Source organism: Eufriesea mexicana, unplaced genomic scaffold, assembly GCF_001483705.2.
Source record: "Eufriesea mexicana isolate 0111107269 unplaced genomic scaffold, ASM148370v2 scaffold34, whole genome shotgun sequence".
NCBI classification, from domain to species: domain Eukaryota; kingdom Metazoa; phylum Arthropoda; class Insecta; order Hymenoptera; family Apidae; genus Eufriesea; species Eufriesea mexicana.
In genome coordinates this window covers 432,061-504,149 of record NW_016908217.1, presented here as the reverse complement: position 1 = coordinate 504,149, position 72,089 = coordinate 432,061, and positions in this window count along the sequence as shown.

Genomic DNA, 72,089 nt, shown 5'->3' with positions numbered 1-72,089 from the left:
GAGAAATCCGCTCGCGGCCGACTTGAATAGTTTACCAGCGTTAGAACATTGGCCGGATTAACCGGCACGAGGGTCTCGTTTTTATCCCTGTCGTTCTTTAAACTTTGACGTGGATGCTTCTGAAAAGGGGACACGAGTGATGGAGGATGCGGTCTGGGGGAAACGATGATTGATCCACCTTTGATCGATTCTGGCCTGTTCTTGGGAGGAGATGCGATTGTGCAGATATTGGGAGTTTCGGTGCATGTTGGGTTCATTGTATGGAGAAAGATGGTTGTACGAACGTGGATTGCATCTGATATTGCTTTCGAGTTTATTAATCCCTTACACTAGATTAACAAGTCGAACTTTCGACAGACTTTTTTCATACTAAACCTGATAAAAATGAATTACACTGGAGTTAGACTATAATTATATGTAACGTATATCAAGGTGCAGAAAATTTGTGTAAATCCTAACAATTTTTATAATTTTATTGCGACTAGAATAGGTAAACTAATTAAAATGAAATGATTTAAAAATCATTGCGAAAGGGGTTAATACTTTAGAGATGGTGTATGATAATTTATATAATATATTTAATACTTTTAAAAATTTAGCAATACCCTATTTACACTAATATTCTATGATAGTTTGCCATATTTCATTTTTGTTAGTATTTTATAATATTTTTATAATTCTTTTATTTATTTAATTGAATGTTTTGTAGATTGCGATAAAAAATAATTGTTTTATTTCTATTGCTGTCATTAGTATTTCTTATTTAATGAATTTCCCTCAGCTTGTTACCTGTAATGATTTACTATACTAAAAATACTTCTAACTATTGTATAATAATTCTATTCTCTGCCTAGAATTGAATCTCATTTTTTTTTCCACGAATCACCCAAAATTAACATAAATTAAATTCCCTACAAGTATTCTTAATCATATTTACAATTAGAACAAAACGCATTTCTTCAATTTTAAATTATATCCAATTTTAACTATACTAATTAGAAATAAATATAATAAATACAAATATATACGAAATTTAATCGAGAAACTGACACCATTAATTACAATACCCTATTTACAGTAATATCCCATGATACTTTGTAATATTTTATTTATTTCATTGAATGTTGGATATATTGTAATAAAAAATAATTTCTTTATTTCTACTATTGTCGTTAGTATTTCATATTTAATGAATTTCCCTCAGCTTGTTACCTGCAATGATTTACTATACTAAAAATACTTTTAACTATTGTATAGTAATTATATTCTCTGACTAGAATTGAATCTCATTTTATTTTCCACGAATCTCCCAAAATTAATTTAAATTAAATTCCCTACAATTAGAACGAAATGCATTTCTTCTATTTTAAATTACATCCAACCCTAACTTTATTAATTAGGAATAAATATAATAATTGGTGACACCATTGATTAATAAACTAATTACAACTGATATAACAGAATTGGACCAGAAGTTCAACAGACGAGAATCAAAGACAACCACACCTTTCCCAGATCACAATGCCGAACTAATTCTCGCAAGTATCTGCATAGATATCTAACGAAAGAAATCACCAGATTCTGTACTTACTGAAACTTTAAAATCTTTTTGATTCCAATGGAATTTCTCCACACAGTGCAACCACCGATGTCCTTCATGTTTCGATTCACGATGCTCGCTCGGTTTGTACCTTTGAAATTCATAAGACTTCCACGAAAGAATATTTGCTCGACTTCTATTGATCAAAGAAACTATAGACCCTGCATACACATATAAATTCTCATTCGTCGAAGTTCGAATTCGAACGAGATTCGAATCGCGATTCCGTTTTCCGCTTTCGAGCTCTGCCCAGGACGTTGATCTAAATTCTAGGCACAACGGCGTGATTATGCGAAAGAGAATATCCAGAAGTTCCGTCGGTCACCTAAATTTCCCGATTCGAGTAATAGACAAGCTTTCACTCCGGCTAAAAGCAGACTCATTAATTCAGTATCGCGGAAATCTAGACTGCTGCTAATTATCGAATTACTGTAGCCGTTGGCTCGCGAATACTTGTTACGTCGTTTGCTGTGAGCAATGCTCAACTATTGACGAAACATCAGTGCACGTTCAACGACAGTTAATCGTTCAAACAATTACGGTACACGGTCAAGAATTTGAGTAACGTGACACGTTGTAATCTGTGTAGTTACTTTGGAACACGGAAATAAATTACGTGCAATGATTGCAGTTTACTTATGATTTAAATTTCATTAATTTTATGATGGTTTATTGGAATTTAATTTGAGAAATAATAAAATTCAGAGGTGTGCCGTTAAGAAATGATATTATTAAAGAAGAGTAATTTATTTACGACTTAAATATTATTAATTTTAAATTTATTTTATTTTATTTGTAGAATGAATGGAAACACGGAAATAAATTACGTGCAATCATTGCAGTTTACTTATGATTTAAATTTCACTAATTTTATGGTGGTTTATTGGAATTTAATTTGAGAAATAATAAAATTCAGATAATAATATTCAGAGGTGCTGTTAAGAAATAAAATTATTAAAAAGGAGTAATTTATTTATGACTTAAATATTATTCATTTTTAATTTATTTGTAGAATGAATAAGCTAGAATTTAATTAATTGAAGAATGGAATTAAAAATAAATAGCTGGAAAATAAAATAATGAATCTTCAACCAGGAATGCTTCTTTAAGAATAGCCTGCTACGTTATAGGTAAATGAAAATAATAATTTTTGTTATCCCTGAGACAGTAAAATAGGGAACTATTGGTATAAAAATTTTAGAGCACACCTCGTGTTTGAAATTAAAATTACCGAGTTTTATTAGGTTATTCGGGGGTGCCATTATGTATATGCTTTCAATAGCAATACACGTATGATAGTTATGTTGGAAATACCGTAAAATATTTATTTCCTATTTTATCTTTCATTACAAAAAGTTTTAATATTAAATTCGTTATAATACTTTTACGAGGTCTATGAGAATTTTGGAATCCACTAGGACTGCAATATGGATAAATGGTACTACGATTATATAACATCATATGGCGTATTTGAACATCTCGAGGAAACAGGATAGTACATTTACATTTCAGTGCCCACCCGTATGTTAAAGCGATAATGTAATTTAATTAAATTACTGTACCTAATAAATTAGTCCAACGTCCTGGACTCTGGTTCTCATTAAATCACATTAAAATAGATTAGCTGCAGGTAAGAGGGTAAAAATGAGATTCGTATTATAAGAATATGAAGAATTCAACTTCTTTTTCCAAATAAATATGCACATTTCAAGTCATCAACGAACCTATGGCCGCCATATTGGATTTATTCCACCAATTCAACAAAAATACATCTCCAATAAAAGTGTGTTGGTGTTAAATGAAAAATTTCAAGACAACCCACGAAATTTAAAAATTGGTCATAAAAGACAGGAATTATTTTTGTATTTATTAATGTAATATGATTTTAATATTTATGATACGATATGATAAAAAATTTTCAGTATAATTGCCGATATAATAAAAATTCTTCAGTATAATTACCGAAATCTTTCGAGTTCCTCTAATTTATAAAAATAAATAATTCCTGTTCACCGAATTTTTGGAACCACACATATCATGCATCATACGCTATCAACCTGATCATCTAATTTTCCAGTCTAATTAACGAATCCTATATTTAAAGCAAAATAATTCAAAGTGATTATCGTTTCCGGGAAACGCAACGAGGGTGAAGCCACGAGAATAAAATACTCATTGAACCGAACACAATAGGAAATCGTGGTAAATACCGATTTACGGTGTTCACGGGGAACTTTCTTTGAGCCAGCCACCCTGCAACGAAGCCAGCAACTATAGCGTCATAAAAGTAATTGATCCTACAAACCACTGCTGTTGCACAGCCTCGTATAAAGGACTTTCTATCGCTGGTGTTACCGTGAAAGTCCGATTATAACGATAAGTTTGCAGCTTTGAACCATGCTCGTGCAAAATCCTTCTTTATTGGATACCTTCATCAGTTAATGAAATTTCGCAAAGCAAATGGTAAACTCACCGAGACAGCAGGCTATTCACAGGGGAGGTTCTTCAAATGGTTCCTCAGGTTCCAAACTTATGCCATATCTGTGAACAGACAATTAGACTCTGTTAATCGCAAATCTATCAGTTAGGCTGGGTAAGAACAATGTAGGGATCAGACTACCTTTGCGTGACAAACATATACCCCGATTTTAGGAATTTCTTTTATGTAACAAAAATATTTATTCCGAAAATTTTAATGATATATACGAATTTTTAATTTCAATTCTTCTTTTAACCCTTCCCACTCGTATGTTACTATATAGTCGTCATCCTACATTTTATTATTATACTATAATTTAATCTATTATTAAATTCGTGTATTCTTCCAATTTTCTCCACTAAACCGACAAGTTAAATTGTAATATCTTCCCATAAAAATGTTTTCATTTTGATTGAATATGAAAAAAAATTCAAAGTCGATTGGCAGTCTTCTCAAATATAAATACGAGTGCAAAGGGTAGTGATGGGGAAAAAGAACCAGGATAGTAATAAGGATAACTAGATAGCGTGAACCGTAGTATATTCCTTGTACAATGTTAAAGAATGTACTCAGTTGTATTACAAATTGGTAGCATCGAATGTGAATTTGTTCTTATCGTTATACTCGAATATTCTGCAAAATTAGATTACGTTTTACCAATTGCTAAATTGCTCATACTGTGCTTTCATTTATATTTAAATAAAACTGGTATGTCTTTCATGTAGCGTTCTACTGACTAAGGATAAACATGTCCTTAGTGTCCTAGTCGAAATTAATTGAATATAATAATTTCTGATATAAATATAATAATTTCCTATTCCTTACTGGACAAGATTCGTTAAATAAAAGAATGATACAAATTGGTATCTGTCGTTCATGTAGCCTCAGAAGATGCATTCTGTTGTACTACTACAAAATTAGGTTACGCTCTGCTGACTGTAAGTTGGTCCTTCTCGTGCACTGGACAAGATCAATTAAATAAAAGGATGGCACGAGTTGGTACACATCCTTCACGTGGCCTTAAAGGATATATTCCATTACACTGGAAAATTAAATTACGTTTCACTGACTGCGAGTTTGTCCTTATCGTGGACTGCGCGAGATCAATTAAATAAAGGAATAGCACAAGACGGTGTATGTTCTTTATGTAGTCTTACAGAATGCACTCTGCAAAATTAGGTTGTTCTTGGTGCCGCTTTAAGGAGCTCTCTGACAATACGTGCGAAAGAAGTTTGTAAAATATATAAATAATTCAAACGATTTTAACTATCAAGGAAACGGGGATTTTTTTATTCACGCGGTTAATGACGATCCGTTCTTCCCTAGTACTAATTAGTGAACCGGTAATGAGAGGTAAGATATACATAGAACATTAATTACTCGGCCGACGCATGTACGAAGTACGTCCAAACTCATGAACTTGATAAAATATTTCGTCGCATCTTTTATTCCAGTATACCACAATTATTAATTTTCAATTCATTTTTAATAATAAACCTCGTTAATACCGAGTATTAAGACCGGATGCTTTAAATTTATTTCGAAAATTTTTGTAATATTTGTATATTGAATACATTCACTTAATCACTGAAGAAGATATTAAAAAAAATATATATAAAAAAAATTAAATTTTCAAAATTGTTTCTCTTTTACTCGGGTTTGAAATTAATTCATTTTTTAAATTACTGAACCGAATTATTCTCGCCAATACAGAAACTAGGTTCATATTTTTTGGAGAGCGTTATTTATGTAGAAAATTAATCGCTTTACACTTTTTTATTGACGTTAAATCAACATACCATGAATAACGTAGATATACAGATATATATAGGTTCTATTGGAGCAAATGAAATTCCCCATATCACGTGAATTCCAAAAATCATTAATTTATTTCATAATTACTAGCGTTATCGATACTACCAATGCGTTCGATCCATCTACGTATATTTTATGATATGCATATGAAATTAATAAACTGAGATTAAACTGACTTTTAGAGGTTAGTATTTGACGTACATGTATTCTATAATCTCGTATTAATTTCATTACTGGAAATTAATAGTAAAACGTGGTAATAGATTATTTAATAAAGAAATTTGGGTAATAAATTCTTGCCTATTTTGACTAATCCTAAAATTTAATTCCTTTAATTCTATTTTATTTTATTTTATTCTATTTTATTCTTTCAAAGGCTCTATTTCAGTTCCCTAATATTTCAAAATATAACATTCCAATGACGATGGATCTAAACTTAATTAATAACTAACAGTAGACGACTCAAATTCGAGTGTAAAAAATGTATTACTTTTTATTCAAATTTATTATAAATGAGTTAACCTGTTCTCAGAAATTCGTCAATAGACAGCTAACTATAACAAGTGCCTTCGATCAAAAAATATATAAGAAGACAGAATACTAAGATAAATTTTAAAAGGCAGTATATCCTCCATGATAATAACCCATAAAAGAAATAACGAAGAACAGAAGCTAAGCTAACTTAAAACCAAGATTTAGAGTCAAAAGAGCACATAAAAAAAGACCAGTTAAAACTGAAAAACTGAATTATCAGCACAATAATCTCAGAACAATGAATGTCAACCAACCAGATTTCACGTGGACAATGAAAGGAAATTTCCCGGGATTCTTTTCTTTTCTACAAAAATCATATCCGATAAATGGCTCGTGATAAACAACAGAACTCTTCTTGAGAAGAGTATAAATACTCTGACCTAATAAAACAATCTAAACCAGTACTATTTAATCATCCTATCAGGATAAATACATAAAATTAATTTTGCATTTAGCAATAAATAATTTTGAATCCCGATATGTAGTTCTCAAAATTTGTTTTAAAAATATACAAGCACCTAAGACAGAGCGCTATTGACATTCACTATACCAACCGAAGTATAATCTACTATGCGCATATATCACATTACTCGGTCATGTGTTAAATCGATTAATCACAAAAGACAAAACCCAGAAATTTATTTTAAATGTAAAATATTAATCGCTTGCCTTATGATTTAGGTTCCGATGGTGCGTGCCATAATCAACAGCAGAGTCGGTCACACGTGGAGCCATTTCGACCGAACGTGGCGAAGAATAACAGCCAACTGAGACAGGGAAACATAAGCGAAAACTAACCACGAGCCTAACCTGTCTTGTTTACATTCGAATCTATCTACGAACCACACCTCTTACCTGAGACACTCGTATTTGACACGATTTTCTTACGATATTGTTAAGCATTAGTCAAATTACTTGGTACAAAAATTTATATTTTGAAAAATTTCAAAAGTGGAGTTAACCACTTTGGCTCTTGAATGACTCACATGCAGAAGATTTTAGTGTTAAATCCTATTAGCAGATCTATAATTAATTCGCTCACGTATGCTATCACTATATCAACTGATATAGTATACTGACACAGTATACCGAATCTCCATCCATTAAATAAATAAATAAATAAATAAACAAAACAAAGAAACAATAATGACTCCATCACTGCGATGAGGTATTTAATTTTAATTTTGAAAAATTTCAGAAGTGGAGTTAACCACTTTGGCTCTTGAATGGCTCACAAACAGAAGATTCTAGCATTAAATCCTATTAGCAGATCTATAATTAATTCGCTTACGTATGCTATCACTATATCAACCGATATAGTATACTGAATCTCCATCCATTAAATAAATAAGTAAATAAATATATAAATAAACAGAATAGGGAAACAATAACGACTCCATCACCGCTTTGAGGTATTTAATTAAAATTTCTCAGGACCAATTTCTCTCACCCTCTCCGGTGTCTCCATTTCCCATCCCCGTTAGAAATATTCGATGGCCGACGATACCGATCTTTGATGCTTTGACGACCCAACAAAATGAACGGCAGCGTTCTTCCTCCACCTTGTTCGATCTTTAATTACTGCCTTTGCTGGCGGACAATTACGAAGCCAAGCAACTCTTCGGCATTCTTTGCCGGTCGTTCCCTTTCTGTCGCTTGCTCCTGATATAGCTCGTCATCGTTTCGACATCATCCACTGAATCGACAATACGTGACCGACCGGGGCTTTGCTTCGATGTCGAGGCTCAGCGGCGAAACCCTGCAAGGCTGCTGGCTCGTTAAAAAAAAAGAATCGACAGTCTTGTTTTGATACCGACGGCTGGATTAATGAAGACGAGAAACTGATTTCTCGTTGCCCCGTCGTCTGCTTGGAGACAGTCAACGTTGAGAAGAGACTCGTCTGACGATTGGATGCTGAGCATGGTGCATTGAGAGAGATAGATGGGGTCTTTATGAGAATGGGTGGGTGACTGGGAAATTCATCTGCATAGTATAACAGTTAACCTTAGACTGGTGACGTGCGTCACACTGACTCCGTAGCGTCAGAGGTGAGTTCGAGTATCTAGTAGTGTACTCGCAAGATTTAGGGATCTAGGAATACGTCAAATTGACGTTATAGTGACGTCATTACTGGTGATACGAAGTCAGTTTGAAGTCAGGTTACCATTATTGACAGGGAGTCAATTTGACGTCCCTATGGAACTAATGCTATGGAAATAGTGGTCACGATTTCAAAGTTAAAATATAATTATTTAACTGTCTGAATTTGGAGATGGTTGTGTAGGATGTACGCATTCCTATTGACGAAAAATGACAGTTTTCCATGTGCAACAACGGCAAGGTCCCGAGTCAAGGAGGGCCTGGTTACCACAACGCGTTGGGCCAGGGCTGAAAAAGTGCAGTCAGTTAGTTGGCGACAAGAGTGCGGACCATAGTATTTTCAAAAGCGATAAAATAAACTCTAGTAAAATCGGATACAGTGGCTTCGTTTATTTAATAGCTCTACGATAATCCCTTCAGTTGTTAGAATTTTAGATTCTTCAAAGATTGACAGGGAACTCTGTATTCGGTTTCAGATCTAGAAGACTCTATACTCTGGGAAGAACAGAGAACTGTAGAAGAGGGCACCAAAGGGTGCGCCAAAGGCTTCTTAGGTTTTAGCTTGAAGGACGTCACGCAATACAATAGTGCTTTTCTCAACTGATTATTCGCTTTATATTTTGCAGACATCGGAAAACAATCCTTCTTCACTAAATTGCAATGGTATCTTCAATATTATTCAGTTTCCAAATCAATAGAATGCTTCCTTTATACCTTTTAATACTTCTCTCTATGAAGTTTCTCCATTTTTTGTTGTATTTTATTGAGCATCTGTTTATTTCCATCCTAATCGATTTATTTTTGGGATACCATGTACCATGAACGATTATTCCACATAATTTTTATCCTAATGATTGAAAATGGTCCTATAGTCTTCGCGTTGCAACAGCTTCTATCAGAGATGATCGATTAGGAGTCGGTGGTCTCGCAGTCTTTGGTCTCGGAAGCGATAGAAATGTCAGTAAAGTTTAAGAATCGTTTTACCTCGAGAGTTTAAAAGATTGCAGACGACGAAATTCCGAAACTTGAAATTTCATGGTTTCCGTACGAAGCTCAGCGGTGGTAGCTTTAGGGTTTAGAAAATGGTGGATCATGGAACTTGGAGTTTCGGTGCCTGGAAAGACTGATCTAACGCGAAACACAAACGCCAAGAAATTGGAGAGATCGAGTAGATGTTTCAAGTGGTTTTCCAAGTTTTCCATGCGATTGTAATTCCATATCTGAGATAAATTCTACGATTATCTAAATAAATTTGTAATGGTGTCTTTGACATATGAATTATTATGAACAATTACGAGTTTATTTTAAAAGATAAACTCTTAATTACTGACACAGAGTCCGACATTCCATCTGTGCGAAATTATTATGAAAAATCACGAGTTTATTTTAAAAAATCAACCCTCAACTACTGACATAGAGTCTGACATTCCATCTTTGTGAAATTACTATGAACAATCACGAGTTTATTTTAAAAGATAAACCCTGAACTACTGACACAGAGTCTGACATTCCATCTGTGTGAAATTATTATGAAAAATCACGAGTTTATTTTAAAAAATCAACCCTCAACTACTGACATAGAGTCTGACATTCCATCTTTGTGAAATTACTATGAACAATCACGAGTTTATTTTAAAAGATAAACCCTGAACTACTGACACAGAGTCTGACAATCCATCTTTCTGAAATTATTATGAAAAATCACGAGTTTATTTTAAAAAATCGACCTTCAACTACTGACACAAAGTCTGACATTCCGTCTGTGTGAAATTATTATGAAAAATCACGAGTTTATTTTAAAAAATCAACCCTCAACTACTGACACAGAGTCTGACATTCTATACTTGTGTAATTAACATCATTTACGTAACAATTAAAATAACATTTATTTTATAAATATGAAATAGTATTATTTTTCAATTTTCAGTTTAACATATTTAATATCCTTATGAGTATTTACAATACAAGCTGAGTGTCAGTAGTTAAGGGTTAAATTTTTATCAATATGGACGTCAGTTTGAAATGAATAAATAATATTATTTTTATATTTTGTCATTATCATTGGATGTTTGTATTCAATAACATAGTACTCCGTATTTGTTCAAATGAAAAGACAAATAACGAAATTTTCTGAAATAAATCGGAAAATACAGTTAAAGACTATGTGTTGATTTTTAAGAACAAAGGATTGCTTCGTGGTTGAATTATTTTATAAATTCAATGGAATAACTGAGAATTGAAATATCTATTAATATAAAAATGAATCGAAGTTTCGCGTTCCGTTCATAAAAATTAATGACAGTGCCGCAGGAGAATCGAAAAAGGTATTTGGTATCATTTATTTTCTCTTAAAATTTTTTATCACCAATCGCGTTCGCTGCAATTTTATCTCTAATTAATTTTTGAATAAAACGCCGCACAATGCGAGCTTATAAAGAATATTTCTCGCTCTTCCCGCAACGGACAATATTCTGCCATTTCTATCAACCGCAAGAATCAGGCAAAAATTCGCGAAATAAATGCAGGGAAGCTAGAAACAATAAATCTTCTATACAATCGCATCACCGAAGGTGATCAATCTTTCGACAGAAATCTTTGATTCTCCAAAAACTATTCGATCGTTCCTCTCGTGTCATATAAATAAAGAAAGAAGGCAAACGCAGTCACTAACCACCCGAAGCGATATAAAAGATTCCACGTTTTGATTTAAAGAATTTTCTCCTATTTTCACGCGATTTTTCCCTCTTCGACCATACGTCCCTACATTTCAAACGTATCGTTTATCGCGCTGCTGCAAAGGGCGACAGAGTCGCGATTTTCAATAACCAGGCCGATAAAGAGGTCTTGGTGCATTACTTACAAGCCATGCATAACAAATGAATGGCCTTTTGCAAGATGGATGAGCGGGAATGTAATTCTGAAATTATTATGAAAAATCACGAGTTTATTTTAAAAAATCAACCCTCAACTACTGACATAGAGTCTGACATTCCATCTTTGTGAAATTACTATGAACAATCACGAGTTTATTTTAAAAGATAAACCCTGAACTACTGACACAGAGTCTGACATTCCATCTGTGTGAAATTATTATGAAAAATCACGAGTTTATTTTAAAAAATCAACCCTCAACTACTGACATAGAGTCTGACATTCCATCTTTGTGAAATTACTATGAACAATCACGAGTTTATTTTAAAAGATAAACCCTGAACTACTGACACAGAGTCTGACAATCCATCTTTCTGAAATTATTATGAAAAATCACGAGTTTATTTTAAAAAATCGACCTTCAACTACTGACACAAAGTCTGACATTCCGTCTGTGTGAAATTATTATGAAAAATCACGAGTTTATTTTAAAAAATCAACCCTCAACTACTGACACAGAGTCTGACATTCTATACTTGTGTAATTAACATCATTTACGTAACAATTAAAATAACATTTATTTTATAAATATGAAATAGTATTATTTTTCAATTTTCAGTTTAACATATTTAATATCCTTATGAGTATTTACAATACAAGCTGAGTGTCAGTAGTTAAGGGTTAAATTTTTATCAATATGGACGTCAGTTTGAAATGAATAAATAATATTATTTTTATATTTTGTCATTATCATTGGATGTTTGTATTCAATAACATAGTACTCCGTATTTGTTCAAATGAAAAGACAAATAACGAAATTTTCTGAAATAAATCGGAAAATACAGTTAAAGACTATGTGTTGATTTTTAAGAACAAAGGATTGCTTCGTGGTTGAATTATTTTATAAATTCAATGGAATAACTGAGAATTGAAATATCTATTAATATAAAAATGAATCGAAGTTTCGCGTTCCGTTCATAAAAATTAATGACAGTGCCGCAGGAGAATCGAAAAAGGTATTTGGTATCATTTATTTTCTCTTAAAATTTTTTATCACCAATCGCGTTCGCTGCAATTTTATCTCTAATTAATTTTTGAATAAAACGCCGCACAATGCGAGCTTATAAAGAATATTTCTCGCTCTTCCCGCAACGGACAATATTCTGCCATTTCTATCAACCGCAAGAATCAGGCAAAAATTCGCGAAATAAATGCAGGGAAGCTAGAAACAATAAATCTTCTATACAATCGCATCACCGAAGGTGATCAATCTTTCGACAGAAATCTTTGATTCTCCAAAAACTATTCGATCGTTCCTCTCGTGTCATATAAATAAAGAAAGAAGGCAAACGCAGTCACTAACCACCCGAAGCGATATAAAAGATTCCACGTTTTGATTTAAAGAATTTTCTCCTATTTTCACGCGATTTTTCCCTCTTCGACCATACGTCCCTACATTTCAAACGTATCGTTTATCGCGCTGCTGCAAAGGGCGACAGAGTCGCGATTTTCAATAACCAGGCCGATAAAGAGGTCTTGGTGCATTACTTACAAGCCATGCATAACAAATGAATGGCCTTTTGCAAGATGGATGAGCGGGAATGTAATTCGAAAAGGTATCGTTCGTGAATAGGGTTGCCGACGCTGTGGCACTGAAAGGTTTCTAATCAAAAATACGCCTCATCTGATATGCATCCTGATACGTAGTCCGATTTATAGCGACCCTGTATCGAGAGTGCTGTAAATTACGTTCTAATGTGTTATTCATGGAGCATGTGTAATTAACTGATAGAAACTGTGCGGTTAGTAACCTAATTTTTCCATCAATTTCATCCTCGTGCATTGACAGTGTCACTGTGAATGGAAAATGTCAAAAATGAAAAGAACGTTAGCTTTCTTGGAAAATTTCAATTCAGTATCACCTTAAATGGGAAATGTCAGAAATAAAAGGAACGTTAGCATTTCTGGAAAATTTCAATTCTCCGATTAACTGGAAATAAAATTATCCTAAATCATTATGAAGTACTTCGTGGTACAAATTTTTCTATCTTCACGCATTGACATTGTCACTGTGAATGAAAAATGTCAGAAATGAAAGAACGTTAGCATTTTTGGAAAATTTCTATTCATCCATTAACTCGAAATAAAATTTTCCTAAATCATTATGGAGTACTTCGTGGTACAAATTATTATTATTCATTATCTCGTATTTTTATTTTGGAAAAATATTTTAGAAGGGAAATATATAATGGACAGGTAATTATCTTCAATTCAAAATTAGGGATGGAAGCTTTTGTTTTAATATAAATCTCGAACATTAATTGAGGTTTTAAGTTATGAATGCATAGCGGAGTAATTTATGTGATAGAACTGTGTGTACTTTCTACAGTACAGAACTATTAAATAGCTTTAAATTTTGGTTGCTAAGCATCGAAATTAATGTTGAATATGATAGCTTAATTAGCTTGTACGTACATGAACATCGGAATAGATAATTAAATAGATATTTAATAAATTTTCAAGATAAATAGTGCATAAGTAGAATATTAATTATGCTTGTGCATAGATACCCTTATCTTTAGACATTAATAAATATTCAATCGAATAATTTACTATTGCCATTACCAAAGCGACTTCTCTTGCTTTTAATTAAACCATTGGTAATTAAAATATGATTAACGCGAGTTACAATGCCTTTAAGAATTACTAAAATATTCAATGAAAGGATATTAAAAATTGCATTATAGATTGAAGCATTACCAAAGAGAGCTTGCACTGGATAATATCAGACCAAAAATTTAATAAAGGTAATTAGAGAAAATTTTGATTCTGATTTTTTAATTATCCTCCAGATAATTACGATCCTTATTTACCACCAGAGTAAAATAAAAGTTTCATGAAAAATAATTTCTATATATAAAAATCAAATAAATATCATTCCTTATAAATATATATATATATAAAGATATCTTATATCTTATTACCTCATTTCTATGAAAAAATTTTTATATATATCCAAAAATAAATGTTGTGACATATACTTCTGGCACTGTGCTGTGCAAGTTATCTTGTACCCAAATAACGTAATAAAAAATAAAAAAAGCAACGGTCAGAGTGCAACGAAGAACCGCTCGTGCATACTTTACACCATAAATATCCCATAGACAACCCAGATAACCCAAATAACATAACTTTAACCGACGACTCTCAAGTTAGCAACTTCCTGAATATTCCAGCGACAAGTACAACCAAAATTATACAATTCGTGCCTTGTCTACGAGAAAAACTTCAATTACACGTGTGAAATGCACGAATGCATCCATGGAATTAATCTTAGAATACGTTTTCATTCCACTTAGTCTCCTGACGTTTTGTCCTATCCTTAACCGTTTTAAATATTCAGCCTATCCCAGTTACGTGGTACGTCCTGTGTAATACCCAAGATTTCACAACTCCTTGCTCTTAATTGCAGCGAGTATTCATGAAAATTACAATTCCAGTGACGGAGATTCTTACGTCGCGACGCGGCTGGTTCTCACGATAATGCGACGCGGTATTTACAACAGTAGCATCGCGTAATTCAACGGGCACAGTGTGCAACAGTGCGGTTATGGATGACGAACATTAGGAGAACTTGCGGGAAATATAAGTGGATGTTGTGTGTCCCAATACACGCCGTGTTGTATCAAACCGCGTAATATGCAATTACGTGTAGCGCAATGTTCGCGCGTGGATGGAGTGGGAGAGAATCGCGTTGTTCTTCAGTTTCAATTCTAATTCTCGTTAGCGAAAATGACGCTTATATGTGGCAACTATTCGAATAATAGAGCATCGAACGTCAAACTGTGGTTATGTTATTTGGCCAATGCGATATTCTATCCCCATATGGTGGATGAAATCTAAACCATCGTGAATTTTATTAACCCTTTTAGGTCCTAGGTCTAGTTGGACTTGACACACTATTCCATACGATTTTGCTTTATTTTCGTACACAAAGCACAGTCCTGTGTATTTTATTTAATTTAATGAAAAATTAGGGAAATGCAAATCTTTAAATATTTCGAAATTAAATATATGTATGTAGGATCTGATTTTGTGTGGATTGACTTAAGATAGTATCGTTGGCTTCTTAATAAAATAAAATAAGCTTATAAATAGAATGACGGCTATGAAACAAGAGAGACTCGCTATGGGCATGCTCTTCTGATCTTTCTTAGACTGACTTGGACTTCATACATACTCTCTGATTGACACACTGACACACTCTTCAAGACTGCAAAAAGACTGGCTTAAAAAACTCTTAAAGACTGACTCGCCCGCGCCCTTGCATCCTTATTTAAATCATTCATTCTGTCCTTTTTCAAACCCAGGCTTTCCTTCTCAATCATGCCCCTTTCCCATGCAACCTCGGTGGGACAGGTACTTCAACCACTCTGGACGCATCCCTAAATTTTCACTGGACTCTACCATAAATATTCTTTGCAGTTCAATCCTCTTGCACGTGGTCACTTTCGTTCTAAGCCCAAACACTCTTGGCATTCTTTCAGGGCCGTACTCATTCCAATCCTACATGTACATACGAATTGCTTTAACATGTACCGGCACATTTATTAGCCTTACAGCTGTAATGCTTGAAATTTGCAAGCTACTTAATCATGACACGAGTGATTATTATAATTGCGAGAATTATGTTGTGAAAAAGGTGGAAGAATATTCTTCTTTAATTTACAGTGAAGAAATAAATAAAGTGGGCAACTCGATTAATCTGGTATTTTGAGAGGAAGATATAGATCAATTGTAAGGTGCGAGTATAGTTAGAAATAATTCGTGCATGAGACTTATTAATTAAACTGATAATTAAATTAAGTTTCTATGTTGAAGTGTGCGGCTGACAGGTCCACACGGCAATTACAGCTTAGCAATTACATGCTGCAAACTTCGATTTCCCCAGAATTGTGCGGCATGAAACCGAGTCGCTGAATAATATTGTTGTACATTGAACTATAACCAATTTCCTCCATCTTGGGTTAATTTACTTTGACTGATATGTTATTCTACAACTGTCACATTATAATGCACAACGAATATCTAATTAGATCTATGTGAGAAAATCTAACGATGACAGTACCGAGATTCCCAATTCCTAACTGCATTTTCTCCATGATTTTAAGTAACAAAATATAGGTATGATTGTCTAATAATAATATCTAATCATATTGTGTTATATTGGTGTGAAATGTAGCTCCACGAGAAAATTATTACAGTCCTAGTAACTAGTAATAATAAATTTAATATTAACAGATCTTTACTACCATAAACGTGTCATCAGAGCATTAACATTGTTGATGATATTAAACATTCCTCGTGGATCCTCCATATTATGGAATTATTGCTAGAATAGGTGAGAAAATCATATGATAGGACACAACGAATATTTAATTAGATTTTCATGAATTTAATATAATAATAGAAATATCAGAATTTTTAAAATTTATTTCCCGAATGTGCATAATAAAAATTAACAATATTTTCCGATAATAATATAAATTTATAATCTGTTACATCACTAATAAAACTAGCTATGAAAAGCATCACCAAAATTTTGGTAATCAACAACAATATACGAATATTAAAAGGATTTCAAGATTTTCTGTCACGACGACTGATGACGTGGTATTGTAATACCTATATCTAATTAAATCCTAAATCACGAAGTAACCTAATAATAAAAGCACCAAAATTCCTAATACCATTTAAATAAAAATAAATTAATAAAAATTCCAATAACATCCAACGACGCATTTCCTAATACAAAAAAATCTCTGCTTTCCTTTACACGCGAACGACGTAATATTTTCGATTATTTAAATCGAATTTTAATTTTAAGTAACCAAATAAGAAAAACACAAAAATTCCCAATACCATCTAAATTAAAATGACAAACTAATGAAAATTCCTATAGCATCCAACGACGCATTTTCTAATAAGAAAAAAATCCATGCTTTCCTTTACATATGATCGACGTAATATTTTAGATTATTTAAATCGAATTTTAATTTTAAATAACCTAATAATAAAAACACAAAAATTCCCAAAACCATTTAAATAAAAATAAATTAATAAAAATTCCAATAACATCTAACAATGCATTTCCTAATACGAAAAAAATCCCTGCTCTCCTTTACACGTGATCAACGCAATATTTTCGATTATTTAAAAAACCCCGCATTGACCCCGCATGTTATGGGGTTATGGCCGCAAGGGGTGACGGTGCACGCAATTGCGGTGATGCATGGCGAGCATTAGGCAGACTTTGCATAGACGTGCACAACCCGTGTACCTGGAAGCCTCGTTCGAAGCCAAGTCGAGAGGATCTAGGTTCCGTGCACCACGCTATGTATACACGTTACTGGCAGCACTTGCCTAACTTGTACGTACCACCTCGCCTTTCCACAACCCTATGTCCTCCCTGGAGGGTCGTTGCTCACCAAACATCGGAGAGCCTTCGTTTATTGGCACGAAACACCACGGACTCGATAGCGGACTATTTCGAAAGCTGCGCATAATACGAGAAGAAAATTGACCCCGTCTATTCCTATGGAAATACGAATGCATACGTTCGGATGGTAATTGGATTGTTGCCCTGGAATATTGGAGATAAAATTCCAATATCAAGCTTAAATAGAGGCAGAGACATAGAAATATTCGTTTAGGTATGAATTTATCGATTATTGACTTCCTTCGGGTCATTTTTGTCCTACTGCAAGTATGTAACGTACACTGTATGGATTATGCTCTTCGTTCGGATAATTCTGTCTCGAGGTACAGTATCAAGCTTAAAGAGAGACAGAGATATAAAAGTATTCGTTTAGGTATGAATTTATCGATTATCGACTTTCTTGAAATCATGTGTTTTCTCTCCTGCTGCAAGCATGTAACGTACACTGTATTGACTAAATTCTTCATTCAGATAATTCGGTCTCGAGGTAAAATATCAAGCTTAAAGAGAAACAGAGACATAAAAGTATTCGTTTAGGTATGAATTTGTTGATTATTAACTTTCTTGAAGTCATGTGTGTGTTAATGGATACATAGATTTTTAAATATATATGTATCGGAATGAATGGGACAAGTATGCATGGGATGGAAATATCTATAATGAATTCAGGTTATTATGATAAATGAGTATGCGTGTAATGATTGAAGTGTTGTGTGAATTGTGTATGTTAATGTAATGTATACAAGAAGAAAGAAAAAAGAGAGTGATTGGTCAGTTGGTCAGTTGTAATAAAGGGTCATAGATCATTTGTAATATGTCAATTATAAGTGAGTTGAAATAGAGAAAAGAGGTTGTAATTGTGATAAATTAATTAATTAAATTAAAACTTAATATTTGTGTTTGACCATTTTTGTAATTAAATAAAGAATTTTTCTTATTGTTATTAAATTTCATCCACCACTAACAATGTGTCTTCTCGCCTATTGCAAATATATAACGCATACTGTATCGCCTAAATTCTTCATACGGATAATTCTGTCTTGAACTATAATAGTTACGTGAGCCAATCATAGGCTAAACTGAATGAACTCTACTTTTTGAAGAATTTTTGAATTTTAGCGCCAAAACACAAAATTGATATTTAATCTCGTAAATGTAAAATAAATTTCTCATTTTTCTTCCATGCAGTCGATCAATCTGACAAATGAGTGATTTATAACCTACATATAGGAAGAATTAATATTTTGGAAAGAGAGAAATTTCATTTGAATTTCGTTTAGCTTTAAAAATTAAAGTTCGATAGTTCAATTTTCATTCTATATGGGAAATTGGAAGAAAAATATTCATTTGACTGAAAACCGAGCAACGTAATCATTGTTGAAGTGGAATTTAAAACTTTGGTGGAAAGCATGGATTATAAAGTACGAAAGGTAGCATAATTGACGCGTGTTTATACCTATTTATATGAAAATAGGTATAAAAGTGAAATAAGGGGAAATAACTGCAAATGCAGTGAAGTAACCGAGAAGAAAATGAACGATACGAAGAAAGATGCGTGGACAATGTGAAAATGGGGAAAGAAATTAGGGATAGAGGAATGAGGGTAAGGACAGCAGGCACATAAATTGTACCCAGTGGAAATTAAGTAGCGACAGATCATGGTCCCATGAGAACGGTAAAGAAGCCAGGTGACCGATATATGTATAAGATGAAACATTCATGCAAATTACTACAATGTGATTCAAAATTTTACTAATATTTACTAACATTCTTATGAACAATATTTTCGCCTAATTTTACCTATATATTTATTTATGTATTACACACATATATTCGAATATGCACGGAATGAGGAACCAAAAGAAAAGAAAAAAATACAGTACAATGCACGATTAATTAAATTACATACTGATTACGATGCTTTATAATTTCTTTTGGTACATTTATAAACGTCTTTTACATCTTAGGAAATTGTTTTTAACGCGAAAGCTAATATTACTTATTACGTTTAACGATTATGAAATTATAGTTAAAGCAAAGTTTCCATAAAATACCGATATTAGTATCCACTATATATATTTCCTAGATACATAAATTTCGAATGATTTTCAGAAGTATCATACCCTGTGATAAGTAGTATGGATCATGAACGTGAATCCAGGGGTAATGCTTAATTTACCAGTTAATGCGGTAGAATTAAATTAAACTTAGGAAAATTAACACCTTCGTCACCGAGCGAGCTATAGTGGCTCATATATTACGTACTTCAATTTATAACTTTGGTCCTTCGTATTAATCTGCGTCGCTTACAGCTAATGAACGTTGCAAATCATGTAACGCCAGAATGCTATCGTAACGAAACCATCGAATTTTTAATACTAGAATGTTCGTATCAGCGGATAATTACTGGGTATTAATAGTAAACTCGAGAGACGAGAAATGCAAGCATTAATCTTGCCCTGGTATCATAAGGACCTGGATATTACGAAAACAGTTCGAGTGATCTACTTCTTACGATATGCCTAACATATTAAAATTTTATGCAACAACTAAAATAATACTGTTAACCCTTTAACCTAGAACCACGTGTGAGGTTCGTGGTCGGGTTTCCGAGTCAAAACTGATTATCACGAGCGTGACTCGTGGCACTTTACTCGGACCAAAACTGACTATCAGGGGCCTGGCTCGTGGTATGTCGGACGGACCAAATGCAAACACCACGTGTCACGCCCATGGTTTGTTGATGTGCCCCGCGTAAATCGTGTGTGATTGGTACAACTTAACGCCTTACACTACTCGGATAGTCAGGGGAGGAGCCGAACCGCAGAGTCCGAGTGTCGGAATTTGAAACACGATATCTTACGACTGAGTGCGAGATAGTCGCGAGTCCATTCGAGATATTCATACTTGGCCCGAGATTAAGACCACGAGTCAGACTCGTGATATTCATGTTTGGCCCAAAATGTTGATCACGAGTCAGACTCGTGATATTCATGTGTGGCCCAAAATGTCAATCACGAGTCAGTCTCGTGATATTCAAGTTTGGCCTAAAATTTTCATCACGAGTCAGACTGGTGAAAATAGTACAAAGGGTTAAGACAGATTTGTCGAGCCGTGGAATGGCTCGAAGGCTCCGCAGTCCTGTTTACGTTTTGGGACCACGCTGTTGAATCTTAAATCGTAGGGCAAGGGGTTAAACGTCCACTCCCTCGGGACTTGATGCATAAATTGGCAATGATCCGCCAATTTCTCAATTATCTGCATTATTGTACGTTACTACATATTGGATTTTCCAAGTGGATCGTTCGGCCGATACACGAGTTCGTACAATTACGAGGTTGCCGTACAGAAATCTCGTGAAATATGTTTCAAAGTACGGCCTGGCATTATTGAAATCCGATAAAGTTGTATACGCGAAACATGTGTAAAGTTTCCTACAGTAGCCGCAAGCTCCCGCGAGTCAGCTTAGAGAAGTATTTACGAAGTTCATAAAATTCTATTGAGTTTCTTTAAGTGTCGAGCGATCGCGGGAACTGTTGACGATATATTTTATACGACTCCTACCGGGACCCGCTTCAGCCATCAAAATTGTAAAATACGCGTGCAAGTTCAGTTTTCGATAAACTCAAAACGATCCTACTGCATCGTGAATGAAACATTTATTTATCCGCCGAAACGTAAACCTGAAATTTGGATACGTCCTTTTTCGTTTGGTTTTCCACGTTCGAAGACACTTTTCGATATCGAATGCAAACACCGACGAAATTTTAGCAAAGTAAATGCGGCCGGGTAAACAGCGAGTGGCGGAAAAGTCAAAAAAAGGCAAGACGAATAAACCGAAAAAGGAAAGAAAAAAAGGAAATGTTTAGAAGAAAGTAGTGAAAATATTTAAAGCGAGTAAATATCGACACTGGTAAACGAAAACAGGGAATGTTATATCATAGCGTTTGGATGGGATAATATTGACGTATGCAAAACCGTTCGAGCCCCGAATTGAAATGATTCTACGGTATAAAGAACAATACGACGACATTCAGAATGTTTATCTTAGGTATAGTACCTTGCGTTTGAATCACGCGTTGGTTATTCGAGTTGATTAAAAACCCATGAGAACGTGGTTTTACAGAAACTGATAATTTCCAGCGGATTAATAATTTATCCCTTAATAGTTAGATATACGTATAATTACAGTGAACATCCAGTGGAAATGTACACGATTGACCGGTTAATAAATACCAAGTAATTAATTAGGAATCAATATCGTTATGGTAATATGAAATATTGAACTTTCAGTATGGAATAAAATTAAGAGAACCAACGTGTATGAACAGATAGTATGTAGAAAAGATAGTAAAAAGCATACTCTTAAGAATGTATCTTGTTTCATTACGATATCTTACTTCATTACCGAGATACGGGGTGTCAAAGTGTAGAGCGACATATACACGTGGCAATGAATGACAGTCAAATTTCAGAAAATGCGTGCGTAGTGTAGTAATCGTAAAAAACCGGTGATTCAGCGTCTGTCACTGACCACCCTCACTGCAGCGACGCTCGAAAGTAGGTCAACGCACGCGTGCGAGTGAGAGGACCGAGTGCGCGAGAAGGACGGCGATAGAGAATTATTAAAAATTCCACCTATCTTTAAACAACGATATCTTGACAACCGGTAGTCCTATCGACACGAATCAAAGAGCACTTCTAAGAACAAGAATCGACGCTTCTAACGATACCAATAAAATCGCTTTAAATGTCCCGAATTTTATTATACAACGTTTTAATTTTGGTGAGAAAATTAATACCTTTAAAACGAATATTTTACATTTTAACACTGTTAATATCAATTGTGATTGGTATTATCGTTCACGAGTAATCAATGCTGCACGTGATTGTATTATAAATCGATATTTACACAAGGAAAATTTTTTATGTATATTATACATGCACAGGAATACCGAGCTTTTATAAAAATGAATCTAGATAAATTATAAAAACTGCCGTACAAGAGTGAACAGCCATTATTTGTTAAATAAAATATAATAAAATGGTGTTACATTTTAGATACAAAACGTATGTAAGAGGAAAATTATTTCATGCTTGTAAATCTAGGACGAACGAAATAATTCTACAAATAGGTACGGTCTGAGTAACTTCTTAATTAAGTGAGTTCTGATTTGATCAATCTATTTGAGCTGCAATTAAGCGAGTTAATCGAGTTTCTGCTGCAGCTCGAATTTAAGTTGTTCATTAAGTGGCCATTCTTACTTCAAACTTAGCCCATGATGATTCTTACTTGAAATAATCCTTAGGCCATGTTAAATAGTTGTATCGTATTACCTTTCTGATTAAATTGACATCACGGCAAATAATCAATTACTCCGTGAATTAAATCGACGATATTAAAATAAATTTATAGACGTTAATTTAACGTAACGAAACAGGTTTGCGCGTTAAAATGAATATTACCCGCATGCATATACATGCAATTGCAAAGAAGATAACTATAAACAAATTTCGCGAACAAACACGACTTTAATTATCGCACTTTAGCTTAGTTTCAATTTAACCGGCGCGCCAAATTTCGATAAGCCGGTTAATCGAGATCCAGAGTATTTTATACCATGCGTTATTTCGCATTGTGTTCAGGGTAATCCATTGAATACCTATCCGCATGAAAACCACTTCTCATTTACATTTTTACCTTTATCACAACTTAACGCTCGACGTTAATACCCGTCTGATTAACATTCGAGTGTTTATCTAAGATATTTGCTCCCGACTGTTCCGCAAAAATGCAAATTTAACCACAGGCCACTTCGTAAACAATACGATTATACTCTTTATCTTGATGGTCGAAATACCGGTTATTCACCCTCTCTTTTTTGACGTACACACCATACAAGGTGCTCTGTGCAATTGGAACACAGCGCGTACCTCTGTTTACGTTGTAAATAGAAAAACAGATGATAGAGAAAAGTCAGAAGAAAATTATATGATTTCAATTCGTATTATCGTAGGAATTTCCAAATCGCTCTGGAGAAATTGGCAGGTGTGTTGAGAGGAACTTAGTGTAATATTTTAATTAAATAAACCTGTCTTGTTATTAAAAAGGAGTTGTTGTTTATTAGACATGCAGATCTCGGCCTGCATAGGATTAATCTAGCAAAAAATCCTAGGTTATATTTAAAGAGATATATGTTCTATTTTATTTCAGTGAAAAATCTAAAAGTTCAATTTTATTCTTTACTAAGCTCCATATATCGTGCCATTAATTGATCGAGTTAATTAACGATCACGCGCATGGTATGAACGGTATCGATGGCATTTTGGTGGCACGTAAATATCAATATAGAGAGCAGATAATAAAAATGTAAATATCTTGCGTATCGACGTCACTGCTTTACGAGGGCAATTTTTAATTTTCACCAACAGCGAATCGAGCGCATAAATAATATGGAATGCTATCGACTAGCTGACGTAAATAATACGAAGTGCTACAAAGTGTCGGATGGAATACTCTGGCCAGTTTTCCCCGGCACGAATTTTATTTCAACCGTATTTGATAGCTTTACGAGTGTAATTCATAATTGAATCGCAATGCCATTAAATTAAAGTCACTTGCTTCCTATGAACGCAATATTTGTGATCACCGATCAATATTATTGTACTCTGATCTACTGTAACACGTATCTGACCATGTTCCCATTAGGAATTTTTCTGAAATTACATATATTCGCTTGCTGACACGTTGACAGACTTTAAACAGGAAATACGAAGCCCAACAAAAATTTCTCTAACATATAGTGATATTCTAACCCTAATTAATTTCCATGTTATTTAATTCCTACCATTGTTCAAAATATATACAATTTTTTAAATTCATTTTTCATGAATTTCTATATTAATCATTTCTTTAATCCACAAATTGTTATCAGAATATTTTGTATTTTTATTTTTTCACAGATCTGAAGCTTAACAGTTTCGAAATGATTTGTAGCTTCATATATCATGCAATTTATTGAAATTTCACAGATATGATTTCGCGAAAGATGAAAGTTTCTGTTATAAACGGACATATTCATCGTGGGACATGGATGAAACAGAAGATTCAATGGCAACCCAGTCTCGCCAGGATTAACAGTCTCTTGTATTGCACAATGTTGTTCTGGAGGCTTGTCCGGATGAACACCATTCATTGGTGGAAACGAACATTGTACGATCATCGGGACACTTAACATCACTTGACATCGTTGAATATCAGTGGGAATTGACCTGATGGAAAGAGGACACGGCCACTGATTCGTCTGCTCATAGAATTCCCGCTTCTCAAAATGGAATTTCCCTGTAACCTGGACGATATCAGAACCATCACTCTTTATATTCACCTTCGATTTTCGATTTCATTCCGAAAATAATATTTTAAATTACTCCTTTCTTCCTGAATAATCTTCATCGAAATATCTCCTCCATCTTATCATTTCTTCTTTTTCCCTATTTTAATAACGATTATGAACCTTATCTCTCAGTTCAATCGAATTTTTATTAAACCTTTGTACGGTATAGATAGCCAGGATATACCGAGAGGTAAATAATTTCTATTTAAAAACTGACGATTATAAAATGAAGACATAAAGAGTTAAATATAAGTGGATTAAATCATATTTGCACCATCTACAATCGATATCAACATACATAAATTATGTCAGCGGAGTCTCGTAATTTGCAAAAAAAAAAAAATGAAAAAATAAAAAATTGCCCGTAATTTCCGCATAATTGAAGCGCGCCACGGCGACGACGTAATTAAAAGTTTCCTTCGTGCCGTGAATAACGTTCATTTTAACGAGCGTTTTTTCGCCGCGATCGTTTCGATATATTATAATTGAACTCGCGTTATCCGCGACTATGTTTTCTCGCTGGCGACATATTCGTAACAAACGTCGAATATTTCATTCTTCCCGCCATTATTAATTTCGCGCTTGTCCGTCAGAGGTATAGAACAGTCTTCTGGGGCAATCAGTCAACAGTTGGGACGAAAATAATTAATTACCGCAGCATAACTTTGATCCACGTACACCGAAGCAGTTCCCGAACGAATCCAATTAATACCTCTGATTAGGATTCGGCTTGAAATTAATATCCTTTGATGATTTAAGCTGTCATTAACAAGAGCGTATTCGCGAAAATATTTCGTCCGATGGAAAATACGTCGGGTAATAAAGGCTGGTGATCGTCGGTGATCTTAATTACGATAATTTTAATAAAATTCCACGGCATTCCGTGATTACGCGTAATATGCTCGGGGAGCACAGTGTCTTTCAATGAAAGAGCAGTAACGCGCCGTTCCGCGAGTTTCATCGTCTTAATTAATTCATCGCGGTGAAGTTTTAAGGCGATCCCATAAGCCGTCTTCAATTTGTAAATACGATTCGCCAAGTCTCTGGTATCTGGCACATTGCGACGACAGCGTCGTCGAGAAAGTTACCATCGAATTGGCGACGTGGTGTGGCGACGGTGTGCAAAGTTCTCGCTGTATTTTCTTCATTGCCGTGACGCTGGCAATTAATTAGGACAGCGATTTAACGGAGTGAAGTTTGTAATTCTTCGGCGTTACATGCATGTACTCGATAGGCGAATACTTAGGCAGATATCGGAAAGTGGGTATGAAATTATTTTTTCCGGGTAAACTAACATTCCAAAAGTACCCCTATAATTGACTAATTATTGGAAATTCGATTTACTCGTGGTAATTATATTTATCAATCGCTAAGGAGTAAAGTGACGTCAAATTGACTCGGGGTAATTATCGATAACTGTTCCTGCAGTGAGTAACAAGTGAATCAAAATGCACAATTTTCTTGCTATTAAAATTGACAAAAATTAATTTCAATTCAGTTACTCATGGTAAATATATTTCTTGTCTTTGAACTATAATGGCATAATAAAATCACGCAGTAAGTAGTAAATAATAAATATTCTATAATTACACAAACTACATCTAATAATAAATCTCTATTTAACTATACCAAATTTATTTTATATACTTTGTAAAATTCGAATAAAAGCTATGTCCATCACTGTTAACAAAAATTCACGGAATGTTATTAAAAATCGATCAAAGTGCCTAAACAAGTATTCATCAGCACACTAACATCTGTGAGTAAATGGATTAACTAATAAGAAGATTTATTTAACACAACAACAACACAACATAAATTATAACTAAATCTCGTAAAATAAATTTGCTTCTAACTGCGATATAATCTCTCGAGGACTCTCTCACACACAACGTCTATTTGTAATGACTATCATTCACCTACTGATTGTTTTTTCATGACTCTCTGCCATACTCGTCACACACATATTCTTCCACGCAAACATTCCTCACACTCATACCACACATTCTATGACAACCACTACCACAATATCAACACGTGCTTTCCTGAAACAAAATTTAGGCCACAGTAACATTCGAGGGAAGGAAATCCATCAACGTCGTGATAAAATCATGCAGTAAGTAGTAAATAATAAATATTCTATAATTATATAATCTACCTAATAATAAATCTCTATTTAACTATACCAAATTTATTTTATATACTTTGCAAAATTCGAATAAAACCTATGTCCACCATCGTTAATAAAAATTCACGGATTGTTATTAAAAATCGATCAAAGTGCCTAAACAAATATTTATCAGCATACTAATACCAACACGTGTTTTCCGTTGGATCCTGAAACGAAATTTAGGTCGTAATGACATTTGAGGGAAGGAATTCCATGAAAATTGTGGTAAAATCGCGCAAGACAGCAGTGCGATTTCTATAGACGAATTTCATAGACCGCTGAGTAACATCCGCCACATGCATATTCCCAAGAAATAGCATAAGAGAACAGCGTGAACCGCGAGAAACACAAGTTTTGTGACCGCATTCTACCCAGGCTGCTTTCCTCGGAAGCTCGCGACTCTGGACGAATGTTTCTGAACTCCTGGTCGGCTTATTTGCCGAACAACGTAACAGGACGAACAGTTGGGATCAAAGGCGCAACTTCTGCGGATATTTTTTTCATGGGTTGTCCGGCACGCTTTCGGAATTTTATAACGTCGCGCTCCCGCGTATTTCAGCTCGCGAATCATTTCCACGAAAGTTTGCCCCGCTCGATGGACATTTCCCCGACGTGACACCGGCCGAACTGTTGCGCCGCTATTTGTCCACCCCCTGGATCGTCAACTGTGCTCATTTACTTTTTAAATCGACCGACCTTTCGGTGTACAGCATCGGTTTTCATGTAGGAAAGCGCTCGGTAAAGCGACGCTGGAAATCGCTAGCTATTGTGTGCTCGAAATCAATTGGTAGCTCAAGGCCACTCTCATACCATCACCGATGTCACGAGTAATCGATTCTTTCGCCAGCTGGATACGCGTTTCGATTATCCTCTCGTGTATTTAGATCGGTTTATATTTTTCTCCAAATTATGTCATTTTTTTAGGAAAAGACTTAAATTTTGTGATTCGTGGGTGATACTATTAAACGTCGCATGTTTTTATGTGCCCCTTGTAAATTATAGAGGGAAATGATTAAAAATTATTCCAAGATTATTTGAATTCTCAGATGGATGCACTCAAAATAATTTTTGCAATTTTAATTAGTACTTGATACACGATCCTATTATAATTTATGGTTGGAGAAGACGATTCCCAATTTTGGGGTGCAAAAGTGAATTGATAGGAAGAATTTTTATAACGATGTATCAATCCTACATTCCATGTTACTTTTCCTAAAAATCCTCTTGCTGATAAAAGCTATCAACAATCTTGATGTATTTTTAATTTCATGATATGCGTGTATCGAGATTAAAAAGCGGATAAATTGCTTCCAGTTTTCAATTTTAATCCACGAAATTTGAAATTTCTCTGATTCGCGAGTGATACTATTAAACGTTGCATGCTTTTATGTGCACCGTGTAAATTATAGAGGGAACTGATTAAAAATTATTCCAAGATTATTTAAATTCTCAGATGCACTCAAAATAATTTTTATAATTTTAATTAATACTTGATACACGATCCTATTATAATTTATGGTTGGAGAAGATGATTCCCAATTTTGGGGTGCAAAAGTGAATTGATAGGAAGAATTTTTATAACGATGTGTCAACCCTACATTCCATGTTACCTTTCCTGAATAGCCTCTTACTGACAAAGGCTAGGAAACAAAGTAACCATTTGCAAATCTTGATATATTTTCAATGTTCCAATATACACGTACCAAAATTAAAATGGAGACAAATTGTTCTCAATTTTCAATTTTAATCTACAAAATTTGAAATTCTTTTTAAAATTCTAATCTAAAAATTATTACAACATTGTTGCTCAACTTTTGTGATGAAGAGCTTAGAGAAGAACTCCACTTCAACATTTTCACGCAAAATTTCTACGTCGTGCAGTACCTAATAACGCGGATAATTAATTAAGTTTCGCGACGCTTTTTCCATTTTCCTTCGCCACTTTATTACTCGTTTCCATGAAAGATCGTTGCCACCGCGTGGTATTTTCCACGATTCAATTGCGGCCAAACGCGTACATTGGGAACGAACTGAATCATGCGATGCGGATTGTTTATCGAAAATGGCTACCCGGTTTGTGTTTACAGTTTTATTTCCCTAAAGGAAAGAACCATTCCCGTGGTCACTGCACCATCGACCGGATAAGGAGTGCGCAAAGCTAACTGTGGTAGCACGCGAGGTAATAAATCCAGGTGAAAACGAGTCGCGTTATTGTTAGTCGGCCATGATAAAAATCAGGCTATCGCTGCTAAGTAGCTAAGCAACGATGTTTTACAAGCCAGTCGGTTGATACAGGTGAGAAGAAGAATCGCGGGTTTAGAAGATTCCCCAGGAGCGCGATATACAACACCGGGAACAGCGTTCACTGCCGAATAAAAAGGTTCCGTGCCGCACTAAAAGATCGTTTACTGCTCTTTCGAGCCTCTTATTACCTCCTGGAGGCGGGGAAAATTATTAATTCCCTTGGAAATTAATGTTCTCAGCGACTCGCAAATTCTGCACAATTCCTTTCCCGTTTTCTCCGGTCGCCAAGTTGAGAACAATCGTCGAGAACTAAAGGGCCCGAGCTATTCTTAAGGAGTAAATTATATGTTTAATTCGAGGGGTTTTCATTGTCACCGTGAATCCAGGCCACCTTTTCTCTTTTGGATATTCTGGATATTAGAATTTCTACTGTAATGAGGAAATTATTCGATGGAAAGAGCAAATTAATTTTGCCTCTTAGTTGATGTTTGACCATTTTTGCTGACCAATTTAATGATATTATATTTCAATTGAAACCTACGTTACATATCCTTTTTTCTCTTTAACCTTATATATTGGTTCTCAGATTTGGTACTATGCTACAAATTTTTCAGAATATTTTTTTGGACAAGACTTTTAATGATTTTGCCAAGGAGGATAAATGATCCACAGTTTGTCCCTAACCCAAACTATGCCACTCTGCTTTATCAAGAATGTAAAAATTGAATCGCAATAGTCTTCTAACAAGTGATTTTCAATTGCCTCTTAATCATGCACCAGGTGTTGCACTGTCACTTTTTAATTTCGATACAAAGACTTGCAATATTCAAATTTTTGTAGATTGTAATCGATAAGTGTTACTTTTCATTGAAAAACTACGAGTAATCACGGGTTAGTCACATTCCTAGGTGAAAAATTTCTCCAATTAAATACCTCGATTCTTAAATTCTACAACGAATCAATGTAAAAATCTACAAAACCTCTTTCATCATTTAGCTCACGGTTTTTCAATAATTTTTGGTTTGTTACTCCTTTCTGAACAATAATATCTTCGTATCCCTAAAAATTTGCATTTATACAAAATATACGCATGCACGACCTAATCTATAATCTATCTATCTATCTATTTATCCATTTATCTGTCAATCTTGTACTGTAACTATCCATTTATCATCTATTTATCTGTCATTTACAAATGTATCTATCTATCTATCATATCAAGAAAATAAAATTAATTAAACAAAGTAAATGTGATCCACTTATGAATTCTGTGATCCCTCAATCCTCTCATCTTATCACAGTATCTCAAAAATTCTATTAGACTACCTGATAGACCATTTGGTTATGGTGCCCTGTTCAAGCCCTGACCTAGCCACAACAAATAGTATCCTCGCGTCTGTAAAACAGTCGTCATCCTCGAGAAAAGTCAGCACTAGATTCGTACTTAATTTCATCGCGTTAAGAGTAAAGGAAAATCGATGACAGGTTTACAAACGTGAGCGAGACGCAGTGTCCGTGAGGTGAGTTGCGCGATGCATTTTATCCTGTCAGTTTCTGCCAGGCCAGAGAGGAAATGATTAAAAGGTAAAAAACCCATGCTCGATCTCTTCGTCGGCTCGTTAGCCAGCGAGTTCTTTCTCCTTCCGCGGACTGCTAATTATCTCTATAGCTTCCAGGAGACCGCCACCATCTCATCTCGACCACCAGCAACCCCTCCGAGCAACCCCTTCTGGAGCCGAGTGCTGAGCTTACGAGTTCGATAATCGCTCCTCTGCCGCGATAAACTCTGATTTATGGGCTTTTCAGCGTTCCTAGGCCCGCGCTACGCCAACTTCTGGACAATGAAAAACACTGTTGCCCGCAGTTACTCATCCGCGAGAACTAGTTTCGCCACGAAACGGCTGCACGCCACTTTCGGCCTCCCAGACCATGCATTTTTCTGTCAAATAACGCGTGTATTGCCGCTACTCGCGGAGTTCCTTTTTATTTTATTTTTTCTTCCTATTTCTTCGGGGACCAACGATGCTTACCGGTGTTATCTAGACGCTGGTTTAGCTCGGCGATTTGTTTCCCGCGCTGAACAAGCGTGCTAAGTGCTTGCGTTTCTTCTGCGTTTACCGGGATAATGTAGGGGCGGATTTGATTACCCCGCGAGGGGATAAGAACGGGATTGTGATGGTTAATTGTGGAGAAAATAACTTGAGCATAAATAAATACCGTGACCAGTGGTGGATTTACAATTCGAGGAGCCCGACACCTTAAACATATTTTTAAATTCCTACTAATTTTCAATTTTTGAAAGACGGATCTTTCTACTCCAATATTGTGATGATTGTACACTTATAGCTTGCTCCAATTATATGATGACAATTTACAAAGAGAAAATACATTATTTATTAGAGATCCAAATAGAATTAGATTTCTGAAATCGTAGTACAACTAAGATAATTTGATTACGACGTCAGGAATAGTTACGTTAAGAGTCAATTAGAGTCAGGTCGCCTAGGAATAAATTAATTATGCGCGGGTTTACGATTTAATCTCGACGAATTTATAATTTACTGAGACCTAAACGATTAAAATATTAAAATAAGAATCCTTTATTTTCTACCGAATAAAATGCAATTTAATTTTAATCCGCGTGTCTCAGAAAATAAAAATAAACAGAAATTGGCGAATCTCTCATCGCGAAGTGTATCTACAAGCTATTATATAATTAATTTTACAAGATAAGGCGCTGCAAGTAAATAATAATAATGCTTGAGTAATAGAATTATTAACACGAGCACCTATTTATTTGCATAACGTATAATTATTAATAATTACCGTTTTAAACTCGGGTTACCTACTTATCACGAAGAATTTGTTACACCTATAACCTTAAAATATTTAGTACACGCTTGCCCACCGATCTGGAATATCCATCTCCACCGAGAAAGTAACCCTTCGCAGCAACCCCTCGAGCTCCCATGATTCTTATAAGGAAGTTTACACGCGAATAATTTTCTCCAGATGCTAGATTATCCACGCAGTAATTGATGCGGTGAAGCTTGTAAAACTGAAGCAAGATTCCTAACTACAAGATACGTTTTGTTTCCCGAGCGTACCGTGAAATCAGATCGCGCATCAGCCACTAGACTTGCGAGTTCGATAATCGCTTTGACGCGATAAGTCTTGATTTATTGGTGAAACACGATTCGAGACGGTACCCTCTATCTTTCTCTGCACTTTCTCTGCTCCGTCTTCCGCCTTATTTTTCCCGGCTTTCGATCATTTCCTGGGGTGGTCCCGCGAAATCATCATATCCGATTCTTCCGCAGAGAAACGCGATCATCGTCGTGTGTATCGCGATATTTCGCAAGGCGGATGCGATAAATTATTAACGCGTTAATGGACGCGTGATTTCCTTCGTTGCTAGTCAAGCTGGCCGAAATTAATTTCCCAATATACGCGCCTCGTTGAATAGATAAAATTTCATTCTCCGCTGCGAAAAATTGGAGAATCTTCAGTCTCGTGTTCTATTCGTGTTCATGGAGGATTTTTAATGAATGGAGTGAAAAGATTGATTATACTAAATGAGAGATTGATCTAATAAATAGGACCCTGGTTAAGGGTGTGTAGTCAAGCCGTTCATTTGTGAAATTGATTAATACTAGTTAGTAAATTATTGATATTTATCTTAGATATAAATAGTTAAGAATTAATAAAATATTTTGGCATTAAATTAAAAAAAAAAAAAGAAAAAAGGAGGGGGTTAATCATTTAGGCCTGTAAATGACTAATTAATGGCTCAGTTATAATTCACTGATTAATACAAGTAAGTAAATTGTCGACATTTATTTTAGATATAAATACTTCAGAATTAATAAAATATTTTGGTATTAAATTTAAAAAAAAGGAGAAAAGGAGGGGGTTAATCATTTAGGTCTATAAATGACTAATTAATGGATCAGTTATAATTCAGAAGAGCCTAAATATTATTCACATGATTATTTATATTAGTAAGAATATTAATCTTAAATATTTTTCTACTTTTATTGTACCTTATTTTTTTTGAAGTCTGAAATAAAAAGTTAACTAATTATAGAACTCTACATCCCTATTATGATTGCACATACGTAATAAATTAAATATACACGAATCCAGTACAGAATATTGTCATTTAAAATTACTGGTATAATTAAAAATACTGGAAAGCCAAAGATCTAACGATATATCCAATAAACCAAATTCATTCTTCATTTCTCTTCAATGAACTCTAGACTCTAACATCTTAAACAGCAATATTCCTCCAAAATTAATAATGCAATAGAAATTCAATTATTTCCCACACAATTAATACCGAATGTTTCTAATGCTATCAGAATATCGAATTCCAATCAAATATCCGCCATTATTTATCAACCTAGATCATATAAATCGATAAACAGCTCAACTTTATGCATTAGGGGTTGTTTTTGATATTTTCATTAGCGCCTGACTGCACACATCGATAGCTTCGTGTAAAATAGTTTCGTTCAGCACCCAAACCTATCCCAAACCGTGTGGAAATATAACATTAAGAGTAAGAGTTTTGCAAGAGGAGAAAAAAACAGGATGGAAATGAAGGTACTTTGAAAGGAATACTAAAACGCATATGAGAGGCAAAGGATGAGAAGAGTGTATGCTGGTACTAAAGGTACTGTAACGAAAAATGAGTTCATGTAGCTGAATCTTTTGCATATAGAGTGTACCTGAGGAAAAAATGGTTCCCTTAACATTCTCGATAGGAAAATCGAAACGACATATTAGACAGGAATAATTTTTAGGTGAGAATCTTACACGAAATGTAAAATTTCCTAGAATAATTATCTCCTTTTCGATTTTCAGGTTTAATTTGTTGCACGTGTATGTTTATCTCCTCCAATTTTTTAAATTAAATTTTTAACTGTAAAAAATTGTACGCGTAAATAAAAATTACGTAAAATGAAAAATTACCAAATATATTTGACCCCTTGAACTCGGGAGGCGCCTCTCAGTCGCTATTTAATTAGATTCTAAAGATAGATATTAATTAATATATAAAATTTACAGTTACCCAACGATGCGTGGAATATCGAAGTAAAATAATTCTACGTCACAATTTCTATACGATTTCTTATTTACCGTTTTAAAATTATCGTCGATTTTATTGCGGAAAGTCTACGAATTACTATTTTCCTGTAACGAAAAAATCGTCGAATGCAAAGGGTCAGTAAAATATAGGAGATTAGATAAAGCAGATTCGTTGGAAGTTAGATACAACCTAAACATGCTATTTTTCAGAAAAATTCTATCTATTTCTAATTAGATTTAAGGAAAAATAATAGTGACGCAAATGTCGCTATTTCTTGAGTGCTATGCAATGAAACCTAGTGTACTATGTACAATAATTTTGCCTATTGCCAACTGAGGTAAAAAGGAAAAAATAAACTATAACGCAGACATAATTATTCATTCAGAAAATGACCATATGAATTTGATGATGGGAAACTTCGTCAGGTTTAAGAAAAACTAAAGTATGATGCAAATATATCTACTGATTAAAAAATTCATTAAATGTCACTAAAATTAAATTGATTACACAATAAAAGTCCTGCTCCCATCTACTGCTAATTAGGTTCAGAGGAAAATAAACAGTAACGCAAACGTAACCATTGGCTGAGAAGAAGGTTGCAAGAGATCAATAGTAGGAGACTTCGTTTAATAATTTCAGACCTAGATGTAGCTCTGTTAACCCCTTGCCCTACCATTTAAGTTCAGATGGCGCGTGTCATAGTCAACAATAACGTCGGTCATACGTCGTGCCATTTCGTCCGTACACTGCGAAGTATAACACGTAACTGAGACAGAAAGACACCGGTGAAAATTAATCATGAGCTTGACCCGTAATATTCACGTCGGATCCTATCTACAAACCACGGCTCTCACCCGTGATACTCGTGTTTGGCTCAATCACCTTACCACGTGTCACACGCGATATTATATAGGTTACATATCACGAAACCTAAAGTATAACACAGGACTGACAGACCCTAGAGCTTCAAAGGAAACTACATCTGAACATAACTATTTACACGAAGAAAAATTAGCATAATCTTGATTTATTTTTTAATTTGAGTGTAATAAATATGGCTAAGATGACTGCAATTAGATATTAAAAATTATTACATTTTTACACAGGATAAAATTAGGTACACGACGAAATGGTCATAGAGCAGTGGTAGACGAGAAAGATTAGGGTAGAGAGGGTCTAAAGGGTAGTAGGGAGATCAAGCAAACCCAGACCGAAGGTGGATTCAAAATGAGAAAATCACGAGAGAAAAAAGAATGAAGAGCAAAGCGAGAAGCTGGACAATAGTGCAGCCTTTTAAATTTTTCATAGCACGTTCGAAAAAATGTGACTGGAATCGCGAGAATATTTAAAGGGTGGGTCGAATTTAATGAGATAACGTTGCCACATATATACTTGAAGTTAGCCAAATTGTGAGTGAAATTCGAAATTCACGAACATTTCCCTTGCGGAGAGTACATTCCCTTGTTTCGTATATCAATCTTCGAATATCACGTTGACACAGGCGCAATTTGAATTACGCCACAGTGGAGCGGAATAATGCCTGTTATTGAACGAAAATCGCGAAAGGCGTAATAGGAATTTCGAAACAAAAACGAGAACGTATTTCCTAATAAAGAAGCATAAACAGTGAACCCAAAAGGTATCATCTGGTCTCTATTAATCCTATTAATCCTACGTAATTAAACTTTCCTCGAAAAATAAAATAAAAAAAAAAAAAAAGAATTGCGGATTTCATAATTCTGTTTTAGTACAATAAAATAATAATAAAATTAAACAGTGCAGTTATAAGTATATACAATAATCTGTATAGTATTTAATATACTTAGTAGCACCAATGGACTAATACAATATTTAAAAAATATAAACACAAGTGTATTTAACTTTTAAGTCACGTAACGTTATAGTGTTTCATTTCAACCCTTCTCGAGTCGCGACCCTCCTCTTCACACGTCCCCATAAAAAGGCGTTTTTAATAGGGTAAAGAAAACGTGTCAAGAATATACCTTTTATAATATATTCCTACCCCGATATTACATTCATTTAATAAACGACACGATGACAATACTCGTATTTAATTTATTAATTGTACCCACCACTTCCTTTCTCTTATTCATAAAACCAAGTCAGCTCTGCAACCACTGTTACATTAATTTATTAAAATAATTGCAGGATATTTTTAGGCATGGTTAGGACACGATGGTCGAAGTGCTTCTGTAGAGTTTAGAGGACCCATTAAATTCTGGCGGCCAAATGGGTCATAGAAGGTCGGGGCCAGGCCACGTGAGGCAGCCTCGCGCAACCCCAGCTTTTCCCATTGTAAACCGAGAATGACGCATCCGTGGTCATCTCTCGGGAAGGTCACCCTTCGGAGAGCCTAACCTGGAAGGAGGAATCCCTTCTACCCCTGACTTTTGCGTGGAGGGAGTTTTCTCCTCCTTCGGGGTAGGCCCTTGTCTTCCAGACGGGCTTAAAAGGCCCGCTCTAAAAGATAGAGCTAGAGTTGCGTAGAGTTCGTGTAGACTTATTGTTGAGAAGTGTCGCTGTTAATTTGTCAAGAGTTGCATTTAAGTCGAGGCTAACAAGAGTTGTCTTATAGTTCATCAGTAGTTCGTGTTGAGGACGAGAATTCAGACTCAGTCAAATCCAGTCCCTAGTCTGCAGTGAATTTTAGAACCCGTAGTACTCTCCAGCGTAGTAGAGACTGTGTGACTCTACGTAATTTAATGTACAATATTCTTAATTACAATTCCTCCCTCGTTCTCCAACCCCTCCATCCCCAACCAATTTCCGCATTCATCAACTTCAAAACGCAGCCATGAAACACACACGTAATTTGTTCCCCGGATTCATGCAGCTTCCGCAAACACGCCTATTCGCGCATGGAAATCTTTGATCCGGCAATCCAACAAACGACTAACATCGATCAACCGACTGCGTTAAAACGCGTCAGATCACAGCCTCGATAAACGAGCAGGACGCAACGGACGCGTGAAAAATTTCGTCGCCAGCAGCGTCCCAGCGCCGAGATTGATCGAGTGACGATACGCCGGGCGTACCCCCCGATTTTCTATTCGATTTTCCCGGCACACGATCGCGTCGAGAGCACACGCGTACTTGTTCTTTAACGCGGGGCTCGATCGGAACGGAAACAAGGAATTCACGTTGGCGAAAGCAGGATCAACATCCACGGGAGAGAGATGGATCTGCGAGAGAAAGGGACTTGACACCAGGGAAGAATAGAGATCGATGTATGGGAGCAGGACCGATGTGTAGAGGGTTGGAAACGTGGTGAAAAAGGGGTGCACGCGAGGAAGAAGAAATTGACATGGGGTGAATACGAGGATCGTCGCGTGGAATATAGAGTACACGGAAAATACGAATATCGAGACCCGAAAGTGGAAGAAATAGATGTACAAATAAAGGGGAATTCGGAATGGGATGTAAAATGGAGTCAATTTACGAGGGAAGGTGAAATTGAAGGCGAGACACGTGAGGAGGTGGGACCACTATGTGGAGGCAGTAAATGATTAACACTTTGCACTCGAGAGGCGAGCCTCAGTTGCCATTTAATCAAGTTCCAGAGATCGATGTTAATTGATGTATCAAATTTAAAATAATGTAAGATACCATTTCCAAGGAAATCGCGAATCGGCCATTGCCAACAAAAACAAATTATAAACCGATCAATATTTTCTAGAAGCAAATGGAAAAGTTATTTTGAGTAACAAAATTAAGTTGCTCGGTCCCTATGGGGAGGTGAAGCGCAGGTTAAGAAAAGCACGAAAGCAGGGCACTTGACGACCAAAACAGAGTCCCTAGAAATCAATTGTGACCAGCACGAGCGTGAGTTGTTTGGTGTTGGAAAGGGAGTTAAATTAGAGTGCGTCTTTGTGTGTTTTCGTTTCGTTACTTGATGTTCTTTTCCTAAGTTAAATTAGTTTTATGAGTTTTGAGCTTGTGTTATTCTGTTCTTGTTGCTTTGTCAATTTTTGGTGTCTCAAAACCAGTTTCCGCCATATTTGCACGGTGTGGAATATCGATGTAAAATAATTCTACGTGCAAATTTGCATACGATTTCTTATTTGCTGTTTTAAAAATATCGTCGACTTATGGCAGAACGTTTTTCAATTCTCCTGCAGTAAAAATATCGCCGAGTGCAAAGTGTTAATAGATAGAATAAAAGTTGGTGTATGGGGTCAGAATAAATTTATGCTTGAGAAAGAAAATAAATAAAGGAAGCAAACCTAGAGTATTGAATTTAATTAATCCTTCGTGTATGGCTCTTTCAGAATCATGATATAGCGATTTTAATATACTCAATACTGATCACGAAAATGTATCTGTCACTGGGATTCTTTATTCCATGATAGACGACGCCATACAATAATGTCATAAATCTTCTCTGAACCAAACGATATTATCTCGAACAAAGAATTTTCCAGATATCCAGTTTTCATTTTTAGACGCGGAAAATGGCATAAATGAGTGCATTTCAGTTAAAAAATCGATATCCGCTATTAATTAATACCCTTCTATTTTTCCATTTCCTTTTTATCTGTGAATTGTATTAAAACTGTCGACCTGAATGCTGCAGTTAACTATGTTATGCAAAAATTATAATAATTAAAGTGGCATAAGGAAGATAAACTTTTAGCAACTGGAAAAACAAAGTGTTCAAAGCTAGGCATTTTAACTGAATTTTGTAGAAGGAAGAAGGAAAGGAAAAAATATTATAGAAGATACACAGTGGCAACGCGATCTCAAACCTAGAAATCGATGATTGGACAAGGATTCCAGAAAATTTCGTATTGTCATAGACGCTGGGAAAGAATGGTACAAAAACCATGATAGGATACAAAGAAGGGAAAGATCAGGACACGAAAAAGAAAACAAGGATCAATGACAAGACAAAGATTCTAGAACTCAGAAGAAAGGTGTAGAAACCGCCATGGGACCCAAAGGTCGGTGAGATTGCAACATGAACGAAGAAATAGCAATCGATGATTGGACAAGGAATCTAGGAAATTTCGTACCATTCCAGAATTTGAGAAAGAATACTACGGAAACCATGGTAAGATATAAAGAATCAGGAAATCAGAAGATGAAGAATAAAACAGCGATCAATGCTAGGATTCTAGAAAATTTCACATCATCATAGATTTGAAGAAAGAATATTAGAAGACCTATCACAGGACAGAGAATCGAGAGATCAAAGGATCGATGATCGGACCAGGATTCTAGAAAATTTAGCGTCACCATAGACTTCGAGGAAGAATATTAGAAGATCTATGACAGGACACTGAGAATCGAGAGATCAAAGGATCGATGATCGGACAAGGATTCTAGAAAAATTCACCTCACCATAGACTTGGAGGAAAAATATTAGAAGACCTATGACAGGACACAGGGAATCGAGAGATCAAAGGATCGATGATTGGACAAGCATTCTAGAAAAATTCTCCTCACCATAGACTTGGAGGAAAAATATTAGATCTATAACAGGGCACTGAGAAACGAGAGATCAAAGGATCGACGATCGAACAAGGATTCTCGAAAATTTCGCGTCACAATAGTCTTTGAAATAGAATAATACTGGAATCATGATAGGATATAAAGAATCGACAGATCAGAAGATGAATAAACCAGTGATCGATGATCGGTCAAGGATTCTACAAAATTTCCTTTCATTATAAACTTGAAACAAGAATATTAGAAGATCTACGACAGGACACAAAGAATCGAGAAATCAAAGGATCAATGATCGGACAAGGATTGTAGAAAAATTCGCTTCACTATAGATTTCGAGGAAGAATATTAGATCTATGTAGGACCCTGAGAATCGAGAGGTCAAAGGACTGACGATCGGACAAGGATTCCCGAAAATTTTGCGTCACCATAGACTTGGAAGAAGAACGGTAGAAGAACCATGATAAAACGCAAGAGACAAAGAAGTCTGAACAAGAAGGTGTTGCGAAAAGATAGATATCGACACGGGATCGGTTTTTTACATTTGATGCGAATGGAATCCTTGCGCCGCGGAGCATCCGCGACAGAGCGTAGATCAAATCTGCGGAGCGGAGCGGACAAAAAGCCGCGGTTACGATTCGCGTGCCGATTTGTTTGCACGCGGAAACTATTTGCTCTATGGCCAATGACTGCCGCGCTCGATCCCCGAACCTCCATTTGCGCTCGATGGAGCGCGTAATGCATCGTGTTTGACGTGTCGGCATCGCGCTAACTAACGGGGACAGTTCGTTCCTGTGTCCTGGAGACCACGACCGGACCACCGCGGGGAAAAATTGAAACCGGAAGAAATCGATAATACCCCGATGTCGTGTTGTAACTCGATTGTATAGCTTGGCGTTACTACGAGCGTTTCGGCGAAGATGAACGATGCGTGGTAATTGTTTGTTTCGAAATGGAGAACTTGGAGGTATTGTCCACTGTAATATGGGTCTTTGAATTTGCAATTTTTTACGATTGTTATTTTTCATTGCAATTACAGTGATTATAATTAGTTACATTTAATTACGAACTGTGATTATAATTGTGTATTTATATTTTATATTGTACGATATTTATTTATTTATTATTAATGATTATGCTCATTTTTATGTTATATATTATATATTTAATAATATATTTTTATACTATGAAATAGATATGGATATATATAAAATATGAAATAATACAATTTTGTGTATATTCTCATATGATATATATTACATATTTTATATATTATAGATGAAGTATAGAACGATATTTTTTAACATCCCCTAGCTATGATTGAATGTTTTGAGGTACGAATGTTAAATGAATATTAAATTACATTTAATTTTGTAATTTTTATTACCCGATATAAATTTGGGGCTCTTGTGATGTAGGTATATGTCTCTTACTATCTAAAATAGCATTTATGAATTTTTCTCAGTTTTATAGTTTTGTAGAATTCTTTATACGATATATTTTCTAGAATTTTAGAATTTTTGTACTTTCTATATATCTCTAAGCAAAAAAGATTAATTATTTCTAAGAAATTACTTATTTTTAAGAAATTATTTATTTCTAGGAAATTTATTATTTCTTAGAAATTATTTCTAAACAAAGAATAAATTTGATGAAAAAATATTCCTTCCTATAATTTATTGTAATCCTATTCACCTGTATATAATAGTAGATACACTATTTTAGGAAATAATTCTGTATGTGAATTAGAAATGATGTGGTTACCGTGTCTGTGATTGATCGATCGATGATAAATAAATCTGGGAAAATTCGATAAGCTACAGACACTGGTAAATTTAATTAATGCAAACGTAAAGTCTGCCTATATGAAGCATCCGACAGAAACTGTATTAATTAATAATTATTACTAGATGAATTTGGACGAATATATGGCATAAAAGATATGAAATAAAAATTTCCAGCAATAAATAACACCAGTCTGCCGAAAACAATTGCAAGGAGCGACCTACAGTTCTAAAACGCCACATTGCGTGCTCGAAAGTCGTTTCTCCACGAAACCACGTATGCTTATTATACAACTGATAAAGAACGAGGAAACATTACACTTAATAATATAAAATTTAAATACCATAAATCGTAAGTTGCTACCGAAACTTTACGTGGAGTACACTTCCTCCGTGTAACAACGACAAACGTAAATAAATTCAAACGATAACGAAAAATAAAATCAACTAACAGATCGCCAGTTTTATTAATAGCAATGAGAATAAATAAATAGAACTCCCCTTAATTCATGCATTTCGTGTTTGCGAATATCTCAGCTTGAAAGCAACCCTCAGAGACAAATGACTTATTTTTATCAAAACCTTTCCTTAATAGCCTCGTTGCATTCAGCAATAAATAATGTTTTATGTCGCGTTTCACTGACTTGAACAAAATAAAACACGAAATATAAAACGAGATACGATAATCATTAATTATTATCACAAAAATTTATTCTTCCGATGAATTCCTATTGTAACATTTTATTTATATATTCAATTTATTTCCTGTTAGTAAAAATATAATTTAACACTTTGACTGCCACGCACTATTTATATAATAAACTCAGGGGGCCACGATAAAATTTCCATTATTCTTAGGGCATAATAACGAATAATTAAACAACATGGCAAAAAAAAAGAAAAAAGAAAAAATGGTGCAAATTATTAATATTTTCTATTAAAAATTCTCTATTTACTTAAGTTGTTCAAATTTTAAAATAAGGGTTATAATGAAATAAATATAAATTGAAAATTGGTATTACCGGATACAGTGGGTGGTGACCACCATGCCAGTCAACGTGTTAAGATATTGCTATAAGCAACGACAAGAATGAAATAAGTAGATATAGAAAATTAACCCTTTGCACTCGAGAGGCGACTCTCAGTCGCCATTTAATCAGATTCAAAAGATGGATGTTAATCAATATATCAAATTTACAATTACCCAACGATGCGTGGAATATCGAAGTAAAATAATTCTACGTCTTAATTTGCATACGATTTCTTATTTACCATTTTAAAAATATCGTCGACCTTATGACAGAAAGTCTTCGAATTTCTATTTTTCTGTAACGAAAAAAACATAGAGTGCAAAGGGTTAACGAGATAAACCTCCATGATTCCCTTGGACCATCACTTTCATCAAAACCTATCCTTATTATCCCCCTTAAATTTAACAATAAATAATCTTTCACGATCAGCTATACTGCCTCAAACAAAATGAAAGGCGAGAGATATAATAACCATTAATTATCCCTGAACAAATTTTTCCTCTCATCTAATTTCTCAAATAATCTCCTACTAGTATATTCACCTTTTCCTTGTAACAAGTAGAAACATAGTTTAGCGCGTGTTTACATGCAATGAAAAATCTTCGAGACGCGAGCTGCATAATTTCACTTAAAACCATAATACCTCTTTTCATTGCGCTCGGGACACGCCTAACGTTTCCTTTCATACGATCGCTGAAATAATCCGACGAAATGAGAGGTAAAAAATAGAGAGTAATAGGCGAAATATAAAGTGCAAGTTGGAAGGGACAGCGGGCTAACCGTTTCGTCGAATTTATAGCGGAAATCCCGAAGGATTCGCGGATTCCCTTTTTACCTCGCGGTACGTATGCAAATAGAACGAGACGTAATTAACACTAATGTAACTCACCTGAATGTGGAGTGACACTTGAGCGACGTTTAGCCCTGGAGATTCTGGCCGGTCTATTGCGAAAGGTTATCTCTCGTGGTCAAATTCTGCCCATACGGCGTTAATCAACCATCCGGGGCACCCACTGTACCCCATCTGCTATTAGCTATCACTTTCTGGAATGAAAAGGAACACAGTTTCGTTAAATGGAAGAGCGCAATCATTTCATCGAGCTAAAAGCTATTTTCAAATACCTCGCGAAATTCAGCTTTGAATTACCATGATTAATCGTGACTAACGCATTTCAACGAAATTTGTATTATGTGACGATTCAAAGGTACGTTACATATATACACTCATGTGCGCGTATTCAAGCGTGAAATAGGAGGAAGATGAAGATAGTATTCGTTATCATTTTTTGGAAGTTTCTATACTTAATATTCATTCGTCGTGGTAATTTGATATAAATTTTTCTTTAATATACGCGTATGTCATGTATGCAGGTGTTCCGTTTATTTATATACGTTTTAAGATACTAAATTTATTTGGAATTTCCGATTCTATTGAAAATATTTTGAGTTATCTGGAAGTAAGCAAGTTATATGATTCATATTAACGATTGTCGATTGATTTTTAAGTAAATATAAATATAGGTAATTTCTTAATTTTTAAATTACTGTTGAAATTGAAAATTTTAATTAATTGAGAAATTAATTGTTGATATCTTATTTTATATTTATTAATATAAAATAATTATTGGTTTCTTATTAGTATAGGTAATTTTTTAATTTTTTAATTATAATTGAAATTTAAAATTTTTATTTTAATACAGTTTGAGTAAGTTTATATGTCAAGATGTTAAACTTACCCAAACTGTATTAAACTAAAAATTTTCAATTGCAATAATAATTCAAAAATTAAGAATATATACCAATATCTTAAACTTACCCAAACTGTATTAAAATGAAAATTTTCAATTTCAATAATAACTTAAAAATTAAGAAGTTACCTATACTAAGAAGATACCAATAATTATTTTATATTAATAAATGTGAAATAAGATATCAACAATTAATTTCCTCCTAGATAATTGTAATTTCCCCCTAGATAACTGCACTGTGACATTGTTTTAACATTATATTAGTAGAAAGATATATCTAATACGAAGAAAATCTGAATAAAATATTTCATACTAGGGTTCTCTTTTAAAATTAAAATCTACCTTATACTTTAAACTTTACTCTGTACTTTAATCGTAGAAACCCATTTAGTTAACCCAGATAAAAGAGCTAAAAATTCCCGAATATTATTACAACGCGAATTACCAGTTGTCAAGCATTAATTAGATCCAACGTTATTAACTAAACCACGGACTTCATTCGCTAATATTAAATCCGTCGAATCGCTCTAATTATTCCTTCGCAGACCAGGTTGTCCCATAATATCAAATAGAATTAATAACCTGATTATGCAATAGCCATGACGGCCGTGGTCCCTTCCAAAGCAGTCGGCCGATCGGTGTCTCACAATGATGGAACTTGTCCGATTGTCCCATAATCGAGAAATTCCCGCAGCAGACCATTTGCTTTGATCATCGCTCTCGTTATGTCCAACGATCAACGGCGGCGGCCATTCGCGTAAAACCTGTTAAATTCGCCCCGCGAGACTTCTCCCTTGGCTACGACACTATTCTTAACAAATTCAATCTACGGGAAATTAATGAACTTCTTTCCGCGCAATTCGCCCTTGTATCCTTTGAATTCGACGATAAAGAATCTGCCCCATCGATTGAAAGGTTTCCGCTTCGTAATTTCGTTTCACAATGCCGGTGTAAATCGTTCCACACGATTAAAACAAGCCAAACGTGATTCTACGCTTCCAAGAATATTTTCATAAAATAAATCGCATTTCGATAATTGCGATATTTTCGCGATAGACGTGTAATGGAACTACGATCAACCAGGATGTCATTGTTATTTATATCAATCTCGGGTCACTTGGGTACGAATTTCTGAATAATATTCGTTATTATAGTTAGGTTGAACTAGTTTAGGGGATACCGTTTTTACATCGCCTGGGTAATTTTGTCGAATCGATAATTAACCGAAACCAGAGTTTCCACAGTGGCGTACCTTCGCTCAAAGTTCAATTGAACATTGACATATTCACACCTATTAATGTTACCACAGATGTGCGTAGTCGCTCGGTTATTTTCGATTCGCTAATTCTATCGAATCAATGATTAATTAAGAGCAAAGTTCGCACAATGACGTATCTCCGATAAAAATCCAATTGTAACCCGTGTTAGCGTCACACGGTCCTGTGCCAGTGTTACTTTCGGTCATTGTCGAATCGGAAAATGAAACGGTCGAAAAATCATTTAAACGGTTTTAACTACCCATCGAAATACCATTAACACTCTTTGCAGAGGAGAAAATGTGGAAAAATTTTAAAAGAATTTTAAATAAGAGAAATTAAATTTTAATCTGTACGTTTAATATTAAATACGTGTATGTAGGAATGTGAAGGTTTGAGAGTGAATGCAAGAGAACACTTGGGCCTACCTAGCCGATGATGGGCAATAAACATCAGCCTAGGGTTCAGGCCGAATGTTTAGAGTGACGTTTGAAGTGCACCTGAAAGGACGAGTGACCACATGGAAGAATCGAATGAACGGGATACTTATGGCAGTATCGAATGCAAGTGAAGAGCGAAATGCGTGTGAGTGTTTAGAATACCTAACCCACCGAAGGCGAGGCTATGAGAAATGCGTGATTAAGAAAGAGAGAGTAAGTGTGAAAGAAGACAGAGTGCAAAGTTTAAATAAGGATGCAAGGATATGAAAGAGGACTGTCCTTTACAGAGTTTGAAGAAGAGTCGATGTGAGAATGTCAGTTGCGTGATCATATCAATTATTAGTCTAGTCTTTTAGTTTATACCTTACTCCTAAGTCTCCAGCGTGGTTGAAGTACCTGGCCCACAGAGATTGCGTGGGAAAGGGCACGATTGAGAAAGTACGCCTGAGTATAAAAGAGGACAGAATGAATGGTTAAAAATAAGAGTGCAAGGGCGTGAAGGGACAGTTTGGAAAGACAGTTTTGAAAAGCAGTTTATGAAAGTCAGTTGTAAGAGTCAGTTTTAAAAAAGATCAGAAAAATGTGTCCGTAGCGAATCTCTTTTGTTTCATAGCCAGTCGCTGTCATTCTATTTACAAACTTATTTTATTCCATCAAGAAGCCAGGAATACTATCTTAAATCAATTCACCCAAAAACGATTCCTATACATATATATATTGGAATAAAATACCATCTCCTATTCCTTATATTTGCCAATCAAAAGCATCCCTACATGTATGTATACGTGCATTTATCATTTCCAATTTTCGTTGCGTTATTATACGAGAGCATCCGAGTATTCTCATTTCTGGGTGATTATTATTAGCCGAAAGTTTCGTTCGTGTTCCTGTAATCCGACGTAACCCCCCGCTTCGTGAAGCTAAAAATCTGCCAGAAGCTCGTTCTCTACTTTCGTATCGCGGTCACGCAATGCGCACTTAAAATTAGGGAAAAAACAAGACTAAATAACGTTCGTTAGCCTGTAAGGTAACGTGCTCGCGAAAATATTCCACTATACAAGTGAATGCAGCCTTGATTATTGTTCGTCAGCGGCTACGAACATTTCTGTGCACCCTTAAGCAACAATCGAGTGATGAGAAAAATAGAAACAATGAGGAAGCAACGAGAAATGAAAGAGGTAGAAAGAGAGAGAGACACGGGAAGAGGACGAGAGACAGGGAGAGAGGAATGTTTCGAGGGAATTTAAACAATACGTAATTTGAGAATCTCTTGGTATCATAGACCATTGAGGAAAGTGGAAAATATTCCACGGACATCGAGCTAATTCCCGTAACGCACCCTGTTCCTCGTTGCGAATGAATAAGGCTCGTTTGCAAAGAATTGTTACCGTTGCTTCAGCAGGGTACACGGAGTTATGTAGCCAGCGTAGATAATTTCCGTCCTAAAAGAACGTGACTGGCATCGCGGTCGGACCGCTGTGAATTGGCCCGAAACTAGGTAAAGATGATAGCAGAACGATTTCACCCTATTTTGGTAACGTATTCTACTAATGGAATAATTTCATCTTGGATTTCAACCAATTTCAGGGATATTAACGCTAAACCTACCATGACTTAAATGACTATTTTGAAACTTTAACTCTAAACCTACCACGATCTAAATGAGCAATTACAAATTTTCTTTAAATATCACGAACTCAACGTTATCGCTTTGATTATTTGTTTCCACAATTTTTCTTCCGATATGCATATAAATTAATTTTTCATTTTCCTTTTCACATTTTTTTTGTAAGGATCTTTTCTTACTTTTTCATCTATCGGTTATTTGACCGATCGTGGTAGGTTTAGTGTTAAAACCCTGCATTCAACGCTATTGCTTTGGTCACTTGACAGGGTGATTTGTTTTTATAAATTTTTCAATATTTTCTCTAATTCCATTTTTTGAAGATTTTTCTTCCGCCCTTTTTTCCATCTACCGATCAATTTGACCGGCTGTGGTAGATTTAGTGTTAAAAGGGGAAATATTATTGTATATTATCACGAATAATTTATTATATATTCGGTGAAGAACTGAGATAGTTCACACTCGGTACAGAGGAAGACAAAATACTAGGTACACTCAGAATTTTCGGACCCTGTATCTTTATAATCTAGCAATAACCCGATCTCGTTTAACCGGTATCCATTACGGATCACGACTTTCCCTCGTAAGTAGTCCCAACTACGTTAGCTGTGTTCTTAATCCAGTCCCTAAAGATGGATAGCCCAGAATTAACCACCACTCTATCTGAACCAAAGCACCCCAAAATAATCCTCTGTATCGTCCAAACTTCCTGCATCAGATACACCAGCTAATTACGTACACAGCAAATGACCAATCACGAACAAGACGTATGAAGTTTCATCTAAAAATGACCGAACCCTATCTCGAGACTTTATAAGCGGATGAGCATAATCAGATGTTATAATAAAATATCGCGAATTGTTAGATGTAACAAATTTTGTATAAATCAGCAAAATAATATGGTTTTTTTGTTGTGTCATCTCAGTAATAATCAATTTTAGAACTGTAATACATACTCCTAATGAATCCACATGCTTCACTATATAATACTATACAAATTTCAGTGTCAAGCACGTAATAAAGCAAAGACAAAATAAAATTACGACGTTAACACGTTGACTGCCATGGTGGTCACGAGTGACCCGCGCTTCACTCCTTAGTGGGATCATGGTAGTCACCAGTGTCCAGCGATATTAATTTCTTAAATTTATATTTGTTTTACTCTAACCATTTTTTGAAAATTTGAATAATATAAATAAATAGAGAATCGCGGGACCACCATGGCCCCACTGAGGAGACAGCGTCGGTCACTGATGACCACCATGGCAGTCAACGTGTTAAATTCTTGGCTTACCATTTCAGATCCGATGGCACGTGTCGCAGTCAACAAGGTTGGTCACACGTCGAGTCACTACGTCCGAACATGACGAAGAATAACACGCAACTGAGGCAGGAAGGCATCGGCAAAAACTAACCACAAGCCTAACCTGTGTTGTTTACATTGGGCGCCAGCTATGAATTGAGACTCTTACCCATAATACTCGTGTTTGGCTCGACTTCTTATCACGTGTCTTGCCACGAGTACGTAAGGATACGTAAGGATATTAATATAAGGCGTGAGAGAAGTGCGTGCGAGGTAGTAGTTGTCACAGACCTGAATAATTATACAGAGTTGTATAATTATGAGAGAGAGAGTCTTGAGAGTACCACGAACGACTGAGATTGGAAATACGAGTATCATCTTTATTTCGAGTCGAAATAAAACTGTTATACTTAATAAGGAAGCGTCTATTCCTTCTCAACCCTCAAACCCCTATCTACGAGTGAGTTAAATCAAAGTGAATTGAAAGCTGAGTCCCATGATCGAGACACGGGATGGCTGAATTAAAATGTAAATGAATCGTAGGTTTCGACTGAGTCTGTACTAAGAATCATGTAAATTGGTATAATGACCGAACTAGAATGATTATTTCGAGGAAAAGCTTCGCGCTTTTCCGGTCAGGGGGTTAGCATCATTGCCAGGTGTCCCACAAAGTTTCTCGTTGGTCGATTATCATAAAATCAATTACCCAATCGATATTTCCTCGAGATTCTCTTCAACTGCACGTGTTCTTCATGGATTGGGAAAAAGTGATTCTTCCAGTTGTGGTAATAGTTAACATTGATTTTGAATATATATCTAGAATTGGAATGAGTATGGGCCTTGAAAAGGTGTCGGAAGTGTTTGAACTTAGAACAAATATGACCGCGCGCAAGAGGATCGAATGGATGCGTTGAAAAGGTGTCGGAAGTGTTTGAACTTAGAACAAAAGTGACCGCGCGCAAGAGGATCGAATGGATGCATATGACAGAGCAGAGTACGATAGACGAATGGAAGTTAGCTTATGAGTGTGACATGTGCTTGAAGTACCTGGTCCACCGAGGTTGCGAGAAAAGAGGCATGATTGGGAAGGAAAGCCTAAGTGTGAAAAAAGAACAGAATAAACGGTTTAAATAAGAGTGCACGGACGCAGGAGAGTCAGAAAGTGTGCCAATGTCAGTCAGAAAGTATGTAAGAAGTCCAAGTCAGTCTAAGAAAGATCAGAAGAGCGTGCCCATAGCAGATCTCTCTTGTTTCATAGCCGTCATCCTATGTATAAGCTTATTTTATTCTATTAAGAAGCCAACAATACTATCTTAAAGCGATCCTATATATATTATCCTCTACTAACATTAATAATTCATCGAGGTACACACGACGATAGATCGATAAATTAAAAAATGAAGAGAAATCTCAACAGAGAAATAATTCCCTCCACCCCAAACCGAAATCCAAGACTTTCCTTACATCCTCAACCAGCCAAAGCGTTTCGAACGTCGATCAAAAACCGTTGGAAGAGGTATTCTCCTCGAGCTGGAGATCCTTCAACGCCAATATCAACGTGCTCGCGCAAAACCAAGGAACCCGAGAGAGCCGAGTTCGTTTCGTATAAAAGCAAAAGTACAAGCTCGAGCAAGTAGTAGAGACAAGCGTGGCGCGAGTAGTGCACTTAGGGGTTTAGTCAGCCAGGCGGTTCGGAGTCGGTTCCGACCGATCAGGCGCGGTTAAGAAAATTCTCGTCGTCCGGCCACGAAGTTTCCTTCCGATCGACGTCCGATGGCAAACGGTCGACCAGGCTTATCTTGTGGATGTCGACGTTCGTTCGATCGAAAGGACGACTTTCGACCCGGCGGAATAATAATTCGGGACGCGCAGCGGAACGCGGCCGTGGACGAGCGTTGCCAGAAGAACGGATTTGCACTTGGCAAAGGACCGAGGGACAACTTCCTGAGAAAGTTTCTCGAGTGGCCGGCCACCCATCTATCTCACCCCTGCTCGGCCCTCCTCGCAGCTCTTATCTTTGTCTCTTTCCATTCGGCCTTATCGCCTTTGCCCCTTCGCTCGGCGAGCTCAAAGAGCCGAGGGTACGAACGTGTCTGGAAAAATTCCCCGGCAAGCAGACCTGGCCGAGAAACTCTTCTCCTGGCTTCTCTTCCGAAAATGGACATCGCGCCTCTAATGCCTTCTCGTGCCTCTGCTCTAGGTTCGTTCGATGAACCCGACGTCTGATTACGATCGATTACGCCTCCTTCGGTTACGGGACTGCAGGGTTCAGTGGGTCGATTGATTAATTTTAACACGTTAAATGCCACGCCAGTTTTACAGGGATTGCCCGTGGCGCCACGATGAATTTTCTATTATGCAATACATATAATGTTGAAATATTTTCTGCGTTAGAACAGTCACAATATATAACCATGTTCGATATGTTAATTATGATGGAGGTCATCATTGAATTAAGGATGGTAATAATAAAAATTTCTAAATATTGACGTTTGTTTAAATTATATATATGTAGGATCGGATTTTGGGTGAATTGACTAAAGATAGTATTCTTGGCTTCTTAATAGAATAAAATAAGCTTATAAATAGACTGACGGCTATGAAACAAGAGAGATTCGCTATGGGCACGCTCTTCTGATCTTTCTTAGACTGACTTGGACTTCTTGCATACTCTCTTGTGGTAATGGTTACATAGATTTTTAAATATACATGTTGGGATGAGTGGAACAAGTATGCATGGAATGGAAATATCTAATGAATTCAGGTGTAATGATTGAGGTGTTGTGTGAATTGTGTATGTTAATGTAATGTATGAAAGAAGAAAAAAAGAGAGTGATTTGGCATACGTCAGTTGCAATTGAGTTTTAATAATGAGAAGACGTCTGAGCATGTGATTGTGATAAATTAATTATATTTCAACCTAATATTTGCGTTTGATAATCCTTGTAATTAAATAAATAATTGTTCTTATTGTTATTAAATTTCATCCACCATTAACATCTCTGACTGACACGCTGACACACACTTAAAGAATGCAAAAAGACTGGCTTAAAAAACTCTTAAAGAATGGCTCGCCCGCGCCTTTGCATCCTTATTTAAACCATTCATTCTGTGCTTTTCCATACCCAGGTTTTCCTTCCCAATCATGCCCCTTTCCCATGCAACCTCGGTGGGACAGGTACTTCAACCACTCTGGACGCATCCCTAAACTTTCACTCGACTTTACCATAAATATTCTTTTCAGTCAATCCTCTTGCACACGGTCACTTTCGTTCTAAGCTCAAACAATCTTGACATTCTTTCAGGGCCGTACTCATTCCAATCCCACATATATTTCTATCTGGGTGCGCCGGTCACCGGTGACCCCCATAGCATACAACGTGTTAAAGACTGGTCTTGGAGATGGAGTGATTAATATAAGAAATATCGGTGTGCCGTTTATGGTCGAATTATAATAGCTGCAGGTGGGATATAGCAGTCACGATATATCTGGCGAACCAAAATAGAAAGAAAAATGAAAAAGAATTTTAAGAAAGACACTGATTGACGTTGACTTCAGCGACGTTGAGAATTGTAATTTTGGACACGACACCCGAAAATCGATTGAAAGTTTAATCGTGTGAATCAGCTATGTCACGTCACCGACGACTGAATGTAGATCACATAATTTCTTCATTTTATGTAGACGACATATCCTGCCCCTTTTTGGGGAATTTGAAAAGATAAACCATATAAAAATTTGTAGAACAGATAAAATATGATTTTCGTAATTTCATTTAGAATTCCACCGTAAATTCGGTAATTACATTTTCCCTGTCACTTTTATTTACGTATTGCTTATATTTGGAAATAAAATGAAATTTCATTTAATTTTAATTTAAGCGTGGCAAATATTACATTTAAAATCACGGGAATAAATATTATCTCTTTGAGAATTATAAGCCACAAAAATAATTCGTTAATTGAATATTGCTGAAAGAAATATAGCTATAAATAATTTATATTTTTCTAAATACCATAACGAATGAACATAAACCACGGTAACAAAAATTTAATTCGAAGATGAGTTCTCTCCTGCGTCTTCTCGTCTCTCCTTATCCAACAAATTTATTTTTCCTGAATTTCCATGAAGATTTTCCCGCAAGAATCGACGATCGTTCGCATCGATATGAAAAGCCCATTCGTTTTACGGCCGATCGTTTTCCGCGCCAATCCGATAGAGATATTATTGCAAAGCGTTTTCGTGAGAAATCCGCTTGCTGGTTGAACGCCCTAGCCGTTCGTTAAGTCTAAAACGAAATTAGCCTAGTTTGTCGCGAGCCTGCGTCCTGCGCTATTGAACGTTCGATCGGCAAGTCTTTTGTCGTGCCGTTATAACGAAACGATCTCCTCGTGACAAGAAAATTTTGATTAATCCGGCTGGATGACGAAATGATGAATTGAAAAATCCCTGTAAAAATGGAAGTAATTTTTCACTACCGTCGATGCCAATTTCAGCACTGGGGATATGTGATGGAAAAACGACGCTTCAAATGTGGAAACGAAGCGTAAATAACATCCATTGGATTAATGAAACAAATTTCCTTCGTTTGATATTATTACACCAATATCTAAAAGTAAATAATAATAAAAGTAAAAGTAAATAAGTCTATGTGGAAAATTTAATTAATTTAAAAGCTAATTTCTCACTTATTTTGTATATTAAATCTATTTATTTTATAGTAATGTAATATTACTTTTGCAAATTAGCATTGAGTTTATAGAATTTATATTTATAATAACCAACGCTCACGAATTCATAATTCAATTTAATGAGTTTTGAAGTAATTTAACATATAATTATTGTATAGTTAGTTTCATAAAATTCGTTTCGAAAATTTACATTTTTCACGCAGTTGAGGTAATAGAATTGTTACAATTTCCAGGAAGGAAAAATCTTAATTTATAACCTACTGCACTCAAAGATTTCACTATTCGGGAAAGTAGCAAAGGAAAATTTTTCTGAGTTAACGTTGACGATATTTCTTACAATAATATAAAAATAAATTGGGTATTTTATTTAAATATTTTACGTATCGTTCTGTCATTATAAATTATAAATTTTATAAACTGACGTTTGAGAAGCGCCCCTCTAGTGAGAAATATTAATAAATACGTAGACAACTTTGCATATATTATACACACACGTGTATATAAAGCATAATGCAATTTCGTTCGTTTTGTTTACTGTTTACGAGATATTGTTGTAGTATCAAAATTAAATGACGTCGATTGCTCTATAATACTCGTGGAAAATCATAGCAACACGAGGACGAGGTTGTCGCGAAACAGTGCAGCCGTATGATTTGATTTAGTTTCGGTTTTATTTGTAAATGAACAGTCATCGCAGGATAACAACAACGTCGATTATATGCAAATCAACTTTCTGAATGAACGATTATCGGAATTCTGCGTATTAGGTAAATAGCGCGCTATTCCCGAAATTGGTGATACGTTTCCCATAAATGGTAAAGGCTGGTGTTATCATTAAAGTGAAAAGTGGAAATTGGTGGTAGTCCAATAAAAGGTGAGAGTGCTTCTAATACCAACGCAAACGTTGAGATTGTACACGATTAACTAGCACTGGAGCATAGAAGAGCTAAATAAACGTTGTTAATCATTAAGAGAAAATAAATATTATATAAATATTCATGCAAATAATAGAAATTACTTAGTCTTATTATTTTATAAAATAATATTTTATGTACTCCTTTTTCCATTATTTCCTCGTGCAAATATTTATTTATAAAAGAAAGTTTGTGCTTGTTATAGCATGAGATTTAATCGAAATAAAATATTTTTAATTGCGATATATTTAATTATAGCGTAGAATCTAATTATTTAAAATTTAGAGAAATTATGTGAGCACAGCGTACCTCTGCAAGTGGTGCAACCAAGGTTGAGTCAGACAAGTAGCACGAGTGTAAAATCTGGTTCTAAAGGTAATAGAAATGTATCGTCTAATTGCACACTAAATAAACGAGCTACTAACGAAGAAAACAAAATTCCTTTTTAACTATATTGTTGCACATGAACGAATGAAGGTATCCTAAAGATATTATAATTGCATTGTAAAGTACATAATCCTATTTCAGCGATATGATTCATAGAGTGAGATTTATTATAATAAATAAAAATTAATGAAATAAAAATCTGAAAAACAATTGTTCGTATTGAAAAATTTCTAGAAAAGATTATTATAGTATATCTCGCCTATTTCTACCGTACTTGAAGTATGGCTGCTGTCGTAAAAAGCTTTAACCACCCCTGATACATACGTTAAATCATTTTAACGTGCCATTCGAGGACTTCAGAAAATATCAAGAACTCCACGATCTTTATTATATCGAATATCGAATATATCACCCATAACCATAAAACAGTCAGGAATACCATTAAATCTCCAACTGCAACCAAAAACATTTCCCAAGAAGATCTACCGTCATCTACAAAAATCCCCGATAATACAACCCTTTCTAAAAACACATACTCTTGTGGCGGCATCATTCTCACCCTCGCCACTAAATGGATTCCAGATTCAAAGAGGTTCGAGGATTCTCCCCAACTTGGTAAATCCTCCGCTCCCTATATATAGAATTTCCAAACCTGTCATTAAATAGTAACCCCATTTAAGATAGGGCGTATTAGGTAATCTTACCGATGGGTTCCCTAGGACGAAAGGGCTCAGGACGAAATATGGCATCCCTTCCTTTTCCTGTACTCGACGCAGAGGATACCGAGGGGTGTGACCTCCACATACACCGCTGACCTCTCAACAACACTCACCACGAAACACAAGTTTCAGACTTGGACTCTCATCTTCCATTTAATTCAATTTAATTAATCTCAATATACAAATCTCCAGAACCACTCACACGCAGTTACCCCTTCCATATTTATCCAACAGCCAATCCGTCTATGCCACCATCAAGCGATCGCGGTCGAAATCGCGACTCGCAGAACCACCCCTTAAAATAAAATAAAATAAAAAGGAAAAAGTATCGCAATCGACGATTCAATCGCCGAAAGATTCGAACGCTGTCGACAAAAGGGGGAGAGTTCGTGGAACGTTGGACGCGCATGTTGAAAACCGCGCACTCTTACGAGCGTGCTTTAATTTCAAGGAGGAAAGACGAGGCGGAAAGCCTCCGCGAACGAAAGAGGACACCGGAAGTGGGTAAAAAGCGGGAGTCGGGAACGAATCGGTCCGCCGAACGAAAATAAAGGCAGCTGGATGGCGCCGATGGCGACGAGGGTGGCGTCGAGGGTGGCGTGGAGGGTGGTGATAGGGAGAGAGAGAGAGAAACGGCGTGAAACAGCCCTCTTCCCACGAATGAATTTCATTCGCGACCCGGCCCCATTAATAAGCGAAAATTAACGGAATTGTTTATGCCGCGGATTAAAACAACGGGCAGTAATAATTAGTTTTTCCGTCGACCGGCCACTATGATTATAATTGCGGCTGAACGCGGACGCAATTCAAACGGAAGTGTTTGGCGACACGAATACAACGGGAAAACGCGAACGAAGAGGTCGCTTTTCATTTTGTCAATTGCTTTGAGAGAAACAAATCTCGAGCCTGTTTTATCCTCCTTTCTTTCATTGCCTTTTGTCCCGCTCTTTCTCCTTTTCATTTTTCCGGTCGCGTGGAAAGCGTCCGGCGATAATGAAAATCTCTTATTAAAGCTTGTGATATAACCGAGGTGTCCGGGGATTATCGCTGGCGGAATTTTAGTCGTTACGTATTGTTGATCATCTCTGTTGTTTCAATCGCTGGCCTCGATGTTTCTGTGTTTTCCATGGGAGATTACGGTTTTCAGAAACGTTTTAATTGTCGTTTAATTGCTTCAAGTTGTAGAACACACGTTGCCTTTGGCTCGGATAAAATATGGGACAATTGGGAAACGTCGATTCATCTGGTTTCATCGCATTTTTTCGTATCCCTGAATACTGCGAATGATTTCGTAAATGAAATTTGGATCCTGGATTGACTAAATTTCGTGTGCAATTTAATCTAGATTATTTTATGTAGATGATATCAGAAGATTGTACTGGCTAATACTGATTATATCTATAGTTCCTGCACAGAGCTTTTGCAAATTTTCATTCCATAACGCTATTCACGAATTTTAATCTGCAATATCAATTGGGTAATTTTTGTAGAGCTTTGACAGCGAATTCGAAATCGAAATTGCTCAGTCTCAGTTTGTAAAAATGCAAAAATATTGCGTGCCCTCTGCGACTTGTTTTTAAATTTTTATGACCAATTATAATTATTTAGAATCCCAAATAATTATAATTATGAACATATAATCATATAATATAAATAATCATATGTAAATAAATATAATTATGGATATATATCGCAAATAATTATAATTATAATTATGATCATCTAACTTGTAAGATAATAACGACCTTCTTAAAGTACTAATTTTATATGTAATACCTCACTTTAATCAAAAATCGCGCGTTTTTTAAAAAAAAAAACTCATAATTTTCGAAAACTGAGAGTGCTAGAGAAATTTCGAATCCGGAAATTTTTCAGGAAAATAAACTCTACCAAAGTTACCAAATGGATATTACACATTAGAGAAAAGGTCGAAACTTATTGGGCAGTGCAATTTAAATCATTATTCCTTGTACATACGCCAAAAATTTTATTTTCCTACTCCTAATCTCCCTCTATTAATATTTTATTATTTATTTTACAATTTTTCCAGTATATTTCTCCCATTCCTCGAATTTTCATCTACATCCTCAGAATAGCAAAATTTTCACGAGATCAGCTGATACCTTATCCAGATAATTAGATATAGGGACGTCAGAATTACGAGGATTAATAATTCAATATTCAACTAAAAAAAATAAATAAAAAAATTCTTAATGGCTTTTCAATTGCACTCTGATCCTCCAAAAAACCCGTGGTGAAATAATCACACTGTCATCTATCGAACTATTAAACTTATCCCTGAAATAAAAGCAAGAGGAAGCTATTATCGCCGAAATCCGCCTTTAACCCCTCAATCCATCAACGTTGACAAAGGATACACACTGGAAGCGCTTTTCAATTCATGACGGGCCAAATTACGCGTGATTACCGTCATGAGCACGTGCGCGCGGAGAACAGTTCGATTTTCGGGTCGATGTATAATAAGCTCGATTAGAAGCAATCGTTAGGGTTGAATCGGCTATTTTTTCTTACCCCTATCGCCTTTCGCAAAATGAAGCTATTAATTCCCGTGCAAACGAAGCTCCCAATTGTTTTCCAAATTGTCGAAAACCAATTTCGTTTTCTATATATGTAATTTATATATAATACACACATAGGTCGTCAAAGAAATTGCGCCACCTTCCACCATAGCGCTAGTTGGAAGATTTCCATCAAAATTTTTCAAGAAATTTTAGATATTAACTTAATAACTTAATTTATTATTATTCATACTATGATAGACATCTTGATGAAAAATAGGCACTGATGCCACTCACGAAGGACAACTTCTAAAATAAAAAAATAAAAAAAGCTTCGAATGATTGAAATTCATACGATTTAATAATTCTTGGCAGTATCCAGTAAAATAGACGTCGAAAAATTCGTAGAAAAAGAAGAATAAAAAAAAATATCCGATATTCCACGATGATAGATACTTCTGTAAAATGATCTCGTAAAAGTAGTATTTTCCGTAAACACGAGGTCGCGGGGTCTTAATAACGATGTTCGTTGTTTAACGAATGCCTGTACTCGTACTAGACTATAGAAACGTTGCGTTTGGAACACATGTCGCGAAGGAAATTGCGCTTTTTCGATCGTAATAGCCACATAATGGTTAATTTAGCGCCGGATCGTTTACTTTTATTGAAAGATAATTTTACCTTAATGCTGATAACAGATATTACGATAGTAACATGGGACCCGGTATCTTTGACCGTTATCGTGCAGGACAGAAGCGTCCTGTAAAACGTTATTGGCCCAGATTGTGTCCCGGTTGAAAACCCGTATGGAATATTTCGAATTTTCTGCCCTGTTATCAGCGGCCAGGCAGTAAAATAGCCTCGATCGATTAGACGGGTATTGGGAATTGGATTTGAGGTCACACTATTCTCGATCAATTATAAATACGTTTATATATGTTAGTTTATGTATTGTGCCAGTAGATAGTGCTTCACTGAAAATTTTAAATGCCGCCAAACTCGCTGACCGAACGTAAACAGCTTCCATCGAAATTTAATAACGTACGAAACAGATTTTTATTTTGTGGATAACTAGCAATTTTGGCATAAATGTAAAATAAATAATATGTTGTAATTATAATTGATAGAGATTTTTAGGGAATTTAATGGAAAAATAATTAATAGAGATTTATTAATTATGAAGATACACTGAGGTCTATGACTATCCTGCACGAACCTAATCACAACGAGTAATCACTGTATTTATAATTATTGGGTCAAAATTTTATATAGAAGTATTAATACCTAGATAAGTACCAGCAGATTGTGTTTCACTGAAAATTTTAAGTATCGCGAAATTCGCTGACCGAAGGTAAACAGCTTCCATCGAAATTTAATAACGTACGAAACAGATTTTTATTTTGTGGATAACTATCATATTTGACACAAGTGTAAAATAAATATGTTGTAATTATAATTGATAGAGATTTTTGGGGAATTTAATGGAAAAATAATTAATAGAGATTTATTAATTATGAAGATACACTGAGGTCTATGACTATCCTGCACGAACCTAATCACAACGAGTAATCACTGCATTTATAATTATTGGGTCAGAATTTTATGTAGAAGTATTAATACCTAGATAAGTATGAACGTCGGTAATTCATTGTTAATTATAAACGATTTTATTATACGAATATAATATCATGATTGACTAATTTGGTTCATTATCGACAACTTTAATAGGAGGCTTGCGAGCTTGAAACCCTCTCTGAGTCGTATTAAGTGTCTACGAGAGCCACGTTTAGCTCATGACCCACAATCCAACCGCTATTAATCTACGATAATAATTAAGCAAACAAACTATCTTCTCTATTGATCTTACAAACCCTCTCCTCTCCGATGCACCGAAAAGCTGCTACAGAATCACCTATTTTTCCCAAGAAAATCGCCATCTTCCACAAGACTGAATTGAAAAGAATTCCCAAATTTGGAAATCCCAAAACAGGAGAAAAGAAACGATCGAAACGATCCTCGTTTCCACTGAATTCCCAATTTTTCCTACACATCTGCGAATAAAAATTCGACGTCCCTTTATCAAGCAGAAAAATCAGCGAACATTCCAAAGCAAAATGCATCGAGTGTACACACACCTGCACTCACGGTAGACAGAATGTCTAACCATCGGGGCCCGGACAAGGACACGAAGACAGGCGTGTACACGGCCAGGTATGTGCACAAGTGCACTGAGGGAATCCAGGCTGCTAAGTGCTATCAATAATGTTCAGCCTTCCGGTCGAATTAAAGGAGACGCTCGAGATCGGTTTGATAGTCGTTGCGTTGAAATATTCAGGTAAAAAGAGGCGAGGGAAAGCAGCACCGACGGGCGTCGCTTCTATTTTCCTTGACTTGCTGAAAATTCGTTCGGTCCTTCAACGTCGGCGAACATTTAAGCCGGGGATACGCTCCGCCGTGAGCGTTGCTTGTTTAGCAGATGGAACTCCAATGAAATAATAATTATCGGATGGCAGAAGCACCGGCTTCCTATTTTACACGGTGATCGATAACGTTGCATCGCAGGTAGAATATCGCCTCGGATGCTGCGATATTTATAAGGTTTTATTCGTGGAACTGTCCAGGTAACAACAGATTCCTCTCGGTCCGCGTGTTGAACCATGCAGCGAGTTCTAGTTTATTGTCGGAACAAGCTTTTCTTCGCGCAGATGTGAGCTTCCTTAAGAGACATTTATGTAATTTATGGTTGCATAAGGAGGACTTATTACGAAATTATGTCTGTTCACCCGATACTTATCGATGGGTTGGGAGATTGACCCCTTTGGACTCTAAGTTCTTCTATTTTGCGAAATTATCGCGAAATTTTTTGATGCACAATTTGTACCTCCATTTTAGGGAACTCGAATCTTTCTTTCTGGGGGAATAGAGACAGAGTTACTGATAATTATACAAGTCAAAACTGTGGAAACAATAATTTGTCGAAAATATTACATACTTCTAACAAGATTTTAAACTGAGTATGGTTTAAATAAAATAATGGGTCCCAACGTTATACTATTTTATTCGAAATAATTTATTTTCCAAGAGCAAAGGGTTAAATGAAGAATTGAACGAACGAAACTATGATTTTATAGCAAGAGCAAGAATTTATAAATTTTCTGTTTCTCAATCACTGAAGTATCATTTGAAAAATAATATAGATCAAATACTATAGATTATCTTGTATTAAAGAAAGATTCTAGCACCTAATTAATTACCAATTTCACGTATTGCCAGTGCAATTATGTTAAATGCAACGAGAATACTTGATGAAAAAGATGATCGAATTTTTTTCCCAAACTAATTATCGAAATCGAAATTATGACAGATGAGAAGCGAACACACGACACCACTAAACTCTCATATTACCCGTTAATATTCGAACGTACACAGGATCAACGAGATTCGGTCTGATAACAAGCCACGCGATAATGAACGCCAAGCAAAATGCAAAGGAAAAAGCTGTAAAGTAACATTTTGCGAAACGAAATCGCTCATAAGCCTCGAATAATATTCCGAACTGCCGTCCTTCGTTACACACACTCAATTTTAATAGAGTCCGCATCAAAGGGAATCAAGGGTCTAACTACAGGAACCCAACAACGTGTTCTTGTTACACTAAAACCAGCTCATACCCCTCTGGACAAATCGATGCCTCCGTATAATGGGAAAACCGGGAATATTAATCTCCCTGGCCGACAGTATCAAGACTATGGCTACCTTTTGCTGAATAAAACGGGCTTAGGTTCACCGTCTGTTCGCCTCCGAAGACGAACTTTTTGTCCTGCATACGATAATGGGAGGAATTCATAACATGCGTATACTCTGGAGAAGGTAGAATTTCGATTTCAAGGTACTCGTGCAATAATATCATTTTCAAGAAATTTATATTGGAGAAAATATATGCAGGGATATGTCTGATTAGCAAATATAAAGAATAAGGGATGTTATTTTATTCTACGATTTCATTGTAAATTTTATTTTATTCTAAAAGACTAGACTAATTACTAATATATGATTATGGGATTGATTGAAATTCTCATGTCAACTCCCTCTAACAATTCCGTTAAAGGATTCTCAAAGACTACCCAAAGACTGCCCTTGCACCCTTATTTAAACCTAACAGTCTCATCTTGCACGAGGACACTTGTCCTTCCACATGCACTTCAAATGTTATCCTGAATGTTCGACTTGAACTCGAGGACTGATTATTATCCCTCATCTAGGAGGAAGGCCTACTATAAAAATATCCTACATATATTTACCTTGGTAGAATATTGCTGATTTTATTATAACCCTCTGCGAATCAATGTTGCAATAATAATTTTATTGGACAGAGTACTGTATATATTGCAAAATAATTAATTTTCTGATTTTTATAATTACTTTCCATGCTACTCTATTTACTATTATTTTTACTGCCTGTCTATAGAATTATATTCTCTGCTAAAAACAATAGCAATGGAAGATAGAATAGACCGATGTAAAAATATTCGAGAAATATCCAAAATCGAGAAAAAGGAGCCTCGTATATTTCCCACGTATTTTTATTCGTAGAGCCGTACTCTGCTTAAATGAACTACCCTGTTCTGCTGGTATAACATATTTTTCACGGGACTACGTATGAAACATTGACACAGCTCGATCGTTTAGTTTGAAAACACGTTGCATGAGTATTGCTAGTGTTTCATATTATTCGCTGAATTTCCACTACCGGAACGACCGGAATGCGAATACTCCACTATGCCAATATTTCGTTATTCTAACATCGTACTACTCGAACGTTCCTATAACTGTTTTGTCGCTAAACGATCAAATAGATCCGTTATGAATATTCAACAATCGAGTCACCTGATTAAATACATTAAACGTACTTTCAAATCTTATTACGCAAAATGATATCAGGATCTTAATTTATTAATCGGTCACTTAATTCGTGGGCTGACATAATTGAGAAACTCGGTGGATAAGCTTCTCGAAGCTAATTTAATTTCTAATTACAGCAATTCCATGTCTTTTAATTCTAAATTGAAAATCGACCCAACTAAAATTACTTCTTCCACGAATATTGTTTGAAATATCCATAGAAATTCTGACCGATGAATTATATAGCTAACAAGTTGACTAAAATGGACAACATGCTCCCCAAATTGGGAAACTTACTCTATTTAGGGATGTACCACTTTAGGTACGTTTCAAGAAGGTGACACAAGTCACCGATAACATTAGCTAATTGGCAAGAAGTTGGACTAATGCTCCAACTAAAGTCTGACACTTGGAAATTACGTTCGGGTTTCTGGAAAATTTTTAAAGAATTTTTTTGAACCAGTACACGTCTATTTCTATGCACCTCTTACCTCAGAGCGAATATTCCAAATATTTCGATTGTACAGGAGACTGACTATGCCTTAAGCTATGGGTAAACCTGATAAATTTAATAAACCCTGTTGTCGTTGGATTAACGCTGGAAATGTAGACAGTACGAATCATGGCACTTGATTCTCGCGAACCCTACATAAACCCAATTTTTATTCGTTACATTATTAATATGGTACTCTTGTTATTAAACGAATTTACAACCTACAATTCAGCATTTTCGAATAAAAATGGCACACGATATACCTCGCCTTATAAATTAATAAATAAAAATTCTCCATTTAAATCCCCGCGCTAAAAGCCGATTTAATTTTATTCCAACATAAAATAACATAATTTTATATAATTCCTCTCACCTAATGCTTGCAAAAATAATACCACGAGAGATCCCATTCGAATTATCGAATTAGCACCGAATAAATGAACAATTAAAAATTCTCCATTAAAATTCAATTCTATTCCATTGAAATGTAAAATAATACGAGATAATACAATTTAATATGATTCCTCTCAATTATAGCCTCTCTAAAATATTATACCACCCGCGATCATATTTTCGAATTAGCGCGGACGGGAAAAAACAATAAAATTCACTGTCCACCTGAAGCTTATTTCCGCAGATAAAAGCATCGGCGATAAAAGAATTCGAAACTAGCCGGAGCCACGAAATCGAAATGAGAAAAGCCGTCGATCGAGTGCGCGTCCGTTTATTTTCCCTTTTTACCCCGGTTTTTATCTCCAAGGGAGACGATATTTTTCGCGACGGAGAAAAAGGAGCGGGGAATTTACACGCGTGCTTAACGAGCAGTCGTCCGGTCGAGCGTTTTACTGCATGGTAAAATTGTTTCGTTTATAACGTCCAAGGGAGATAAAGTACGGCGGGTCCTCGATGCGATCGGAACGAGTTGATGAAGTTTCCAGCAAGTTAGACGACGAAACTTTACGACAAAAGGGAAGAAGACCGAGGCGAGAAGGGACTTGCGAAGAAATCGAAACCGTTTACGGAATGACAAGTGACAATGGAGTTTCGATGGTACGAAACGAGGTATATTTAAACGGCGAGCAGAATTCCGGCAGGAAGGAATCCGAGAAAATATCGAAATTCTATTCTTCTATTGAATCTCCCTTCTCCCGATATCGGGGATACTTAGCAACTCCGGAGTGCTCGGGGTGTAATTTGATGTAAGATAATAAAAGACTGGAACTGTTTGTTATATCGACGCGAGTTCGATCTAGCTTGATTATTGAATGTAATATAATTGAAATTCGTGGTGATCACCGATGGCTGTTCCAAGGCTTACGGATGCACGATAATTAATTAATGAATTAATCAATGGAACAAATAATTCCAACGAACTTTAGAATATAAAATGGAATTATACGTTTCAGGATTACTCGTGATTTCTTGGTAACGAGGACGAGGGAATATAAGATATGTCTGAAATGAATGTAAATTAGAGTGTCTTATTACATATAAAAAGAAAAATCACTGTAATAAAATTATAATAACAGAAACAATAAATAATAATTGTTAACCGAAATGAGACTATCGCAATTTAATATTTTCGTAAATTTAGAACGAAAAGTACAACTTTAGAAATTGAATAAATTAATCGTATTAAGATCTAAAATTCTTATTTTGAATTTTGGGAATTTTTGGAATAATTGGAGTAACGTCTATATAAAAAGAAAAATCACTATAATAAAATTATAATAACAGAAACGATAAATAATAATTGTTAACCGAAATGAGACTATCGCAATTTAATATTTTCGTAAATTTAGAACGAAAAGTACAACTTTAGAAATTGAATAAATTAATCGTATTAAGATCTAGAATTCTTATTTTGAATTTTGAGAATTTTTGGAATAATTGGAATAACATTCAGAATTTATTCCAATAAAATTATAAAATTTTTACGTTTCTCTCCCTTTTCGCAATAGAAAATAAAAATTGTAGGAATTATATAAAAATAAATTTAGATGTTTCGATACCACCAAGTTTCCTGCAACCCTTAATCGTCCCATCGAAGCTGGAAAAGTGTTTACACTCCCATCATGGCGACTTTTAATTTCGAAATTACGCGCCAGTGTCACGACACACTGGTATGAGTATCCTCGCAACAAAAATTTAACCGTGAGTTAACAAACCCAAGGTAAGCTCGATTTTCTACGTGGAAAAGGAGGTGGCTGCCGCGAAGGGTTAACGCGTAGCCGTGTCAATAAAGTTTCGCGATACGTCGGGTGAAGTAGAAAAGGAACGACGGTAATCCCGATGGAAGATTTAACTGTCGCTAGAAATAGTCGGCCGACCTCCACGGAAACTTCCTCTCGCCGTTTGCTTCACCAGAGCCCCAAAGGAAATTATAAATTGGACAGCTTGCTGTCCCCATGAGCAAACCGACAGCGAACGGAACGCAACATTTTGGGGAAAAACTGAACCATTTTAATGGGATGGGATCTTAAGGGTTAGAACTTAATCACGGACCCAAAGATCAAATATTTTTTTAACAAAATTATGAATTTTTTAAACCGGATTAGATATTATTGATATTTCTTGAGATAAATAACTTAAAATTTAAGGCAAATGGTTTTAAATTGGGAAAAATTGATGAAGTTTACTGATAATTGTGTTATTTATGAAAATAAGAATTTGTGATGGTAAAATGTACTCAGTGGTTGTGAAATAATTATTCCTTTTCTTACACCTTTGCAGCGATGAAGTAAATGTAAATGAAGAAGAATGTTGATGTGGGCCGAATGAAAAATATAGATAAGATGTGTATATTCGGCTGTATTCGTCAGAGTAATAGTCTTAGAGTTTGACATTCTTCCACTTCGTACTTCATACAAACTCTTGCACTCCTAACGTGGCTCGGTGCATTTCAAGTGCTCTTGGACTCTAACTAAACTCGACTAAACTTCTAGGATCGCATTGCTCTTTCGGAACTATCATGCGACAAACGTGACACGTGTCACTTTGCATTTAAGGATTCATACATTTTCCTAGAGTCGAGACAAATTTCCTTTTCATTTCAATCGGTTCGCCAATAGTATTTAAAACAATCCATAATAATTTATATTCAATGAAAACACAAATTTCATTTAGAATAATTCAAAATTTCGTTTAAAAATTAATTAAAAATTCCTGAAATTTCAAGAATATACCAAACAAACTTGTTTCTCTATTTTGTATTAAAAATATTAAAGAATTTCTCTATTTGTTGTACAATATATTTAAAAATTTTTAATTTACGAAACGCTTTTTTATTAATTTCCTGTTATAATTATATTTTTATTAGAATTCTAATATTTATTATAATTCTACTATAATTATAATTTTCTATTATAAATTAATTTATAAAAATGCCTTTCGTAAATTAAAAATATATTGTACAACAAATAGAGAAATTCTTTAATATTCTCAATAAAAAATAAAGAAAGAAGTTTGAGATATTTTCGAAATATGTATATCTTCAAATTATTATTTCCACTGTAATCGTAACTCCAGTTACGCTATTTATCTCGCTATTAATTAATTCGAATTATATTCCATATGATGTAACATTATTATACCAACGTTACTACTATATTGTTATAATTTAATCTTAACATGGCCCACAAAATCCCTCTAAACCTTTCGACACAACGACCATTGGGCACGAAACAGTTTCCAATAGCCGAGAGTCACGAGCCCTATGCATACTAATACTGCTCTATCCGTCAATTATTTTTCAATAAACAAACCACCCCGAAAAATGTCACGGAAAAAATTACAAGCAAAACCACAATAAAAACTGAAACTTCGTCGCACAATAGAATTTCCAGAACCTATTTCTTCCCCAGCGACCAGTGATATAACTTTGTTTCTCATTCGTCAAACGTATTCAACGTTCACATGCGGAACAATGGAAAGAGCAAAAGGGATTTTCAGAGAGAAGGAGCGAAAGATATAAATGGCTATGAAGTTAGTTTTCATATTTCGGCTGCTCTTTCACGAGCACGAAAAAGGGACGCAGAGAGGTCCAAGTCAAAGGCAGTGTTCGTTCAATCTCCCATGACAGGAAATCGTCACAGAAAGGTCCGATTTCATCGTACCGTGAACAAATACGATCGGGTAAACAGCAGGAAAACCTGCAATCGGCCTTTATACCTTGGCGATATTTATCCGTCGTATATATATTCGTTTAGAGGGAAAAGCGCCGCTACCGAATTCGCTTCTAATGGATTCTCGATGAGTAATGGCCGACCAACATACAAATGGTTTCACAGACGATGCACCTCGCTCCAGCTGCCGTTAATTAAAGAAAATAGAGGACAATGGGGTTACGCGAGCACGTTTCGCCTAGGTCGGCTTGAAAAGGATCTCGTTTTCCCTTTCTTCCTCCTTTGTTTTCCTTTGTCACGATTACTTCGCGACGAGCCACGCGGCCACAAAGAGAGGTTATGTTCGCCCTCTATAACCGAACGCGCGACCGATATTCCCAATGAAATATTCGCGGGAATCCAGTGGACGGAAAATGTTATGTGAGGGAATATTTTATTCCGAATTTATTATGGAAAAAGTATGGATATCATCGTTTTCCCAAATTTATTTGTTTTCTTCTATGGCACCTATGATGTGGTGTCTTTTACTCTAAACAGGGTTACTCCTTTTCCTATCTTAATTTCGCGAGGAAAGAAATGTTAAAATTTTCCTAATAAAATAGTAAAATACACCGTATATCGTGATATCATTTATATTATATTCATATGGTGCCTATGATATGGTGTCCATAGCTCCGAACTCGGTTACTCCTGTTCCTATTTTAATTTCGCGAGGAAAGAAATGTGAAAATTTTCCTGATAAAATAGTAAAATACACCGTACATCGTGATATCATTTGTATTATATATAGATTTTTAATATATATTGGAAACCGATGAAGATATACGAAAATAAGAAAATACAAAGAGTCAATTAATTATTACGATAATAATTAATAATTAATAGCAAGGAAATTAAGAAGAGAAGATTCGTTTGTAACCCGGTACATATTCAATTGATATAAAAATTACCTCAGTGGTGGAAATAAAGAAACATATTTCTTCCTATAAAAAAATATCGTTGGCTGAATTTCCATGTCACGATTACGTGGAATCGGAAGATAAAGGATTCCATTAAAATATTTCGTTTCAACCGTAAATCGATGATTTTCGGTTCGACAATATTCAGGTCTTTTCAGGAATTGGTGAAAATTTCTCCGTTTGCGTAATTTCAACTTCTAATTGCTCGTTTCCAAACAAAACGTTACGTTCGTACGAAAAGTCATGGATTCCATGGATATCATACATTTGCGAAAATAGCCGTCATGAACGGGAAATGAATTTTAATGGAAATTGAAGTTTCGATTCACATACGTAATCATTATTAATTCAGAAATAAAATTCAGTTTATTTAATTCCGACCAGGATGCATTTCATACACACCTAGTTTATCGATAAATTTTAATTTCACCGCAAAAGTAAAATTATTTATCTTACCCTCATAGATCCCATTTGTCTTCCTTACAAAACGGTTTCGGCAACGAAAAATATTTGAAATTGAAATGAATTGATATTGAAATGCAAGATACAACGATGAAATTTGTATTGTTTTTGTTGCTGTTATTATTGCTTCAATGATTGAGAAATGAATAATAATCATGAACTGAAATCTCGATTTAACGAACGCAAATTAAAATCCGCTTTTATTTACATGTATTAATTGATATTACTTCGATTTAAGAAATTACAGATATTTTCATTATTCTCCATCTATTTTGCATTTTTATTCCAAATGATAAATAAAGAAATGATAAATTAAATTAAAATAAGAAAAATACATAGAATCTAAATTTTATCAAGAACCTTATTTGATATTAACAATTCTGACCGTCTATCCCATAATTGGTACTAGAACCCTAGCTTGCCTGTTGAAAATATGATCAACCATATTGATTTTTCCATGCGATAATTTACGCATAAAACATCGATGCAATTTGAAACACTTGTGTATTTGGCTGGATTTTATGGAGATATATGAAATTTCGTTTCCTGACAAACGTGATTTCGTTGCAACCTTGTTAAAAAAGTGCACAAAAGTGTTTGGTTTCTCTGTCATATTAATATACACAACGACAGAAGAATAAGGTATAAAAATTCTGAATATTAGTAATAGAAAGAGGAAAAAAAATAATTTGTTGTATTAGAAATTATTAAGAGAGAAATTGAAACCAAAACACACAGGTGTCTCTTGTCCCAAAGAGAATTATATTTTCAAATAACTAATTGGAAGAATTTTAATAAATTCCAGTAAGTAATAATTAAGAACAATTAAAAAATTTAATGTAGTTAATAAAACGCGCAATATATTTCCTAGCATTTACAGTGTTAATTTTATATCTTCTATCTTAATATCATAATTAATTTCATTACTTCCGAGTAACGAGTATACATGGAATAAAATATTCATTTGATACAATCTTTGTGCATAAATTTACTAAATCGATATTGAATAAGTAAAATTAACATAAAGGCGTTAAATGTCTGTTCCATTGGAAATATTTATTTACAGATATTTAAATATCATTCCAATGCACGTTTGATGAATTATTAATTCCCATTAATAAAGTACAATGAAAGCTTATATTTTTCCAAAATGTGTTTTAAATTTGCCAAATTTTAAATTTAAATTCGTTAAATTTTAATTACGATATATTCTCTGTCTTGAAAACTGAACTGAAATAAATTATTTGTAACCTATATTATTATGCAAGTTACCAAATCGAAATAATATTTAGACAACAGCTTCAACTACTATTTTCATTCCCTATCTACTAGAATAAAACTACACTGAAAATTGTATGACATAATGTAGAAAAATTTAAAAAATTATATGACACAATTTACGAAAATATATAAATCCAATAAATCTAGCACAAAGAGAAAATTTTTAAATTAAAAATTCTTTTAATTTAAAAAGAATGAGATTCGAGCAATATTATTTCTTTCCGATTTTACTATTCATTTATTTTATTTTCCCTTTAAGTACTGAATAAAATTGAATACCTATAACTGAGCTACCATTATACATATATCATCCCACTTCGAAGCATAATTTTAAAATTATGTTTAAAATCGTTAGATTAATATTCAATTAAAATAATTTATTCTCACCAGATACTACTAATCGTTCATACCTAAATGCGTTTAAAATTAAATGAAATCCGGGCTTGCTGCAGCGTAATTAAATACATTACCTTCTGTGCATATTATACTATACAATATGTCGATTTAAGCCATAGCACAGAAAACACAAGTTTGTCTGCAGCCATAAATTACGGAGCATTAGCGAAATCTCATCCGGGAATTGAATGCATCTTTGGGGCTTAATAACGACAATCTATCTTTTAATGGGACCTTGGAAGATGTAACTGTACAATATTTCACTGGCTAGACGTGTCTAATATACCGACACGTCTACCGCCTCAATTTTTCCCCATAATTGATGGCACTGATGGCACGATCTATTTTAAAATTTACGTTTTCGTAAACTTACTTCGGCGAATAAATTTAATTAATCGCTCGGGGTGATTTAAGATTCACAATTTTGCAATGAAAAATGTTCGATAACGCGATCATAAGGTAATTGGGCGTTTAATTACGAACAAGCCTGTTCCTTCGTTTAGATATTTAAAAAAGAAAAGGGCAGTACAGCGTCCAAAGCCAGGCAATTTATAGATCTGTGTTTGCTCAATACTTACTTGCTCGAACAGGTATCGAACCCTTTGAAGTTTATTCAAGCATTTCTTACAGTACCTTGTGTCTGAGTTTCATGGCTAATTAAGTGGTACGTACGTATATTTATTCTAACATTCCCCCCAAGGCAGAGAAAAAGCACCTTTTTATTCCTTCTATATAACTCAACGTTACCATGAATTCTGAATTTAATTTTGACCTCGACCGAAAATTTT